We start from the raw sequence: 72,089 nt of genomic DNA on the forward strand, positions 1-72,089 counted from the left end.
CAAAAATCGAAAATCCAAATTAATGCCTGCCATAAAAAGCTTTTCCCTTCCCCCCGCCTCTACCCCTCCCCCACTGCAAATGGCTCTTAGTGGAGCCAATGGAAAATTGCATTTTCTGTGCAAATCAATGAGACTGCATCTCCGTCTGACTTTTGCTTCTGCTTCAGTTTTTAGACGGATAAACTACTTCCCCTTCCCCCTTCCCCCTCCCCCCCCCCCCCCCCTTCCCCCCTCTTAGTGTGTGGCTGAGTGGATTTCCTGTAGTCTAGTGTAGTGTTGCATTTCCTGGCACTGGACTTTGTGTAGATTATTTTTCGGTTATTTTGTTGTGTTTTTGCTTGTTAAATTTTAATTCCACTGAAGAGTGCTTGAATCGGTTGATGGATTGGGGCCACGGCCGGGGTGTGCAGCACGTGAGCTTCACTGAAAATCTTTTGAGTGCCTAATCTTATCAGAATTATGGGATTTCAATGTTTCCGATTCTCCCCGGATACGAGAAAACCAGCAAATGCAATTTTTTTTCTTTGAAGCTCAGCGAAAGCTAAGAATCGACGAAAATTAATTGATTTTCGAGTCGGAATAGATACTATATGGAATAGATACTATATAAAAAAACAAAAGTCTATATTCGTAGACATTTCCAGGCAATATTTTTGTTCGAAATTTATTGAAACTTGATATAATTTAATCCATTGAAATATTTATATGTATCTTCAATAAATATTTAAATCAGCGAACTTTATTTTTCGGTACTTTTTGGAGTACTTCTGGTATTTGGTATTTTTTCGGTATTTTATTTGCTATTCTTACATGTATTTTATTTATATGTATCTTCAATAAATATTTAAATCAGCGAACTTTATTTTTCGTTACTTTTTGGAGTACTTCTGGTATTTGGTATTTTTTCGGTATTTTAATTTCTCTTCTTTCCCCTTTTTTTGGTACTTTTTTGGTATTTTTTGTGGAACTTCTTGGGTATTATTTTTAAGTATTTGTATTTGCTATTTTTGTGCTTTCTTTGGTTCTTCATTGGTATTTTTCGGTACTTTTTGATACACTTATGTCTTTGTTGTTTTTATTTTCCATTTTTGTTTCCTTTCATTGGTACGTTTTTTTGTATTTTTTGTGGTATTTTTTGGTATACTTTTTGGTTTGTTTGGTATTTTTGTGGTAGTTTTATTTTGTTGTTTCATTAGTACTTTTCGGTACTTTTTGTTATACTTTTGGTATTTTTTTAATATTTTTATTTTGTTCTTGTTTTTGGTATTTTTTTTGTATTTGTTCGGTACTTTTTGGTATACTGTTGTGTTTGTTTGGTATTTTTGTGGTAGCTTTATTTTGTTCGTTCTTTGGTACTTTTCTTTGGTATTTTTCGGTATTTTTCTGGTATTTTTTCGATATTTTTCGTTATTTTTTGCTCTACTTTTGTGTTTGTGGTATTCTTATTTGCTTTTGTTGTTCCTTTCTTTGGTAACTTTTGTGGTGATGTTGTTTGGTATTTTTTTGGTTTTACTTGAAATTTTTTAATTTATTTCCTTTTTTTTGTTATTTTTTCCATTATGTTGTAGTTTATTATTATTTTTTATCAGAAAAGTGGCTCCAAATAACCAGACAAAAACTTCCCTTAGCTTTTCCATCGATGGACTCCCAAAAGCCTTCGCACAGCCTTCGGAATGCCGACATTTTCATTAACTCATCAGCAGCTCCTTTGAGCAGAGCCATTTCCCACGAAAAACCTCTTCAAAATCAATGCCCCATTGAACACCACGAGCCTCCTGCCCCACCGCCCCACCACCACCCCGTCGAAATGTCAACTTTATTTCAATAAATACCAAGCCGGGCCAGGCCTCAGGGTGAACTGAACCTTACTCAACCCATTTAAATATCCATCCAGTAGCTTAACACCTGAATTGGGGAGAAACCGAGGAAAGCGAAAGGGAAAGGAAGAATGGGAGCCCCCTATTGGGGCCCGCGCTGGGCTATAACTTCTGCTCGATTTGGCCATTCGGCGCACATTTCGAATTCTAAGCAATTTCCTTATCTGCTTAGATTAAAATCCCGGCCGCAAGTGCTCCTCTCATGCCGGGTCCTTGCCGAGTGGCCTCCCTGGCCTCCCTGGCCTCCTTCCATGCAATAATAATTAGCATCGGAGCTGCCTCGAAACTCATTTGGGGGCGGGAGGACCACTCTGAAATTTATCATTTCCACAGTCCATGAAACATATTGCTTTTATCCTCCCCCCCCCCTCTTCACCTCATTCATAACTTTTGTGCATATTATTAAAGTTTGAATGAAAGTCTGCGAGGACTGTCAATGAGAGAGCATCGTCCATCAGAGAGTCAATGACTGCCTCATCCTGTTCGTGCTTCTGGGTGCTGGGTGTCCTGGTGTCCTGGTGTCCTGGGGTCCCTGTTCCTGTTTCCCTTTTACAATTGTTCAGCTGGAAGCAATCAAAAATGTTGATAAAATAATTTCAAATTCCATTTATATCCTCAAGGACAATTTGCCATTCACCGGGCACTAATAATATTATCAAAAACGCTCTGTCGTTGTCCGCCATTCAATGACTCCACTTCTGTCCCACCCACACCCCACCTCCCTCTCTCCCTTTCTCTCTGTGGCAAAATTTGTCAGCAATTGAAATTCACCAAACATTTTTGAATTTTGTTTGCCTCGACGGGTTTTGGGGTTTGGGATTCGTCGCTGGCTGGCTGGCTGGCTGTCTGCCCAGCAGGCACATTTTGCATGTTGCCCACTCCATCACTCCTCTACCTTGCCACTGCATCTCTCACTGGCTGGCTGGCACCCACTGCTTTGATTTCTATCCACAGCGTGAATATGCAAATTGCCAGCTCTCCGGAGGAGCCTCAAGTGGCATCGAAACCTCCAAAAATGCTCTCTCCGGCTTTGGCCAAACAAAGGAATCCGCTGAGACCGAACCGAAAATTCGGAATATGTTGAATGAGCGAAATTAGTCGAGATATTTTAATCTAAATGGAAATTTCCGCCAGTTCCGCCCCAGCAACCAAAAGTCCATCAATGCATCGTATTCACTGTACTTTCGAGAACGTGAAACAAAATGCAATTGCATATTCAAGTTTTGCACTTGAAATTCAACGATTTGTATCGACTGTGCCACCGTCGCCGGCATCGCCATCGCCACCGCCTCCCCAAAGAGATCGCAGGAAAAACAGGAGAAAAAAAAACCCCATCACGAAACGGAAGCAGACGAGGCAGCCCCCAGAGGCAGCAAGGAACCAACCGCCACCACCGCCACCACCGCCACCACCACCACAGGGTGTCTAGCGTACAACAGGCGATACGATATAAATCTTCAGCCTCTCCGAACAAATGTTTTGTGCATATTTGAACTTGAGTCAGAGCCCAAACCCAGACCCGAGCCCAGAGCCAAGCCAATTTTAAATTGGCAAAAGGTTAAGCCAAAAAACTAACAATCCCCACGGCGGAAACAGTGGTAGGTGGGAGCGGGGGGCGTGGGGGGTGGGGCAGGCAGAGGGGCACGGCCTAAGCAGCTGGCACGTCGATGGCATGCATAATTAGATGGAATCCGCTACTTTTTGGGGAAATTGTCTTATGTGCATTGATTTAATGATTGAAGAGCGGGATACGAGTATATATAAAGTATTCCTCCTCCTCCTCCTGCCGCTGCTGCTCCTCCTGGTTCCCATTTCCCACTGAGGAAAGGCATAATTCTGAGACTTTTACATTCGGAAATGAATGGCATTAAATGAATGGTTTTTAAATTTTTAAAAACTTAAAAAATAAATATAATATAATAATAGAAAATATATTAATCTTAATATGAAAATATTTTAAATATATGATATATTAATTTTTTTTATATATAATATATATAGTAAACTTAAATCAGAATTTAAATATTAAAATCTTTATTTTAAACATGATTAAAAACCATCTTTAATGCGACCCATGATTAATCGAAATATAAATAAATTTACTTTAAAATAGATATAATATAAATATGGAATAAAATAATAAAACAAAATATATTAATCGAAATATGAAAATATTTCAATTAAATGATATATTTATTTATTTTAAACATAAAATAAAATTTTTTGTAAAATAAGATATTATTTTAAAATAAAAAAATATGAAAATATTATAATAATTAAAAAAAAAATAAAGAGAAAATGCTAATCTAAATATGAAAATATTTTATTTACTTGAAATATTTATGTATTATTTATTTATATTTATTTTATACTCGAAATATTAATTTTTAATCGAAAAGTATTTATTTTTAATAGGAAAATATTTATTTTTAAGTTGATTAAAGATTATTTTTCATGCGGTCCATTTTTAATCGAAAAATAAATAAATGTACATTGAAATATAAATATAAAATAAAATAATAATAGAGAAAATATTAATCAAACTATTAAATCAATTAAATCAAATATATACTTATTTTATATATATTACAAATTAATTTTAAATCGGAGAACCTTTATTTTAAATAGGAAAATCTTTTTTCTAAAGAGGATTAAAAATTGTCTTTAATGCGGACCATTTTTAATCGAAATATACATAAATAAATTCATTTTAAAATAAATATAGTAGAAAATAATAGTATTTTATTTGATTTATGAAATATATTTATTTTAAACAAGAAAATATTTATATATAGAATAATAATAGCGAATATTTTAATCAAAATATGAAAATATTTTAATTAAATCAAAAATAAATGTATTTTATGTATAAGAAATATTAATTTTAAATCAGAAAATATGTATTTTAAATGAAAAAATATTAATTTTAAATAAGAAAGTATTTATTTTAAATATGACATTAAAAAATAAAATTACTATCAATTATTTGTAAGCAAAGAAAGCTCCTTCTTTTCTTCCACTTCCGAAAAAAAACCGAATGGTATAAATGTTGAATCTTAATTAAAATATGAAACTTTCAGGGTTTTTCTGGCGCCAAGGATCAGCGGGAAAGCTTCAAGAGCGGCGTGGCCCCCAAGAACCCAGTCTATGTCCTGGCATTGTCAACTCTTTGCTGAAATGAGACGTTAATGCTTATCCTGCATGTGGCTGTGTTTCTCCGTTAAATTACATTTTGATGGAGACTCAAGATGGGGCACAAAATGAGCTTTTTGTGTTCCAACAGAAAGAAAAGTGGGGAAAAAAAGGGAATATGGGAATCTGTCGAGGACGTTTGCCATGTGCTGACATTGATGTTGTCATCGGGCACTTCCGCCTCATCCTCCGCCGCCCAGCTGGCCGCATCATCAACAGGCAACAAACGGACGCATGCCAAAAGGCGAACAAAAGCAACTGAAAAAAAGAGGAAGCCGTATGGACAGCCACGATGTCCGGCTGCCAATAATTTTCCATGGACAGGACCAAGGACATGGACAGGACCAAAGAGAACAGCGGATCGAGGACCGAGGACCGAGGACCGAGGACCGAGGACACATATGCAACTAATTGATATTATATGAATGATATGTTAAATACAAATGGGAGAGGCTTTTGGGGGCGGCCCGCCGTCGCCTGATTTGCATAAACAAAACGTAGACAAACGTCAGCTAATCTCTGAGCAGCCTTAAAAGTGCACTTACCTGCAGAGCTGGAGCTGGAGATGAAGCTCCTTAAATGCCAATTAGTTGCCATTCGGGGGACTCCGCTGCCAATTGGAAAAGTCCAAACAAAATGCAAAGCCAATCGGCCAACAGTGAGGCGTCTAATTAGTCAGCTTGAGTTATCCCAGGCACGTTTTTCCGCCCCCGGGGTGGGGGGGGGGGGGCTATGTGCTCCGAATTCACGCCTCTGGGTCGGGGGTCTCTGGGCATTATAAAATATTTCTCGCTGCTTTTCCTTGTTCCCGTCGACTGGGAATTAAACAAATTTATTTGCAAATCGAGCGCAGGGGGCAGTCGAGGCGAAGAGTTAACTTAATTTGGGGGGGCCACCAGTCCCCCAGTCCCCCAGTTCCCCCAGACTTTTGGCCAGAAATTTATTAACACTTTTCCCTGTCGCTCTGCCCCCCTCTCTCTCTGCCTCCCCCTTTGGGGTCTGCGTGACTGTTGCGCTGTGCTTTGACCCTTCGCCTCCAGACATTAGATAACCAAAAGCCATTCCTGCCTTGGCCGTTGCATGCGAATGCGGCACGAACTGCTTGCAACCGAGGCAACGGTGGCCCAACTTTGGCTTTTAATTAAAAAGGTCACTTTCGACATTCAGTGGGATTAAAGCTGGCGCAGCTCTAGGACTGCCAGGATTCGAGTTCATTTTTGTGACATATTGACAAATGCCCTGCCAGCCATGCCACAAATCGTTAATAACACATACCGTTCGACGTTCCCCGCGTTCGGTCAATGCCAATTAAACGCCTGCCCGGACGTGTCTCCACAGCCTCCCCTTCTACCACTCCCCCTTCCCCTCCCCCTCCCCCTGCTGCTGTTGCTGCAGCCCTTTGTTTTAGCGGCTATTTTGCATTTGTTTTTGGCTTTCGGTTCCGGTACATCGCCCGCTGGTTCCATCTGGCTCTGACACGATGTGCTTTGGGGCCCAACTCCAGCTCCAGCTCCTGCTCCATTCATGCAGTGCGCCCTGCGACCATGTTTTGTTCACGTAATTGACAACAACAATCGACAATTGCCCCAGAACCCAGAAATGGTCATGTTCTGCCCCTGTCGATAGCTATCGCAACGGTGTACCCTCTCTAGGGCCACCTGCGGCTCCACAGAGAGAGCTCTAAGCATGGTTCCATGGAGAGATCTGTTTCGGTTGTTGCATTGCTTCCGTGCGACCATTTAAAAGCATTATTTATTCAGTTTTATGCTGTTGACATTGGTTTTGATAGCTTGTTAAATATTTAGTGCGCGACAACAGGTTTTGGTTTGGGGGGGTGGCACGAATAGAGGCTCCACTCTGGACTCTGCAATTGGCAATTGGGGAGGATATATGTAAGCCCAAAAAAACAGCAAAGCTCCGCGTATCCCCATGTTCTGCAAAAAAAAATATGAATAACCATTCAATCAGCCCCGAAAGAGCACAACAAAGGGACAGGCCTGGACAAGGGGTGGGGGGGCTTGCACAAAAAATATGGCCAGTCATTAATATCGATGGATTACATGCGTTCAACATTTTACGATATGAGCGCAAAATCGTTTTAAAAAATACCAACCAAAGGCATATTTTTTTTTCTTTTTTTTTTGTTTGCCTGTCGCAAAATCTGGAAACACTTTACAAATGGGGGGGGTAACGGGTATCTGATATCTGTGACAAAAATCACCTCAATTAATTTAATTAGTCTGCGGTTCAGTCGGGGATTTGCCAGGCAGGTCCCCCCAAGCCCCCCTCCCTGCCAGGCCGTACCGGGGGCCACCTCTTCAATTCCTGCTGTTCTTTTGGTTTTCTGTTTCTGTTTCCGCACTACAGGGGGTCTCTCCTCTCCCCACTCTCCTCTCTGGTCTCTGGTCTGTCAGTCAATTTCAAAATGGTCACAGCATGACGAACCGCACTTTCATAAACAAAACAAAGTTGTATCCAGTTGATTTATGCTCGAAAAGTTCGTTGCCTCCACGGTATAGTAGTTGTAAAATCTGTTTCTGTTTCTGTTTCTGAGTTTTTCTCTGTGTTTTTTTTCCATGAAACAGCAAGAGACATTTGACAGTTGGAAGCGATCTGCATCTCTGGGTTGCATCTCTCCACCGATTCCTTCCATGGGGGAATTTATGGTTTCAAAAAAATCTTTTTAAAGTGTTGAAACTTTATTCTACCTGTACCGTTTTCTCTTTGTTTTGGCCCCATAAAAATGTAGACAAGTCTATTCTGAAGGGCGCTTCTCCGCCCCCTCCCCGCCCCCCAGGAATATTGAATTTCAATCTTTTTTATGACGGCTGCTGCTGAGAGACCTCGGAATCCATATATCTCTGGTATTTTTCGATAAGATGCGTCATTTGCATTTATGACACTTGATGTGGGGGGAGGGGAAGGGGGTATGTCCAGCTTTTTGTGGAAAACAGTAAAATCTATTAGTGGCTGGCTAATAAATTAGTTTGGATTTTTTTCCAGTTTCGGTTATCTTTAAATTTACATTTAAATATGTGTGTGTTTTCTCTTCCGGTGCACAAAATAAAGAAATTAACGTTTATCAATTTTGTGATACACATACTCGTTTCCACTCAAAATGCAAATGATTTCCATGATTTTTGGGTTGGGTTTTTCTATAACTTATAGAGACATTCCCCCAGGCGCAGCACCTGCACTGCTACAGATTTCCTCTCCCCTCCCCCTCTCTGGTCTTTGATTTATTTTAATTTGTAATATATTACAACTTTCGTTTGTGGGCAAAACCATCCATATTTACACGCATTTTTCTTAGTGTAGATCTTTCTGCTGCGAGGCTGTTTAAGATGATTTCTTATCAATAAATCTGTGGCCTCTAGGGCGCGTGCCACGCCCTCTCAGCCATAATGGTTTTTCAATGTTAATGTGAGAGAAAGGCCGAAAAAAGGCAAACAAAACGACCATCCGATGATTTCAGATGATTTTCGTACTGCTCTTGGAGTAATGCAAAAAACTAATCATTGATTGTTGTTAATATTCCACAAAAATATTACATCTTCCATGGTCTCTACATGAAATTAGACTTCTACTACATTAGACATGACATTCTACTTGATCTGGACTTTGACCTTCGCTCTAGCACTCAACATCGGAAGCCACTCCATCCCGCTCGCATCAACTGCCACCTGCGACAGCCACAAAAAACGTTCTCTCTCGATTTTAGCAGATTCGCTCTTCTCCTTTGCATAACGATGAGAGAAGAAGAAGGAGAGCAAGGGCTGCGCTTAGTACCCCAAGAAAACACCTTTTTTAATGCACTGCAATTTTATATTGGAGATTAAATCGAAACGATGAAATATTTGTGAGGACCAAAAGAATTTGCCTTGGAAATATACCCAGAGACTGTCTTACGCCGAATGAATGTGTTTCTCGACTTCAATTTTCTCAGCCCTATTCAATACCGAGCTGCATTTTAACAGACTCCCAACGGACCACGAAATTAAGACAAAACCGCAAACGAAACGCACAAAATGATTTCAAATAAGAGCACAAATGTAAGGCATAGTATTTTTTAATTTAAGGTGAGGCACTAGAGGGCGAAAGTTCGTGTCAACACACTAAACAAAAGAGAGTCAGATCAGCAGTAATGACTCACCCTTTCATGAACTTCCCTTGGACGGAGAGCACTCTCCTTTTTGACTCTCTTCTTCGCTGCATCCCACTACTACGAGCAATGGGAGTGGGAAGGAGACGAAACTTGACGAATTTTCAAGCACGCACGCACACACACACACACACTGCTGGAACTCACGTGATCCAACGAAAAAAAAAAAGACGAGACAACGAAACAAAAACGAATTTTAGATTTTTCACATGAAAAAAAAGGATTTACAAAAAATTATGTGTTTATTTACATACATATATTTATGCATATATCACAAATTGCCGCGCTTTCCTTCGTCGGGCTGCATTTCTCTCACCACTTTGCCCATTTCTGCGCTCCACCCTTGAGCAAACATATTTTCAGGAAATAAACACCCATTTTTCCATCTAATCACGGCATCACTACACTCAACATCACTTCTAACACCTGCGCGACAATTTTCGCGTTGGATTTTTCACCATTTTCCGAATTTTTACCGATTTTAACGCGGAGCCGACTTACGAGCGCGCGCTTTGGCCGGGTGAAAAAAGTTTAGTGAGAGCGGGGCAAATGAGTTGATTTTTTGATCTCCTGTTCCTCTTCCTTCCTATTTGGTCTCTCTCCCACGCACTCTCCCTTCAGCTACTTATGCGAAAACGAAAAATGGAACGAAAAAGAAACGCATTTTAGATTTCTACACATGAAAAAAAAAGGATTTATGCGAAAATTATATGCTTTTTTACGTACATATGTATACATCCAAAGAATATACACATTTGTAAGAAAAATTTCCGCACTTTTCCTTTGCCGAACTGCATTTTTGTCGCCATTTTGCCTTTTCAGCGCCACCGCCCATGATCAAATATATTTTCTTGCAAAAAAAACACATTTTCTTGCACCAAAACACTTTTTTTTTACACCAAACTTCACTACACTCCCGCGCGACATTTTTCCCGTCGAATTTTCCGCCATTTTCCGAATTTTCACCGATTGAAACCCGGAGCCGAATTACGAGCGCGCGCTTTTGCCGGTTGAAAAAAGTGGAGTAGAGCGGTGCAAATGAGTTAATTTTTTGATCTCCTGTTCCTCTTCCTATTTGCTCTCTCTCCTACGCACACTCTCTTCAGCTGCTTTTGCGAAAACGAAAAACGGAACGAAATAAGAAGCAATGCAACGAAATGGTAACACAATTTTGATTCTTACACATGAAAAAAAAGAATTTAAGCATAAATAATATGTTTATCTAGATTTATATCAAATATATATACATATATTACATATTGCGGCACTTTTCCTTCGCCGAGCTGCACTTTTGACTCTTTTTTTTTGCCTTTTCTGAGTCCCTGCCCTTTAACAAACTAATTTTCTTGCACAAAAACACATTTTTTCTTTCTAATCTCTGCACCACTAAATTAAACTTTACTTCACACACCTGCGCGACAATTTTCCCGTTGGATTTTTTACCATTTTCCGAATTTTCACCGATTGAAACGCGGAGCCGACTTACGAACGCGTGCTTTGACCGGGTGAAAAAATTGGAGTGAGAGCAGTGCCAATGCGTTGACTCTTTGATCTCCTGCTCCTCTTCCTATGTTCTCACTCCACCACGCCCTATTCGGCTACTTTGGCTCATGATTAAATGATACAAGGTGGTCGGTCGGCTAGCTCTCTTTCGAAGTTTGCTGTGGTACGGACCAAACCAAGACCCGAAAAGAGCGTACGTTGTCCGCTGGTCCGCTGGACCACCTTGCATAACGTCATCATGCTCCTTGTCGTTTTCCTCTGCTACCGAAAAGAGCGATCACAAGAGTGCGAGGGAGTGGGAGTGAGATGGAGTGACTTGTGGGAGAGTTACACGGGAGAGGCGCGGTGTAGGTGCAGCGCTTGGTAAAATTACTAAATTTAATTCAATTAATTGATCTCTCATTGTGAAATGACTTAGTTTAAGTCAATTAATTGATCACTATTCGCAGAAGCAGGGGATGAAGGCAAGGAGTGAACATAAGCAAAAAGTGCTGAAGAGAGCGTGGGAGAAAAAGCAAATAGGACGAAGAGCAATGAACTCATTTGCACCGCTCTCACTCCACTTTTTTCACCCGGCCAAAGCGCGCGCTTGTAAGTTTGCTCCGCGCTAAAATCCGTGAAAATTCGGAAAATGGTGGAAAATTCGACGGGAAAAATGTCGCGCAGGTGTTAGAAGTGATGTTGAGTGTAGTGATGCCGTGATTAGGTGCAAAAAAATGTGTTTTATTGCCAGAAAATAAGTTTGCTCAAGGGTGGAGCGCAGAAATGGGCAAAGTGGTGAGAGAAATGCAGCCCGACGAAGGAAAGCGCGGCAATTTGTGATATATGCATAAATATATGATAATGCATAAATATATGTATGTAAATAAACATATAATTTTTTGTAAATCCTTTTTTTTTCATGTGAAAAATCTAAACTGCGTTTTTGTTTCGTTGTCTCGTCTTTTTTTTTCGTTGGATCACGTGAGTTCCAGCAGTGTGGGTGTGTGTGTGTGTGTGCTTGAAAATTCGTCAAGTTTCGTCCCTTTCCCACTCCCATCGCTCGTAGTAGTGGGATGCAGCGAAGAAGAGAGTCAAAAAGGAAAGAGTGCTCTCCATCCAAGTGAAGTTCATAAAAGGGTGAGTCATGGGTGAAAGAGAACAAAGGGATTCTCTTGTTCCTTTCTATTTATACCTTTTTTTCTTTTTATTTATTATTAGAACAAATGCACTTGATGTTTTTTTATGTAATTTTGTCGCGCATTATGGCTATGTTCTCCAGTAAATTAAGTCCCTTGGCCTACCCTTCCACCCAAAGCGGAGTGCACCGCGATCTAGTGCAGCGCCTGTCCGACAGGCGGCTCCTGAGAGCAGGCCACAAATCAAGGGATGCCTTGATGCCTTGGTAGGAGGTGCTTTGCAAAGCTTTAAAGCTTCTATTCCGCATCCGCAAGTTTCTGGTCTGCCAGTTGTTAGACGATCAGTGGCTCCTGGGCGATGAGTTGCCGAATCCCGGCTGTGAATTCCATCAAAACAAGGTCTGCGATGCCCAATCTTCAGGGCACAGGTCTTACTTTTTTCCTATTGGCAAGTTCCTTGGGGGAGTCTGACCAGAAGGAAAGAGCCAAGGTTGAGTGGTTATATTACTCTAAAGAATTCTTGGGTTCCAGCGAAAATTAACCATAAATAAATGTAGCTCATAACTCGACTCATTTCGAGTAACGGTTGTAGAAAGTGAGAGTCTGGAATTATGAAATACGAACCCATCGGATCCATTGGTTTGTTATTGAAACTCGAGTCTTGCGGGCTTTGTCTGAGGTTGGGTTTTGTTGGCCATTGCCAGAAGCCGGGAATGATGGATGTGAAAGCGCGGTACACCGTCCGTCATCACTATATGCCCTGCATTGTTGTGTGCACACAAGTATGGGAGAGGGAGGTGCCCTCTTTTGCTTGTGGCATGCACTGTGTCTATGGAAAGATGTCTCCAAAGCTAAATCCAATGCGGTTCGTCTAATGTTTCATCGAGAGGCAGCACAGATCGATCTCTGGCCAAAGAGAGAAGGAAGCCCCCGTCATGGCTTCATCCTTTCTGCATCCGTGGCTTATCTGGCAACTCCCTAGCCGCCCGCACCTGTCCCCTTGTTAACCCTTTGGGCCAATTAGTGGCCCTCTAATAGAACCAATAAATCAAGCCAGAATTAACACCGAGACTCGGCCATGCCAGGCAGTTCTTTTTCTTCTTTTTTTTTGAGGGTGAATCTGAAAATGACATTAGCCAAGCGCCAGGGAACATTTCCTGCTCCGCTCTAGACTGCGGCTCGGCTAGACCTCGGCCAGACGCTACACAGGGTGCTGTGGCAGGGGCAGGGGAGGGACAGAGGAGGGGGGAGGCGTAAACACGCAAAACCACTTTTAACTCGTTTACTTTATTTATGGCCATAATTTGTTGAGCAAAAGGTCGAAAACTAAGCGCAAAACTCAAACAGCGAAGCGACCAAAGGGCCGGCCAGAGGAAGTGGAAACGCGGCAAGGTGCGATGCATAATTAAGATAATAAAATATTAATTAAAATTAGGTTCATGCATATGCAAACACACAGAAGAGACACAGTACAGGTCCCACGTTGGGGGCAGCTTAGGGACAAATATTTGACGAGGGGGACGGTGGACAGAGGGGGGGGTGGGGGCGCTGTGACGATGACATTGCCGTTGATAGCCTCGTTATTGGCCCAGCGACTTGCCTTTAATTAATTAATTAAAAATTCAGAACAAAGTTCCACACCTGCGCGCAAACAACAAAAAATAAACACAAAAAATTAATGCAAAACCCCCAAAGGGTTGGCCGGGGAGGATGTCAATCAAGGAATGCTCCAACACCAGAAGAGGCGATCCATGTGGCAGCCAATTGAGGCAAACAATCCCTCGAGCCTCTGATGGAATCTCTTCTGCTCTAAGATTCCCGGCCATTCCATCATTCATACATCTCTCTCTCTCTCTCTCTCTCTCTCTCGAGGGTATTCCGAAATTTGGCTACAGATCCATTTAACCCTTGTTGGCTAATGGATATCTGATGTTTGGCCGTAGGCTTAGGGGCGGACAGACAACCGCAAAGCGCGAAATGTGATACATTTGGCTTTGACTCTTTGGCTGTTTGGCTCTTTGCATAATTTATTTTGGATAATTTTCGGTTTGGGCCAAGCCGGCAGCCGCTTAATCACTTTTACCTGTCGCGGCACAGATATGTGGGCCACTAATTTGTGAATATTTCTTCCCTGGGCAATTGGAACTGGGGGACCGACCTGGCCATGGGATCGGTTTGGCTTTGTTTCGAGTGAAAGCGAAAGCAATCTACGGGTCGCTAGACCAAAAATATTTGACACACGCATGAGGCGTCTCATGATTGATGATTGACCCCGATTCTCCCCTTCCCTTCCCCCCCCCTAACGCTCCTCCTAGCATGTTGGCATGCATTAATTAACTAATTTAATTTTGGTTTTATTTTTGAGTTCTGTTTTTCGAAGTTTGGAAAATTTATGCAGACACATATTTTGGGAAATTTGTGTGTGGGGTTTTTTTTTCGCAGGGAGAGACCCTATCGCTGGCTTTCACTCTTGTCATAATTGACGCATGGCCAAGGGGGCGTGTCATGGTGGTCAGGGCGTTGGTGAGGGGGGCGGTGGGGAATAGATAGCCAGAGCCGCATTGCTGCCATAAATTCATCTGTTTTGGCATTTTAAAATGTTTCACAATTTTCCATGCGTTTTATTTGCATTCCTAATGATATCCGGCGGCCTCTCGGCCACCCACCCCCCAGCCGCCCAGCCCCCCAAGCTGGCAAACAATCAATTTCTAGCGGATCCCTGGACATTTCGATATGGACATGGCATTATGCTCGCATTCCCTATCGCCGTGATTAATGCAATTTGTGGCCACCAAAAATTGACTAATTTCGCATGGAAAACAGAAAATCATCGGGCGGGGGATGGCGAAGCAAAAACCCATTTTAAAGAGGCACAGAAAATATTTTAATACGCTCAGACATTCCACATTACCTGCTTTATATTCTTTGCCAACAAAATATTTCATATTTCTGTGGCTCGGCTGGGGCCTGGGCTCCTGATGCTTGCCCAATTAAATTTTTGGGCACCGAAAACATTCTCGACCGAAGCGCAGACATGGACAATGACAAGGATGTCAACGTTTGCCGCCTTTTTAAAACGCAAATTCCATGAAAGCAGTCAGCATGTCAACGTTTTGGTAGCCCAGGTCCAGCCAGCAGCCAGGGACCAGGCGGGGAGGAGGGGAGGAAACCATCTCTTTCTGGGCCTTAGAAAAACATGAAAAATTTAAACAAGGCGGCGAAGACGGAACAACCATCGGACATCGGTTCTCGGTCCTCGGTTCTCTCTCTGTGTTTCCGTCTCTCTGAAAAAAAAAATTGCAAGTGACAGGCAATTCATCATTCATTTGGTTTTAGACCTGACTGACTGACTGACTGACTGACCAGCCTCGGATTGGGGCCTCCGACTGGGGACTGGTCGACTGGTCGATTGGGAGTGGGACTGTGGCGACTCCTTTTTTGTCTGTGGCATGCAATTTTATGGCCGGCAGCAAACTTTTAGCATAGCCAAACGCTTTGACAATTTAATGCATTTAAAGCTTTACACAAGAGCAGATCCTGGTTCTGGTCCTGGTCTGTCCAGCACTTTGCTGGCTCTGTCTCTGCCCCCAGCCCTAGCCCCAGCCTCTGCCGTTACCCCTGACCGCCCATGGTACTACGGTGGCGATGGGTACGGTACAGTGGGTGTGGCGGCTAAAAGATAGGACAGATTTATTAGCCAGAGCTCACCTGTGAGCCTCTGACCTCGGTCTCTTTTGTCCATCACTGGTAGTCTCTTAATAGATACAAAATTCATAACAAATTACTAATACTACTTAAAAAACTTAAAAAAAAATACTAGAAATAACAACCACAAAAATACCAGAAAATACCGAAAAAATATCACTTAAAGTGGTAGGTAGTGCTGATTTTACCCCACAAAAATATCAAAAAAATACCAAAACAAACCGAAAAATGTAGCGTTACCCCAAAAAAATACCAGAACATAGCAAAAAATACCAAAACATACCACATAAATACTATAAAATTCCCGAAAAGGGAAGCTAGTGCTGATTTTACCCAAAAAAATACCACATAAATACCAGAAAATATATAAAATATGGAAAAATGTAGCTTGTGCTGATTTTACCCCACACAAATACCAGAACATACAACACAATACCAGAAAATACCGAAAAATACCACTTAAATACTAGAAAATACCTACTGGAAAACTTAAATACAAGAAAAATGCAATGTAAGCTTACTCCACAAAAACACCAAAACATACCAAAATATTCCACTTACATACCAGAAATTACCACAAAATACTACTTAAATACCAGAAAGTACAACAAAAAGGAAAAATGTACCCCACTTAAATACCTGAAAGTAACAAGAAACCCAAAAAAAAATCTCTTGAATACCAAAGAATACAAAAAATACCGAACAATTTAGCTAGTGCTGACTTTACCTTAGAAAAATACCAGAAAATATAAAAAAATACCACTTGAATACCAGAGAATACCAAGAAACCGAAAAATTTTGCAAGTGCTAATTTTGCCCTACAAAAATACCAAATAATACTAGAAAATCAAAAAAAAAATCACTAGAACACCAGAGAATACCAAAAAAACCGAAAAATTTAGCAAGTGCTAATTTTAGCCTACAAAAATACGAAAAAATAACAGAAAATAACAAAAAATACCACTTGAATACCAGAGAGTACAAAAAAATCGAAAAATTTAGCAAGTGCTGATTTTACCCAACAAAAATATCAGAAAATACCACTTTAATAATAGTCAATACAAAAAAGAACCGAAAAATTTAGCTAGTGCTGTTAATACTTCACAAAAAATACCAGAACATACCAAAAAAATACAAAAAAATACCAAAAATACCAGAAAGTACCAAAAAAATAAGATAATGGAGTTGTAAACGTACACATCGCCTTCTATTTGTGTCCCATTGTAAGGCTTCTGCCCAAAAATTGAACTCCCAGAAAGCAACCTTTCATTTAGGATCCCATGAAAGCCTCCACAATGCCGCCCACCGCCCGCCGCCCCACTCGCCCTGGAGATGCCACCCACTGTAGGTCTCCGCCTAGTGTTTTGGGTCTTTGGGAATTTTAAATTGTTTTAATGCGTGCGACCACGCCCCGTCTCGTCGGCAGCGTCTACGACAACGTCTACGTCTACGTCTACGTCTACGGGATGATGTCGTCAAAGTGCCCTTGCAGCGAGGCAGCGAGGCAGCGAGGAGGTGGAGCTGCCCCCCACTTCAGTGGCACTCGCAGGATCAATCAATTTTTTAGCACACTCGAGCCCGAACCGAAAGCCGAGGCCGAAGCTGATGAAGTGCCGCCGCTGGGAGACGGGAGACCTGAGACCTGAGACCTGAGACTGCTCCCCGAGTGTTTTCAAAAACTGTTTAATATGCAGCGAGTGACACCGCCAAGCGCGACGACATTGAGCAACTGCATCAATTTTGGAGGTGGTGGTGGGAGGTGGGAGGCGGAGTGCTGCTACTCCTCATGGACTGCATTCAATCCCATCCATCTTTTATCGCTTGACTGCAGTTCATAAATTTTTAAACAACAAACAAGACGTGGAGGAGCGACCGGACACACACACACACACGAACACACACACGCATGTAATCAATTTTTATATTTTAGAAGAATCCCCCCGAGTGGGGCAGGTGCTGTTGCAGCTTCCATTATAATTGGATTACCCGTTGGAGTGGGACCCGACCGGACCGGCATTAAAATAAATGTTCTCGCATTCTCCCATGCCCAACGGAAAGTTGTCTGGACCTGTCTTCGGGGTGCTCCGGGGGGGGCGGAGAGGGGGTTAACCGAGGCAGCTGCATCCTTCTTTGTCTGGCTGCTAATCTGGCGTTAACCTTGAGCTCTCTCTCTGTCTCTCTATCTCTCTCCGAGTCAAGTCATAGTAAGCCCTGCCGGAGTAGTGTGGAGCCTGGATAATGTTTCATTTTCTGACAAGGAAAATTCGGCAAGCAATTGGCCTGCAACCGTACAGGCCCCTGTACTACCTGCTGTACGGCCAGGAGTCAGAGGACGAGGCCTGGCTGAAGCCCGTCCGCTATCTGGGCAGATTCGTGGTGGGCCTGGTCCTGGCCTATCTGCTGTGGGCCCTGGTGGCCCTGAACTTCAACCTGAACCGCTGGTTCGCCCACATCCCGATGCGCTTCTCGGTGTTCGAGGTGTTCATGCTGCTCAATGGGGTGGCCTTCACGCTGCTGCGCAGCGTCCGGGCCGTAACAATGCTGATATTTGTGGGGCTGGTGGGTAAGTCGGGACGCACCTACCTGCGGGCCATCGCCTTCGCGTTCGTGATTGCCGGCCCGATCGACAACCTGGCCCTGAACGCGGCCGAGGTGGCCCGCGTGTTCGCCTGCACCACGGTGCTCACCTACAACCTCACCAAGACGCGGTTCGATCTGATGGCCAGGCCCTTCACGAACACGCTGCAGCACATGCGGGGCGACATGGCGGAGGTGCGGAACGCTTTCCAGGAGCTGGAGGACGTCCTGATCGACCTCAAGTATGCCGTCGAGGAGTCGCCCGACGAGGAAGAGTCCGGCCAGTCCGGACAGTCCGACCAGTCGGAGCTGCCGACGGCCGAGGCGACGCGGGAGAACTTCCTGCACAACATGAGGATCCGCTGCGAGCAGCAGCTAAGCAGCGGCATCCGCGTCTGCGAGGAGGTCTTCCGCGAGGGCTACGACAAGTGCAGCACAAACTTTCCGGACTTCATGGCCCCGGCCATCTGCTGGCCCTACCGCGTGGACATCGTCTGTCGGCTGAACGTGTTCGGCAGCCCGGAAAAGGTATGCGATGCCTCGGAGGTGGTGCCGCCGGCCTTCGGCCAGACGTACGTGGATCTGCTGAGGACCGAGCGGGAGCTGTTCGAGGGCAGCTCCGAGATCGAGATCACCTACGAGCTGAGGAACGAGACGGCCACCGGGCAGCTGCTGACGGCCCAGCAGACGTCGGAGGCCTTCCTGAGGGACTTCAACCACCGGCGGCGCATCTTCGCGGCCACCATGCTGGTGCTCGAGAAGTTCCTCTGCCTGTTCATCCTGCGCGTGATCTACGCCTCCGTCCGGTACTACTGCCAGTACCGGGCCAACGTGGAGTTCGACAACTTCTACATCACGGACTACTTCCGGCACGTGGACGCCGGCCGCAAGGAGAAGGGCAAGCGCTCGATCCTGCCGCTGCACAGGCACGAGCGGACCAACTACGTGGACGTGGCCCACATCTGCAGCCGCACCGCCGAGGAGTCACGCACGGTGATCTACCACCTGCTGCAGCTCTCGCTGGAGCTGATCACCGCCGGCCTGTTCCTCCTGCTCGACCACATGGTCGTCAGCCTGATGCAGATCATACGCCAGCGGTCGCTGGTCACCTACCAGCAGGAGGGCGAGCACGAGATCCGGTTCCACGTAAGCCCCCCAAACCTCGTCCATCGTCCCTCCGATCTCTATACAGAAGGGACTCCCCGCCTCCCGCAGATAAACGGAACCGGGCTGATGGCCCGTCTGCTGCGCATCACCATGCGGAACTTTAACATGCACGAGCGCGTCTCGACGACGCTGAGCAACGAGGAGTGCCTGCCCCAGGCGCACGTCCTGCCGCCCGGCTTCTACTACCGGCTGCTCCTCCTCTACCTGGGCATCGTGCTGCTGATCTACCAGAGCACCACCTTCCTGCGTCTGCGCCGGGTGATCTGCAGCTACTTCTACCACAAGCGCGAGAAGCAGCGCATCCTCTACCTCTACAACGCCATGCTGCGGGATCGCCTCACCGTCTTCGCCAGCCTGCGGCGCAATGCCACAATGAATCTGGCCACGCGCCGTGTCCACGACAATCTCAATGTCCTGCTGCGGCTGCGGCTGCGCTGGCCGGGCCTCTGCGGCTGCCTGCAGCATCTCAGCTGGGCCAAGAGGCGCTGCCTCATCTGCGACGCCCTCGAGGATGGGGACTTTGAGCTCTGCGCCGGCTGCGGCCTGCCCTACTGTCGCGAGTGCCGGCTGGTCCTCAAGAACGTCTGCATCCAGTGCGGCCTGTACATCAGCCTAACGCCCCCGCCGTCGGGGACCTGGTCGAATGACAGCAGCGTGGTGCTCTACGACTTCCGGAAGGACGAATAGATCCGGGAGGGGGGGGGGGGATAATCATATCTACAGCATAATTGCCATTTTTCCAGTCTGTCTAACTTAGTTTTCCCCCTCCCCAGCAGCAGACCCCCCCCCCAGTCCCTTGTGCCTGTCTGCCGGTTGTCTGCCGCAAGTTGGAAAACATTTCTTTGCAACAACAAACATCGCTCAATTAGTGTCCACCCTTTTGTCTGTGCCACCCCCCCAGCAACATAATTATGCACATGTCTGGTATCCCCCCGGGACCCCGGGAGCCCCCCCCCCGGCAAAAAGGGTAAAAGTTTTTTGTCTTTGGACAAACTTTACTCAAGCGGGTCTGATTCGATTATGCGATGGGTAGTAGGGGGCGGGGGTGGGGGCGCCACACTATGCGGCAAGGATTAAGTTACAAAATTGTTAATTAAAAATAATAAAAAGCGCTAATTGAAGAAAATGCCTACAGAGATGCTGCGCAGAACAAAAGTTTTTCGGTTGCAAATTGTCTAGACCGGGGGGAGGGGGGAGGGGAGGTGCGCAGTGCCTTGGGGCACTGTCTGGCTCCGGCTCTGGCTCTGTTGCAACAAAGTCTTGGGCCGCCCCCCCCCCCCCCTGCACGTGGGCGTGGCCTGGCAATAAAATAATTATGCAAACGTCGCGCCGGGAGCTGCGTGTTCCAATGAAAACTCACACGTTTCCCGGTAATCGACATGGAAAAACCCAAGAAAACCAAAGGAAATGCGCAAAATTTTCCAACGAAAAACAAATACCAACAAAGCAAAGACCGATCCCGGGCCGGTGGGCATGCCGTGTGCAGAGGTGATTATTTGAGGTTCACACCTTGTTGCAGCCGAGCCCCCCCACCCCCAACCGCCCCTGCTCCTCCACCGCGGAATGGGCGAGGTCGTCGACGCTCGTCGGCGGTTGTTGTGATCAGGCCACAAAAGTGACAGGTGTGACACTCTCCCCGACAGCAGTGGGGGCCAGCAACCAGAGCACCCAGCACCATCCACTCCATCCTTGTGGCACGGACAGACGGATGGACGGACAGACGGACTATGAAGACGCAACTAGACGAGACGAGACAGCGCTTTGGAAAAAAAAGACAGAAAAAGAACTGCAAAAAACAGAGAAACAGAGAGAATTATTTCCTAGAAAACTGCAAACGACGGATGAACGAGCAGTGTAAAGACCTGCAAACAAAACGTACAAAATGAGCGAAAAACTGGAGCTCCAGCAGCGGCCACGACTAGGGAATACCCTCTGAAACAGACCAAGAAACAGCAGATGGAACAGGATCGAAGGAGGAGTCTGGAGAGCCCTTTTCCCAGAGCTTCTGCTTTCGAAAAAATCCTGAAGAAACTGAGGAAAAAATAACTGGAGAAATTAGTGCAAAAATTAACTGGAAAATATAGAAAAAAATACTGAAAAATACAGAAAAAAATACTGCAAAATATATTTAAAATACTAAAAAATACAGAAAAAATACTGAAAAATATAGAAAAAATTACTGCAAAATATATTAAAAATACTGAAAAATATAGAAAAACCTGGGAACAAAATAACTGAAAAATAATGTAAAAATTGGTTTAAAAAAATAACTAAACAAATATAGAAAAATGGTTGTAAAAAATAACTGAAAAATACAGAGAAAATTAGTACAAAAAAAAACATCTGGAAAATGTTTAAAAACTGGGGCAAAAAATAACTGAAAAATAAAGTAAATATTAGTTTAAAAAAATAACTGAAAAATATGGAACAAATTAGAGTACAAAAATAACTGGAGAAAAATATAGAAAAAAAAGGTGCAAAAAATAAATGAAAAATATATAAGAAATGCTTGCAAGAAAAAACTGTACAAAAATGGTTGCAAAAAAGAATTTAAAAATCAAGAAAAAATTAGTGCGAAAAATAACTCGAGAAAATAGAAAAAATAAGTGCAAAAATAACTGCAAAGATTTCGAAAAAATGGTTGTACAAAATAAATGAAAAATATAAAAAAAATGTTTGTTAAAAATAACTGAAATAAAATTTTAAAAAAATGAGTGCAAAAATAACAGGAAAATATAGAGAAAATGGTTGTTAAAAATAAATACAACATATAGAAAAAACGTTTGCAAAAAAAGAATTTAAAAATATTAAAAAAAAGAGGGCAATAAATAAATAAGAAAGAAGAAAAAATAAGTGGAGAAAAACGATAAAATTAATGTCAAAAAATAACTGAAAAGTATAGAAAAAAATGGTTTAAAAAATAACTGAAAAATATAGAAAAAATTGGTTTAAAAAATAACTAAAAAATATAGAAACAATTGGTTTAACAAATGACTGAAAAATATAGATTAGTGCAAAAAATAACTACAGAATATAGTATGAGAAAAATGACTGCAAAAATATCTGAAAAATACAGAATGAGAAAAAATGAGTGCAAAAAAGAAGTGAAGAAAATATGTATAATAGAAAGATGGAAAGATGCTAAAGTGTTGGGAAATAATCGGGTTGTGTCGCTCAACTGCTTTTATCATCATGAGCTCCACTTGGCGCTGATAATGACGACGACAGCCATCGGATGGGATGGGATGGGATGGAAGGGGATGGAATGGAGGAATGCTCGTTGTGGCTGGTCAGTTTTTTTATATGCCGCTCCGGTGCAAGCCCATGTCCATGTCCATTGCCCATTGCCCATTTGCCCAGGGACTGGGACTGCGACTGCGACTGGGACTGCGACTGGGAGTCCCTGTTTCAGAGTGAACTATTTAGCAAAGGAGGGAAGGGCGCGAGGGAGCCAGCCAGCAGGTGGTAAAGCGTAGAGAAATATGGTGCGGAACATTTCAATTAGAAAAACGCGGCGGCGAAACGGCACCCTGAAGAAGAAACCTCGAAACGACGACGACGACGACGACGACAGCCTGTCGTCGCCCCCAATCAGTTGATGCCTCTCTCTCTCTCTGTCTGTCTTCCAGCGAACGGTCGGTCTTCCGTTCCGCCTTTGATGTTCGTCTCTCGCCTGACACTGACGAACCGCGATTCGCGTCTGCCCTCTCCACCCCTCCCCTCCCACCCATCGCTCTGTCTGTGGCTCCGGGACGAACGGACGGCCACTACCTGCATAGCTTGCTATTATTTCAATAAAAATTCTTTAATATTATTTCAAGTTTGTTATGGCAGGTTAGTGTGCTATCTCTCTCTCTCTACTTACCTCTCTATTCTCGCGCTCTACTCTTTCCGCCCGTGTTTAATCTTTATAATTACAATTTTAACAAAAACTGAAAGGCAAAAAAAATCTGTGGATAGCTGGGACAGCGGCGCCTTGGGTGTGAAGAAGCGCAAGCGTGTTAAAAATTGATTAAAGTAATTGATTTGTGGTGCACCCAGAGAAAAGGCCCTCACAAATTAATAGCCATCGAATTTTCTATGTTAATACATAATATATATATTTTTTGTATATTAATCAAATTTATTTCATTATTGATTTATATATATTCTATAATTCGTTGAAATAGTTTCCCTTTTTAAATAAAAGTTTTCTTTTATTGGTAATTAAATTTTCTTATAATCAATTTGTATGTATTTTATGCTTTGCTTAAATATTTTTCATATACAATTAACATTTTTTCATATTTAATTTACCTTTGTTTTATAATTGATTTAAATGTATTTTACTTCGATTAAATTTGTTTTCTTATTTATATGTAAATTAAATTTTTTTTTAAATAATTATAATATATTTTATGCTTCGTTTAAATATTTATCATATATAAAATGCAAATATTTCATATTTAAATTACATTTTTTTATACATATGTATGTATGTATATTATGCATCGTTCAAAAATATTTTGAATAAATACAATAAAATTATTTGGATTTTATAAAAGTATTTTTCATATCTGAAACACAAATATGAATTACATTTATTTCTTAATTGATTTAAATGTATTATATAATTCGATTAAATATTTTTCGTAATTTATATGCAAATTAAACTTCGCTTAAATATTTTTCTTAGTTAAAGTAAATATTTTTCCTATTTAAAGTAAATATTTTTCCTATTTAAATGATTTTTTTTTTATATTTAAAGTACAAATATTTAATATTTAAATTATTTGCTAAAAAAGTAATATATTATTTATTTTAATGTATTTTGGGCCTGCAATCAATGTGAATTCCATTTTGAAGCGTAATTTTTCATTTCCATATGGCTGATTGTGCCTACTTTTCTCTGAGTGTACGTATGGATAAATAGATTGTTGCGGATTATGCTTTAGCCGCCTTGGGTTTGGCGACCGATTATAGCCCGATTGATTCCCGCACAGCGAGCGGTGTTTATACAGAGAAATACATAATATAATATTATTCCGTTTCAGAATGTTCCGAATGGACAGGGAAAATCATTCGAGGCGAGATCTGCGGATACCTAATTGGCGGCTCATGCATGTGAGTATTTCTCGCTTTCGGATACGTGTACAAATCCCATTGAAACCGCTTTGAAATCTCAGCTTTGTCAAGTCAAACTTCAAACACCAGACCCAATTTTCCCACACAAAGAGGGAGGGGGAGAGAGACAGAGAGGGAGGCGACCCCAAACCCACTGCACCACAAATCTTTCACTCGCTTTTTTCACCCACTTTTTGCCAGAAACAAAACCAAACACGAAACTCCATAGAGAGTGGGGGGAGGGACGGAGGGGCGGTGGCACCACTGTACCACTGTATATCCCACTGTGCGTGCTGAACTCTCGGACTTTTGTGTATTTGTCGGTGCGGTGCGGTGCGGCAAGGGAAGGGAAGGGAAGGGAAGTCGGAGTCGAGTCGGTTGTTAGCTGAATGCAATGCAAGCGACGGACGACGCCTTTTTGGTCTTTCACAGCCAAAGCGCGAAAGAGTTAAAAAGCGAGGCAGCCCAGAAAGCAGCAGAAAGCTGCATTTTCACCCTATTATTTCGAGCAATTTCATCAAAACTAGACGGGGGCCCGGCCCGGCCCATCCCATCCCATCCCGTCCCGGCTTCTGCTCCAAATTGTAACCGCAAAACATCCCAGTCCAGATCCAGATCCAGCCTAGAGATGGTCGAGCCACTCACGAGCTGGAGAGCCATACTTACGCGATAGTCGCTGGAGAACGAGCTCTATACTAACTATCGCCAACTATCGATGCAATGACTACCATGTCCAATGCGCTGTGGCTCTCTAGCCTCGTTTTTTGTCCAGTTCTTCTTCCGTTCACCTCCTGTTGTTGCTCTCAATAGGCGGCAAGGCAGACAGCAGCACCACCAGCAGGTTTGTTCGTTTTTCCCTCTTTTCAAATGGCCAGCAAACGGACTCTGTGCTGGCTGTGTTTCTCCTATTTGGTTTCCACTTTTATGTAGATTGGTATTTATTTTCCACGCGAAAACTAGCGAAAAAAAACAAGAAGAGAAACAGAAAAAAGCAGCGCGGAGAAGCAGTTCTCACACTGTGGGGCTGTGGTTGGGACTAGAGACTGGGGACTGTGGACTGGAGACTGGGGTTCCTTAACTCTCCTCATCGCTCTTATTATCGCCCAACAGTGCAACTATTTTGCGGTCTGCTGCCTGACAAATGGCAGCCAACGCCAGCGGAGCATTTAGCCAAAGTCCAGGCCCCGTCCAAGCCCGTCCAGGCCCAAGTCTTGGCTGCTGTCGGAAGTGGCACAAAACAGCCAGCCTCTGGGCTCAGGAGGGATCTTGGTGGCCTTTCGAATATGGATTTATGTTTTCCTCATTAGAATAGACTTTTTTTCCTAGACCATAATTGTTTGATAATGGGCTGGCTTAGCGCCCTGATTTTGACACGCTAATTGCAAATCGCGCCAGTGCTAGGTGGCCCCATAATGGAGCTCGAGTGGAGTGCTGCCCCCCCCCTGCTGACCCCCCCTGCTGCCCCTGGCCAGAGCTGGTCTCGGCATTCCGCTTTGGTTTCGCTAAATCTGCTCTCCATTCTGGCGTGAAGAAGACAAATGCCTGGCATTCTTTTCTCAAGCCTTTTGGCTACGCTTTTGATATGCGACTTGCAGTCGGAGCCGCCAGCAATTAATGTGCAAGCAATTGTCCGTCGTCCGAGATTCCCACGTCGAAACCATAGCACTTCGGCGGTGACTAAGAGGCGGTGGTATTTCGCCTAAATTATAATCATTAAAGGCTAATCGAAACGTAATTGAGGATCTCAATTCATTGGGCATACGCATCCCTGCCACCATAATGATCCCCATTATCCTTTTGTGGCAGTCATATGCACATACATCTCCCCCCCCCCCCCCCACTATCATCCGCTCCACTTTGCCACACTCTGCATTTCGCTTTCGCTCTACATATAATAGGGCCAAATTATTGGGCTCCCTTTGGACCCACGAGTCGCAGCCGAAGCCGAATATCTTAAAGATGATGAAAACCTGTTGCCCGCTCAAATCCCATTAGGCTTTGGCTTTTATTTTTTGGGCCGAGGGTCGATCCAGGAGCTTGCTTGGTTTTTTTTTTAATTTTTAATAAATTAAATTTTTTTTTTTTATTTTTTATAATGGAAAATTATTTAGAAATTTTGTTCAGTTTTTATTGTACAAATTTCACATTTTTTTCAAAGAAATTGACAATAATTGTTATTTTCAAAAATGTATACATTTAATTTTTTTATTTAAAAAAACATTATTTTTTTTATTTTTAAAACAGTTTATTTTAAAGCTATTTTTTTTGTATTAAAACTATTTTAAAAGTTTTTAAATGGCAATTTATATTCAAATTTTGTTCAATTTTTTTTTTAGACAAATTTTAAATTGAAAATAATTGCTATTTTCAAAAATTTGTATATTTAGTTTGTATTAAAAAAATATTTTTCAATATTATTAATTAAGTTTATTGTAAAGAATTTTTTTTTTTTTGTTTTTTAAAATTCATTTTTCAATTTTAAAAATGGAAAATTTTATGAAAATTTTGTAAAATTTGTATAATACAAATTTTAAATTGAAAATAATTGCTGTATTAAAAGTTTATATATTAGATTCTTATTTGAAAAAAACATTTTTTAATATTATGAAAAAAATTTAAAAATTTCAAAGAAATAATTTTTTTATTTGTTTTTTCAACTAAAATATTTTTTTTTTTTAAATGGAAAATTATATAAAATTTTAGTGCAACTTTTTTATAAAAATTTTAAATACACACTAAAGGAAAAACTTTTAACTGCAAATTGAAAATATTTTGTATTCTAAAAAATGTATACATTTAATTTGTATTAAAAAAATATTTGTTAAATTATTTTTAAAACAATTATCCTGTTCTGAGGTCGTTCTTGAAAGAAAAAGTGTGGCTTGGATATTGATTTTTTGAAGCTCTTTTGCAACTCCCATTTTTTCGATCCAAGAATACCCTTAAAAAACTCCTTAAACGCCCATCGCGGCGATGACAAATCGCTTGAACGGAACCCAGAGCCTCCTTTGAAGATAAAACGAAACTCGCATTTGAAAATCGGCCCAAAGATACGATGCACTTTTGACCAACTTTAATGGGGAGAGAGAGAGAGGTTGGCCAAGTTCCAGGAACTCTGAAATTATGCGATTTTCGATTTTATTAAAGTATACTCCACTTGCTGTCCGGCTCTCCGGCACAGCGATGGCACATTTACCCGGAATACAATAACAAAAAATTATCATTGTCTCCTACATCATCCGCTTAATGTGGGGATCCATCAATCTGTGTTCGTTCCCTTGTCCCTTGTCCGTTGTCCGTTGTGTCCATCGGCGGCTGTCAAACACCGCCGAGACTCTGAAGCTCTGAAGCCCAGACGAGACGAGACGAGACGAGACGAGACGATGGACCATCAATCGCATTAAGACCATAAAAGGATTGCTCATACGACTGACGATTCTGAACTGAAGCATCGATGTCGTTGTTGTTTCGCTTTCGGACCTCTCTTCCCCCTTTTGCTGCTTAGCCCTGAGAGGGGGGGCTATGGCTATGGAGAGTGTTGAAAGAGAATTTTTAAGTCCATTGTATGGGTATCCGTATCCGCTAAAAGTGCCCGAAAAAAGCAAAAGTCTTGAGTGCAAAGCGGAGTGGAGTGGAAAAAAGGACAAAATGTCACAAAAGCGTGACGATGTGTCGTAAAGTACTCAGACAAACACTAACCTCAAAAAGGGGTCTCTCTTGTATGGAAAATGTCGCCTGTCGAGACCCAGAACTTGCCCCTCGGCCTCGAATACCCTGCACGAGAGGAGCATGCCTCCGAAGGGTATCCCAGGCTTCGTTGTGCCATCCAGCCGGCTGTCAACAGTCTGTCAACCTGGGTTCGCAACAAGGGAAATATTTATATGTAAGCAGCAACAACGAGCGGCCCAATGCGGCTTAATCAGTTCAGAAAGGTTGTCGGCTGAAAGCTTTGTTGGAGAGCCAACGAAGACGAGCCCACGGAGCCCACGGAGCCCCCAGATGCAGAGGCACTCGACTGCGACATTCCAGGGCAGATACAGATACACAAATACACTCGTATGTATATCTTTGCAGACGCTCTGTTGTTTGGGGAGCTCTTTGATTTTTTCATCTGTCCAATTAGTCATTTTCATTCGGGATTCGTTATTCGTTATTCGGTATTCGGGATTTTTAATGCAATTTTAACTGCTGCGCTGCCATAAAAATCATAAAGACTCTCGAGATATGGTTGCAGCTTAATGGCTGCCATATAGGCATAAATAGTTTCCTATAGAGGCAGGACTCTGATCTGATCCGATCTGATCCAGTTCTTTATGGGCCAGGTCTAGACTCTGGCTTTGCGCTCCGGTCGTATATTTTTTTAATTGCTTGTTTTGTGCTCTTTCGCCCAGCGGCCATTGCGGGTGGGTGGGTGCTGTCTTGGGCCATTGGCTTTGGCTGATTTGTGGGCTTATAATCTCAAGGAACGACCTGCAGCTCTTGGGAGTTCTTTTGTAGGACCTTTTTGAGCATTTTGAATCCACACATTAAACGTCCCCAAGGGCATTTCCATATAATTCTCTGCCGGTATTATTTTCGAAATTTATTTAAACAAATTTATTTATTATCGAAGAAATTTACATAAAAGTTTATTTCGTGTATGCAAAAATTTGACTATTTTAATATACTTTTGTCCATTTTATTATTTTTTTTTTGTATTATATTTTTATTTTGATTATATTTTTATTTTAATTATATTTTTATTTTTATTATATTTTTGTATAATTATTGTATTAATATACATTTAACAGTTTTTTTTATTTTATTTACTTATTGTTTTTTATTATTTTATTTACTTATTGTTTTTTTTTATTTTATTTACTTATTTTATTTTATTATTTTATTTACTTATTTTTTTTTATTCACTAATTTATTTTTATTATGTTTTTAATTTTATTATATTGTTTTTTTTTTAATTTTTATTATATTATTTTTGTTTTCTAATTTTTATTATGTTTTTATTTTTATTATGTTTTTATTTTTATTATGTTATTTTTTTTTTTTTAATTTTTATTGTGTTTTTATTTTTTTCTATTTTTATTATTGTTTAATTTGTATTATTATTTTTTTTATATTTTATTTGCATTATTTATTTTTTTTATATATATTATTTGTACTATTTTGTTTATATTTTTATTTTTATTATGTTTTAATTTTTATTATTTAGTATATATTGTTTTCTCTATATAATCTTTTAAAAGAAAAATAATTCTCGATGGAAAGATCTTCCACAAAGTCTCTCCTACCAGAGAATGAGGCCAATACCGACTAGGGATATATTTATTGACTTTAAGTAAACCTCCTGTTCGGCTCAGAGCCTGCCCATTGCCACTGTTTTGCCAAGTTGCAAGGCCCCTTCTGTGTTTCGAATCCACTCGAACTTCTGGCTGCACATAGACGTTTCTGCGTGTATCCTTCACTGGCATATATATCTTTGTCTTGAGCTGCACGCGAAATTCGCACAGAAATTAACACAATTAACAGTTTAATTGCAAACTTCCGCCTGCGCCACTTTTACTCTCTTCCGCCAGAGCTCTCTCTTCGGGGCAGGCGGCGGCGTCTCCCCATTTTTTTTGCACTCTTCAACGGAATTGCATCTTGCTCTTGTGTGCGGGGGGAGGGAGAGGGGGGAGTATGTGTTAGGAGAGCAGACCCCGCCTCGAATGGAAGCAATTAACACTTTAATGACACTTTGAAGTGTGTGAGAGGCACAAAGTTTGTGTCTTTGGCTCCGGCCTGGACCGGGGGAGTTGCATTTCCTGCCGCTCCTGCTGGGACCAGAGCACCGAAGACTTGAATTGAAATGGAGCCCAAAGGTTTTGCCCAGTGCCTGGCCTCGGCTGGGGGCCTGCTGGGGGCCTGGGACTGATTATGACATTTGCTCATTTCGAAAAAATTGACCTGGTCAGGGCTCTGGGACTCTGGGGCTCTCGGTCTCTCGGTCTGTGGCTTCATTGTTTCGGCATTGGGTCTCAGATGCTCTGCCTCTGGCTCTGGGAAATATTATACGCTTTTCCTAATTAGAAATAAAAAAAAACTTCAGGCAAATTGTACAGAAATTTGTGCAGGAAATTGGCAAATGTTTGTGGGCTCTTGAAAATCTGGTTTTTGACACCTTTTTGGTCCAGAGAGAGGTCCAGGCAGAGGAAATTGTAGCCCGAGGATGGAGACTGGAGACCGGAGACCAGAGCAGGTCTTTGATAATTGCGGACGCTGATTGAGATTCATTTAAATGAGTTCTAGAGCGGCAGGAAGTGGCCAGAACTTTAAAGACGATTGAAAGGCGGCCTGTGCGATGGCTTTTAAATATATATTTGCACATTCCGAATGTGAGATCATGCCCCCCCCCGCCCCCCTACCCCCTACCGCCAATGGGAAGTACTTCAACTTCAGTGGCGGTGAAAAGCCTTGCCTGCCTTTCGTCTCCTTGTGCTAGGATAAACATCAAAAGGCGAACTCAGGGAACTGGGGAGTCTTGTTTCCTTTCGCCCGCTTTTTCTGTAGAAAAAACATCTTTCATTTAAGGCTGAGGGCAGCCTTTGTTGCTACTCCGGGGGTGCCCCTGCCCCTGCCCCGGCTGCTGTTGCATCCAGCTTCAGCTCCATCCTGGGCCCAGGCTTGTCCTGTCAATGCAATAAGCGAGGCAGCCAAAGGAGCAATGGTAGCCCCACTCCTCCACTCCTCCACTCCTCCACTCCTTTCTCATGTTTATAGCAAGTATTTCAGCAGCCCCGCCAGCTGGACACGGTAAAAAAAATGTGGCTCCTCTTTTTCTTTCTTTTCTTTCTTTTTTCTTGTTCTATTTTTTTGTGTGCTGTTTGCTCCTCTTTTGCATACACTTTATATTCCCCAGGAGTCGGATCATATGGTGGACTATATATATATATATATATATATATATATATATTTCCTTTCCGGCTCGGTCCGGTCCGGCCGTGCACGGGGGGTGGTAGGGGGCGGGGGGAGACACGCCCACTAGACGACCCGCCGTGCTGTAAGTAATTTGTGGTTTCAGGCAAATACTCGGAGATGATGTTTTTCTTAAATGTTTTTCTCGCTCTCTCCCTCCCTCTCTCGCTCCCTCCCTCCCCCTCCCCCTCTCGCTCTCTCTCGCTCTCCACTGCCTCCTTCTGTATCGTTAAAAATGCCCTTAAGGCATTTAATTTCTTTTGTTCATTGGTCTCTTCCCTTTTGCCTTTTACGGTTCAGACCTCCCCCCCCCCCCAGCATCCCCCCCTCCCCACCACCCCACAACAACCAAACACATCGCTCTTGCTCTTCTATTTGGTCCTTAGATCCTTCTTTTAACAATTTTCAATAGAAAATTAAAACGCTGCCGCAGTTTTGGCAAGAAAAATTGTTCTTTCGGGTTCGGTCCGAATGTGTTTGTGTGTGTGTGTGTCGGTGGGGAGGGGGCTAGGGGGCCTGGCCATGCAAATAGGCGTTCCAAATGGGGGTGCCGAAGGGGGCACAGAGGGGAATACAAATTGCATGATGTTGTTTGCAACTCCGAAAGAGAAAAATTTGCTCTTTTCTGTAAGCTTATTGTTTGGGAGTTTGTTGAACCGCCCCCTCTCCCCACTCCCCTCTCCCCCTGGATGTGGGAAAACAACAAGAACTATCTAAAAATTCTTAACAGATTTAACTGCATATTTAAGTTTGCAACTTTCAGAGTGCTAGAAAAGAAATCAAATTTCTTACAAAATTGCAAATAAAAACATGAAAAGGTATTTCCTTGTTTTATCTCAAGCTGAATAACAACAAAACTGGTTGAGAATTTTAATTATTTGAGCTCAAATCTTTTATATTTGTTTATTATGTATTTATTTATTCATTATTAAATTACTGAATATCTTAATAAAGCCTATAATAGCTAGAACTGGTTGAGAATTACAATTATTGTTATTATTAATATATTTTTATATATATATTATATTATTATAATCTTTTATATTTTTTATTATTTAATTAATGAATATCTTAATAAAGCATATAGTAGCTAGAACTAGTTGAGAATTTTTATTATTTGATCTCGAATATATTTTATTTATTTATTTATTATTATTTTTTTGTGTATATATTAATTATTTTTTTAATTGTATATATTTTTTATTTATATATATATTATTTATTTTTTTAAATTTATTATTTCTGTATTTATTATTGATTTATAATTTATGTATATATTATTTATTTATATTTATTTTGTATAAATATTACATAATTTATTTATTTAATATTTAATTATTGATTTATGTATTATTTGCTTATTTGTTTTTTATTTGTTTATTATATATTTATTAATTTATATTTTTTTTTCTATTATTTATTTGTTTTTTATACATGTATCTTTTAAATTTCGTTTTAAATTTTTGCGTTTATATTATAAAATGGAAAAATAATAGTCAAAAAACAATTTAAATTTTTATTTGCAATTTTTAAATTAGAAGCTTTTTTTATTTAAGAAAATTACCAACCAGTGTTTATCCAAGGATAAATCTTAATCAGAAAAAAGTATCTATTTTATGCTCTTATTTTTTAACTCTTCTTTTAAGTCTTGGAATCGATTATTCTTAATCTCAAGTGGCAAAAAGATTTGCCAATTTCTGCCTTCAAATGTGCCCACCGCCTGCCCGTGTGTTTGAACTATTTCCTCTGGGTTCTACGAGTATTCCCCGATATCCAGCGGTCTAAAGAGTGCAATTCCAAAAGCGTTTCGAGGAAGGAAGACCCCTATTCCTTCTCTATTTATTTGATGGCTTTGCCAGTGTTTATTAATATTTGACTTCCACTCACCCTCCACTCTCCGCCGGCGGAAATGTTGCCAGTCTTTGTCCGGCGGCACCCCAGAGCGAATCTGGAAGCCGCACTATTAAGATCCCGAGCTGAGACGCAGCAGGGGGGGCGTGGGCAGGGGGGAGGGGAGCCGTGGGGGGTCGCGAGACATTTTTGCACAATGTGCAAAACAGGAAGCGGGAAATGAACCCCGAATCCGAGTCCAGGGGCGAGCATTTTAATCGGCTATAAATTGCAACCCTTTCGCGCACGCACAGAGAGAAAGGGGCGTGGCAGGGACACTGGAAGGTAGAAAATTACAGTTATTAATGCTTTGGGGTGTCAAATACGGTTCGAGTCCCCCTACCCCTCCCCTCTCCCTCCCCCCTTGAGCTAGAGTTTCGCTATTTATTTCCTTTCTACCCGTTTTTTATTGTGCAATGCGACAATATAATTTACTGCCCCCCCCCGTCCCCCTCATTGTTACTCCTTTTCCCGCAAAATATATAGCACAATTTCGAATGGTGTTGCCATGTCAAAATAATCCGACAGCTTAATTATACCGGCGCGCGGGGAGGCATCATCCAGACGGGGCCGCGGCATGCCCCGAGCGGACCATTTCGCATCGTTTAGCGATTCGTGGTTAAATCAATTTTGCACACTTGGGTTTTTTTTATAGACATAGAGACGGGGAGTCTCCCCCCACCACCCCTAGCCACTCCCTCTGCCCCTCTGCCCCTCTCTCCGCGAAGGCCTGGTCGTGGCCTCGCGATTTTGGTTCTGGTGAAAGGTGTCCCAGGTTTTTGGGCCTCTCCTTTCTTTTTTGTCCAGGGTGCAGGGTGGGGGGGGAGATTAGAAATAAGGGAAATTCCAGGCGGACATCCACTTAAGAGGTCAGACGTGGGCCGCCCATCCCACCACCCCCCCCAGGGGCATGTCTAATCTACATGGGGGTAGGGGGAGGGGTAGCGCCCCATATGGCCATTTAAAAGCTTTACGCTGTTGTTTCAGCACTTCCTCTGGTGCAGGACTCGCTTCCGCTTCCATTTGCAGCTCAAAAATTCGATACATCATTCATCAAAACGCGTGCCGGCCATGGGAGTGCCAGTGGACCGTGATCATAAGTTTTGAAGTTCCCTTGGACCATAATCCCTTTCTAATCGAATTACGCTGAAATCCCCCAGAGACGTGGCAAGGGGAAGGGGAGGGGGAGGGGTGGTGTGTGTGTGCGTTAAGGAAAATTCAAGCGTAAGAAACTAATTTCAACGGCAGTCCCAAATCCGCGTGGATATCGTCGGGGCCGCTCATTCACTAATTTAATAGAAATCTGTCTCATAAAAATGCTGCTGCGGCCAACAGATATTTAACAATTGATAAAAAAAAAAGAAACGAAGAACCCATGAGAGGCAATGGAAAATGCACTGAGAGAAAAGCAGGAAGGGAAATGAACGCGGAAGTGAGGGCTCGGATGGAGTTGTTTCCCCCTTTTTCCGGCAGTGTAGATCTCAGGTTGTGATGCCGCAGAATACTTACCCCTAAGTGTGTGCGTGTGTGTGTGTGTGGGCTTTCCCACAGGACCAAAGCCACCACCGAAGGCCACCACCCTGTTTGATCACATTGTTTTCCCAAATCGGATTTTAGTTTTACACTAATTTCTTTGGTTTAAGACTCGTTCGCTGCTGTTTGCTGCTCCTGGTGGTGGTCCTGCTGGTCCTGGTCCTCGTCCTGCTGCTGGTCCTCGTCCTGCTGCTGGTCCTCATCGTTGTCTGGTATTATAAACGCTTCGCTGGACACTGCCATCAGCCCGCGCACTGATGAATCCTCTTTGATTGCACTAAACTGCAATCGAGACGAATGCTCAAAACGTGCAATGTCATGCGGCAGGCGGCTCACGGGGTGGCGGGCTGGCGGGCTGGTGGGGGGGGGGTGTTATCTCCTGGCTGTGTGTGATAAAATTTCATTCACTTGCGTTCCAGGCTTTTTATCGCTCGCCCTGCTGCCCCCCTGGTTCTAGTTTTACCCAAAGATATTCCCCTCCTTGGCTGGATTTTTTCCCTAGCTGCACATTTTTATGGCGAAAACAATTTAATTGGCTTGCGACAAGCATTTCTCTCCCTTCTGCCGCTTCTCCAGGGGGCTCTTCGATTCGATGGTTCCTCGACTACATTGTCCCTGGATAAATCCTCCGATAACATTCGGATTCCGGATGAGTCATCTTCGGGATTGATTCCGTGGCGTAGGCGGACCAACAAAATGGCTGCAAGTAACCAAAAAGTTGCAGCCACCATCGGCGAACGGATATCGAAAAAGTTCCCAAAGTAATCTTGAATGATGGCGAACACAAATAGTTTCAGCCCAAAATGGCACACGAAAACTTGACAAAAATTCAGCTAAATCCAAAAAAATATTACCCTTATTAAAACATTTTCTTATAACGTACAAGTCCAAAAATTAAATTATTTATTTATTTTTTAAGTGCAAATTGCAACAAAAAATATTTATTTATTTTGTTGGCCGTCGATCCTAGCGTTAAAGGATTTATTTATATTTAAGGCAATAGTAACAATAATTTTTTTAAATATTTGTTTATTATATCATTTAAAGTGATTAATTTTTCTTTGTTTTTTATGTTTATTTTTCCTTTATTTGTTTTATTCCTAACATTTGATTAGGTCGTGATTAAATTACTTTAATATACAATTTAATGTAAAATATTTTTGATTATATTTTATCTTTATTTTCAAACACACCCTTTTTTTTGTTTAACTTTTGTGTTTATTTGTATCTTTAAGTTAATTTTTATATATATAACTGTTTATAATTAATTTTTATTATATTTAATTTGTTTTTTATTTTTTTTATTTTTTTTTATTATATTTAATTTATTTTTTTTTATTTATATTTTATTGTTTCTAATTTATATTTTACTGTTTATTATTTATATTTTATTGTTTATTATTTAAAATATATTTGTTATAATTTATTTTGTATAATTTATTACTTATAATTTATTTATTACTTTTAATAAAATATTACTTATAATAATATTTTATACATCACATATAATATTTTATATTTCATATATAATATATAAAATATTATATACATATATTCAATATTATTTCATATACAATATTTTATATTTCATAATTAATTATTTATTTAAAAAAATTTTTTTTTTATATATACTATTTTATACATCATATAGAATATTTTATAATTAAGTATTTATATAGTTTAATTTTATTTTTATTATTCATTTATATCATTTATAGCCTATTTTATATTATTTATAATTTGTTTTTCTATTAATAATTTATTTTTTAATATATTTTTTATTATTTATAATTTATTTTTTTTAATTAATAATTTTTTTTTTTTATTATATATACTCTTTTTTAATATTTATAGTTTGTTTTTATTATTTAAAATATATGTTTATTATATATGATCTTTTTTATTACTTATATTTATTAGTATTGTTTCTGTTGGGCTTGTAGGCCCGCCGATCTTTGCATAAATTGTATATAATTTAAGATCTGTTTCCAAAAAATCGCTTCTAAGTACTATTCCGGAGAATGGCAGTCGTTCATTGAACAAACGGCGGGCCGCAATTAAGACTTGGTTCTCGGGCAGCCGAAACTTTTTTTCAATCTCTTGTAATTTGTGCATTAAGCTGCTCCTCGTCCGCCCCACCAGCTGATGAGTCAGTTGTCCGAGCGGTCCGAGTGGACCCCGCCTCCTCCGCCATGCCGTCCCCCTTTCGGGCTGCTTCCAGGCGAACATCTTGACGTCGTCGTCGTCGTCGTCGTCGTTGTCGTCGCTCCAATGGCACTTAAAATGCCAGAACTTATTTCCATTTGGTTGGGCAATTATAATATTTTGTGTGTCTCCCTGTCTCCACCCTGGCTGCGAGGGGGGGTGGGGGGGTGAAATGCGTTTACCTTTTTACTGCTGATTTGTGTGTTTTGCTTCATGAATTTTTTGCAACGGGTTGAAAAGAGGAAAGGAGCGACGGGACCCAACATTGCGACGTCTTAAATATAATATTGACATTTCTTTTGCAGCGTTTTTCATTTGCTTCGCGTGGGTCTGGAGTGGGTCTGGAGGGGGGGAGGGGGGGGGTCTCCCAGCGGCCTGCAAACTTTGACTTTTACACAGTGCAAATAATTATAGACATTTTGTGGTCTCTCTGGGGGGCAGGGGGGGGCCCCCGAAAAGGGTTAAGTGCTTACCCAAACGGTTTTTTTTTTCCACATTTTCTCATTTCAACATTTCATCTTTTGCTTCCACTTTTGGTGTTTGCTTTTTTGCGGTTCTTTGTGGCAACTGTCGCATAATTTGCTTTGAATTATTTAAGAGCACTCTTGGGCAAGGGCTGGCTCCTGGCTCCCCTGGCTACTGGCCCTGTCCCTGGCCCTAACAATCAATCAATTAGCAGAAATCCCCCACACGTTTGCCGATGACTCAGCGAGCACTCTCCTCTCCTCCTCCTCCTCCTTTGTTATAGTTTATTCAATCGATAATTAGCTGGACGGGCGGCCGCTTCAAATTTATGCCTGAAATTCAAAATGATTTTACTGTTTCCCCAGAAACTTGTCCAGCAGCCGGCCAGCCAATGAATAAGCCATCCCAGCCAGAAAGGTTTCGCACTCCAAGATCTTGAATTATTGTTATGATAATTGTGCGACACTGGTCACGGGGGGGGGAGAGGGGGGTAGGGGGGACCTGGGTGAGTGTTAATTTAATAAACACATACGTTTTGGTTTATTTTATTTGTTGTTCATATTTTTCAAGTGCCACGGAAATGCCTTTGAGGTGATGCAGGCTCCAAGCCTCCCCCTCTCTCCCCCCCTCCTCCCCATTCGATGCCCGGCTGTCGTCTGTGAATCTCTGGACTCGTTTGTATAGCAGGGATAGAGAGAGTTCCAAAGCCAATTGTCGGAATGACAGACATGTTTCTTCTTCTGTTGTTTCTGTTGTTTGTTGGCTGTTGCTAATCCCTGTCCTATTCAGCAGGGGGTGGGGGGGGGGGGGGGGGGGGGTGTGTGTGTGTCATGTAGCAGATTGTGTTGCCCCGAAATTATTTACAAATATTTGTAAAAATTCTTTGATAAATTATGCCACTGTCCCCCCCCCCCCCTCCGAGAAACCCATGCTGGCTGGGGGGAGGGGGGGCGAAAATGATTGATTTATGTGGGTGCCCCCCCCCCCCCCCCTAGATGTCCTCTAATGCCCGGCCCAGTCGCAGTCCTGTACGGCCCGGAAAGCCCCACCAGTTTTCGGTTCGATTCCATTCAGAAGTCCCAGTTTGCAGTTTCCGTTGAGTCCAGAACGACACTGACACTCTGTTGACAGCAATCGTATGTTTAAAAAGCATAATCCCAGACGAATGATGATGAATGGACCCGGGGAGCCGGTCCCGGGAACCCGGACCCGGTCCCGGAACCCGGGAACACAGCCAACCATTCAGATGGGGCAAAAGCAAACGCTCGACGTCGTTTAACTAAATCCTTGATGAATGATGTCGCCTCCCAACCCAGTTCCAGTCCCAGGAATCCTATAGTCCTCCCCTATCCACACCCCTCCCCTCAGCCGCTTGCTGCGTTTTCATATTTGCACGGAAAACTCCCAAATGCCAGCGACATTATCCCAAAAAGGGGGAGGGAGGAAGCTGCTGGGAACGCAATTTTCATTTACGCTTCATTTTAATGATGTTAAGTGATTGTGCAGAAAATGTCCTGAGCCTGAGACCAGACATGCACGGTGGGAGGGGGGGGGTTCTGTTCTGTTTTTGCATTTGCCAACCGAAAGTTTTGCGTAAATAGATTTCTCTGTGCTGTCCTGCCACTGATGCTTGCCACTGCTGCCTGCCACTGCTGCCTGCCACTGCTGCTGCCTGCTGATGGCGTTGGCCACGTTGAAAGCAGCTTGTAATCCATTTCAAATCATTTTTCACTCTTGTATTTGTGTCTGCACGGTGGCCGCTGCCGGAGGGGGAGCGGGGTTTTGCCCTTCTACGTGGCAGCGTTTTGATTTGTTTGGTTTGTTGATAAATGATGTCTGCACCGCAGCCTAGACAGGTCTCTGTACTGCGAAGGACAGGGGGGCATCTTTAAGGATTAACAAACGGCAGAGATTCCTTGAACTTCCTTCTTTCGGGCTCTCCACCAGAAATATATTTCAATTTCCTGGCCTCTACGGAAACATTTACTTATCGACTGGCTAGGCCGTAATGAATTTGCTGGGAGACGACGAGAGATCGGATCGTTCCACAGCGATTAGAAACCGAAAGCAGTTATCAGACCTACTGGAACATGTGTGTGTGTGTGTGTGTGCACACTGCACAGTGGCCGATAAAAGTAATATCCTGTAAACGGCACGTGACCCCCGGGGGGAGGGGCGGGGGTGGGTGGCGATCACAGAGTGAGAAATCATTACCGGCCTTTTCCTAGTTCTAATTGCAGTTTTCATGTGTGTGAACAGAAAGAGCAGTCCCTGCTGCCTTTTTTGGGGGTTGCTACGTGAATTTATGAGCCATGGCTAAAAGTGCAGGCCCGCCCCCCTCCCCCAGCCTTTTTTAGACAGTTTTTTGTCCACTCTATTGTCGCTAATTGTCTGATCTATGGCCTTGTTTGTTGTGCATCGCTGTGGGGTGGCACTTGTCTGTCGGTCCCTCAAAACGCTTGCAACTTGTCGGGCTCTGCGTTTGTAACTCACTTGCCTAATGGGGCAGAGAGGCGGTGGCAGCGGCAGCGGCAGCGGCAGCAGGTGCTGCGGCGAGCGGAAGAGCCAGAGCCAGTCAATTTATGATACGGATACGATTCGGGGCCCAGCTCTGGGGGAGTTTCGAGGGGTTGCTCGGGGTGGAGGTCTTTTTTTTTTGGGCTGCATTCTAACTAAAACGCAACTTTTGGGCTTTCAAAGAAGATTTTAGCAGAAATTATTACAAAAAAAAATCAGAAAAAACACTGTATTTTCGAGATTTAAATAAATTTTATTACCAACTTTTTTTTGTTTTAATAAATATTATATTAAATTACATACATAACAAATATTAGAAATAAAAATAGTTTTTAAATTTGTATCATCAAAATTTAAGATATTTTGTATTTTAAATGTTTATTTTTAAATATATATTTTTTTTTCAGCTTTCATTTAATAAATTTTTAAGTGATGTTTAATTTTGTTGTATTATACAAATCACAACTGAGGGTAATTTTATGTGTTAACATTAAAACTAGAAATAAATAATGCAATAAATTAACTCCATAATAAATAATGAAAATAAAAATCATTTCAAAATTTGTATCTATAAATTGAAAATAATTTTAATTTTAAATGATTTTTTTCAGTTTTCATTTAATAAATTTATGATATTTAATTCTTGCTTGTATTATAAAAATCCCAACTAAAGGTGACTTTTTATTTCAAAAATAAAAACTAGAAATATGTGTTATATACATAATACATTATTTAAATATATTTTTCACTGTGAATTCAATACATTTTTATATGATATTAAATTTTTTGTTGTTTTTTAAACTCCCAAGTAAGGGTCATATTTTTATGTTAAAAATGCAAATTAGAAACGAGTATTTATATTATAATTTTATAATATAAATTGAATATAATTTTTTATTGAGAAGTTTTATTGGACAAATTAGTTATTATTTTCATTATTTTACGCCTAAAACTGATACAAGATTTATCAGGCAGGCTCCGTTTTTCATTTACTTTTGCGGATTACGTTTTCAGCCAAAACGTTTCGTTTTCGTTTTAAGGTGTTCCATTTTTCACATATTTTTTTTATCGATATGTTACATTTTGAAGTCCGAATTAAATTGGGCGGGAAACAGCTGTGCTCACCCAGATGTTCTGTTAAGCACATGTTACAAGCACAGTCTGAGCTGTTACATGCACATTTGTGCTGTTATACGCAAAAATTTATTAATTGCCAACGTTCCGATAACCAAATCGGAATGCGTCAGCTGCTTACACCAAAACGAAATTTGTTGTTGCTGTGGCCAATTTTTTCCGAGCCAAATTTTAGGTTGGGTTAAAATAAAATTATTTATAAAGAAAGCACAAGTTAAATTACCCTGATATAGGTATCAAGTTGATGTTAATGAATCAATAAGTCATCTATTTTTTTCCTTTTGCAATTAAGGTTCGTTTTGTTGTATAAAAAGCCGTTTACTTTTCATTTCGTCAACGAAAATGTTTTCGTTTTGAAAACGAAGAAATCTTGCGGAATGGGAAAAAGAGAGCCCCAATTTATGTGATTTCAAAAGTAAATCGGAAAACTTTTGTGAATGTGAAAAACGGAGCCTGGCTGTATATGTTTTTTAGCTTTCCTTAAAAAAATTTATTTATATTATATATGTATATTTATTTAATATTATATAATAAAATATGTATTATGTATTATGCTACATACATACATATATGCATAATATAATATGCTTACAGTGGGGAGCAAAAGTGAGTACACACTCTTAACCACTGACTTTCGTGGCTCAGAAAACTCTTTTTTCCCATATCAATACATTTTATTTTTAGCCAAGAGGCATGGAATCGTATTCCAAAGGATATTTTTGAGAATTCGATAGAGAATGCTCTCGAAAATTAATATCTACTAAGGATCTATGCACAAAATGTTAATATTATGATTTAATTTAATTTTTATAAAAAGTGCCTGCGAGTTGTTTTCGATTTTTATTTTTCATTCTTAGAAAAATCCTTATTCGTTTTTGTAATTGTTGTTTTTTTGTGGAGAATACAATTATTTATTTGGGGATAAAAGTGTGATTTGCTTGGCCTTATTCGTGGGCGGCGAAAGTCAGTGATTAAGAGTGGCAGTGCTCCCCACTGCATATATTTGAAAACTGAGTTCCATTTTTAGTTTTAATTATAGAAATTTAATTTATATTTTGAAAATCCCCACAATCCCTGCTTGAGCCTAAGAAAAATCGCATTAAAAATTCAGAAATGGCCTCGAGAAAAGCCAGCGGTCAGCCACTAAGGATCCTCCTACCCTGTGTGTATGTGTGTGTGTGTGTGTGTGTGTGTGTGTATGGGTGTGTGTGTGTAATGGTAGTTACCTAAACATTATTACCGAAGTTTTTGGCCCATTAGGGGGCCCCAAACTTTACCTTTGACTTACATGACAAGTGCATGGCAGCCCCCCCTGCCCCCCCCTGCTGGCCCAGCACTCAACCAATCAAATTAACTACTTATAAAGTAATTTTGTACAAGTTTGAGTGACTCCTCCACACAATGCCGATGCCTGCTCAGAGCTCATGAAAAATTCTATTAACAGCCGGAGATGGGGGAGGTGGCCCCAGGCCCCACCCGTCAGGCTTTTGGTGTATGCATTTTTAAGCCAATCAAGTCCTGCCGCCGTGTTTGCTTAGCCACCAAGCCAGAACCCAGGCCCAAGCCCTGCCTCCCTGCCTGCCCGCCTGCCTGCCTGCTGTCAAGTTTACATTTGACACACCTGCTTTCATTTGAAACTTGCCACGGGGCTGTAATTGCAACGTCGGACACCCACCCACCCACACACACCCGCAACAGCAGCCACAGCAACAACAATAAACAAATGAACGACGGCGACGGTGACGGCGGCGGCGGCGGCAAGTTGAAAACTTTCCAGTTTCCAAAAAGGGAAGAAGAAGGGCGTCCCAGTGCAGTTCCCTTCTTCCCCTGATTGGGCCCACAAGCTGTTTGTGCAACGCGGGGCCTCCAAGGGCGGAGGTGGAGGCGGAGGTGGGGGAGCGTGCGCCTTAAATAAACAATTCACATTTAATTACGTCTAAATTTGGTTGCGCGAACAAACAGCGACGACAGCAGCGTCCAAAATCAAGCAATGGATACACGTCCTAGCCCCCTGCCCCCCTGCCCCTTGCCCCCTGCCCCCTGCCCCCTGCCCCACGGAATGAATGTCGACAAATTGGCAACACACGCGATGAGGCTGACAGGCAGGCGGCGGCGACGGCGGCGGCCCGAGTCCTGGGGGATGGGAATTATGGCTTCTTTAAATTAGTTTATGCCCAAGGCAGCACCCATCGTTGATACTCCACGGCCAGGATACAATGTCCTGGGCCCAAGGAACGTTTTGGGCAGGCTTTTGGCACTCTGGGCCGTTGACCAATCAATAGAGGCCCTTGATGAGGTGTTTGCCGGCCACGAAAATCTATCGAAAGCTGGGCTTGGGTTGTCCTCAAGCCCTCGAAAATGCCTCCAAGGATTTGCCTGGGAATGTACGATCCTTCAGCGGGTTCTAAAGGCCAAGAAGCAAAGACTTGCCAGGGTATTCGTGGAGTCCTGGCTGTCGGCCTGTCGTCCTGTTGGAGGCGCGCCAGTGGCTGATTGCAAACGGAGCAAAAGTTTTGTTTTTGTGGGGCTCTGGGTGGTCCGATAGTTGGTAATGCACCCTCAAATCGATAGTAATGGCGGTCTCCCCCCACCCAGAACTCCCCCCTTTCCCCCCGATGGTGAGCTGTGCCAAAGCACTAAATAATTGCCCATATGTGCCCCCCAGGAGCCAGGAAAAAAGCAGAAACACTCGTACAACCCAGGAGCCACCCTTTTCATCAGTTGCTTACCCTAGGGGTTGGACTCGCTCTCGCTCTCTTCCCCTCCCCCCTCTCTCTCTCTGTGTGCCCTCCCTTTTGGCTTGTTTCATCGATATTTCTTTTTTCAATTTATGCTCATTTATTCTATCAATTTAACGAAACATTCACACACATGGAGATGGAAAATCTTTTGGGACAAAAAAAAAAAAAAAGATTGCAACTCGTGCGTAAAGCTGCCAGGGGCGGGGGGGCAGGGGGCAGGGACAGGGCCCAGGGTGGTTCTGGTTGTGTGTTTGGAAAGCAAATATTTTCTGACAAGTGGAAGTCAGATGTCATATGCGCGGGGAGGGGGGGGGGGGAGGGGGAGGGGGAGGGGCGCACTCGGGCTTGTGGCGCACCCGAAATGCCAAATGCTCGTCTCAATTGCTACTTGACATGCACACACACACACACACACACACACGCAGCCAGTAAAGTTGTCAAAAAAAATGAGAAAGAAAGGAAGGAACCCCAGGGAGAGGGGGAGATGGGGGGGGAGAAATCTTTGACATTAGAACGGGAATACAACTGACAATTATTGCCTGACAGCTGACAAGGCTGAAGGCCAAGGGGGGGGGGGGGGAGGGCTGGGTGGTGCTATCGCTTGACAGTTCATCGGTGGAAATGGAGCTGCCAGCCTGCTAAATGAGTGCCAAATAATACAAATACGAGACTTGGATTCTGTAGAGGAGGAAAGTCAGGCAGAGATCCTCAGTGGGAGTGGTAATACGCTCTAGAAACCCCAGAAACTTTAGGCCACACGTCTTTGTGTCGAATGGATTACAAATAAGTGACTTTTCTTGCTTCCAAAGTGGAATCCTAAACCCCCTGGACGATAGAACCAAGCCCACGAGCTGCTTAAAAGGGCTGTAGACCCTTCAAAAATGTTCCTAGGCCACGATCTAGTAGAGCCCTGCCCTAGAAACGCACTGAACGTAGCTGGTTGGGCTTTTAAATACCGAAAATTTCGGTTTTTTCTTCTCGCTCACTCGACATTGGCAGAGGGCTTTGTAAGGGCGCAAAAGGTGAAGCAGCTTCATTAGGTGTTCGAGGAGAGAGGGGGGTGGGGGAGGGGGGGAGAGAGGGGGAGAGGAATGCCAGAGCTTGAGACGACTTATTATAAGATGTTTAATAATTTATGTATTTCCGATTTATGTCCGCGCATTTTTCGTTACACCACCGCCCACTTCCTGTTTACCTTCCAAGGGCCCCCCCCCCCCCCAAGTGGAGGGTATTATTCTTCAGGGGGTGGGGGTGGTGCGGGGGGTGGGGTGGTGCCTTGAGCTCATTTGTATGCGTGCAGCGTTGCGCAGCGCACTTATTGCGAGCGTCCGGGGGGGGGGGGGACACTTGGGTATTAAAAAATGCCAGACTACAACCCGAACACCGCCCCCCCTGTCTCCCCTGCCCCCCCATCTATTGGCACCAGTCAACGAAGCATTACTACTTTCACTCTCCGAAGGACGCAGGAGACTTGTTTTTGGTTCTTTTTGGGTGGTGGGGTGGTGGGGGGGGTTGTCGTAGAGCAGCTTTTTATTAAGAAATCATCGTTGATTGTGTGGAAGGAAATAATGTTGATTTTACATTTTAGAAAGGGGGTTGCTGCGGTGGCAAGTTTATTATAATAATAGGAGGCACACTTTCGAGTACTTTGGGGAATTCCACCAAGGACGGGGGGAGGGGGGGCGACGGGGGGGCAAGCCACCAAGTACAGTCTATTAAATTTATGAGTAATGCATGATGTTTTCTCGATTTTAATGGAGTTTTTCCAAAGCCGCCATAGGAGACAAGGGAGAGAAGACGGAGAGAGGGGGGTAGGAGAGGGGGAGAGAGGGGGTAGGAGAGGGGGAGGGGGAGAGAGATACCTTCTACTACATTTCTCTGTTTTTTTGGGGATTTTTATAGCTTTAAGTTTCAAGGATTTTGAGCTCTGTTTTAAAGCAGATTTTTCGAGGTTTTTGCCTCCTTGAAGAAACCCTGAAAATACTTCCCCTCTTTGCCCTTGAATGCAGTTTCCCAGAGAACCTTTTCCCCCCTCCCTGCCCCTCTCTGGCCGTGTCCAATGCCTTGAAGGATGTCCATAAATCTTGTGCCAAAAACACTGAGCACTAAAAGTATGCGCTCCAGAATTAACACAAATTGTGTTTGAGGATTGTTGTTAATGAATTCCCCCTCCCCCCCCCCCCCCGCCGCCCCCTCCCCCTTGCGTGTGGCACATGTTTGTGGCCATATGACTCCGTGGCCGAGTTCTCTTTTGTTTTAATGCATTCCACACACCCACAAGGGGTGGTGGAGGGTGGTGTGGGGGTGGGGGGTGCTTCCGTGTCGTTTTTCTAATGTCCCACCCTCGAGGCTCGGGGCGAGGGGCCCGTCTGCCCCGTCCATTAGTCACGCGCTTTATCAAGGTGCTGCCATCTTGTGTTCCCAATTTCTGGCACTGACCGCACCCCCCAAAAAAACAGGGAGATCCTTTCCCCACCCCCACCCCTGCCACGGCATTAATTGCTTTTTCATAACAATAATTTTTCCTGTTTTTCCTCGACTTTCTTTCTTTCGGACTTTCTCAGGCGCATCTTTCACACTTTGTTTGCTACCCCCACCCCCACCCACTGCCCCCCTCCCCCTCACCTTCCCCTTCGACATGCATAAAACATTTTTGGCTTCGTTTTTCATTCATTTGAATTGAAAAGCTTTTCGCAGCGATTTGTTATGCAAGCTTAGAAAACAAACAAAAAACAAAACGGAGGCTACACATCGTTGGATGCCCCCCCCCCCCCCCCCCCCCCCCCCCCCCCCCCTCGAAAGAAAGGGTACAGGGGGGGGGGGGGGGAGACCCTCCGTTGGCCGAAATGAAACCTGACGCTGAAAATTTGCTGAATGCCTGGCATTCCCCCCCCCACTATCGCCATCTCTTTCGCGCTCGCGCTGGCCAACTTTGTTGCTGGGAAATGTAATTGCATATGCAGCCACGCTCCACACACCAGGCAGAGGCCCCAAAAGGCTCTCCAGAGGAGGTTATTAGTATTTTTGATGGTGTTTTCCATTTGAACAATTTCTGGTGTGGCGCCTTTCCCCTTTTTTCCCCCCCAATCAAAGTAAAGCCTTTAAAACGTATCAACAAGTCCCCCCCAAGCACCCTTCCCCCCCTGCCCCTTTGCACAATTTGTTGTCAAAACTATTTCGGAAATACATCTATCTCTAGGTTTTGTTTTGTTTTAATCCTTTGAATGTTTTACAAAAAAATAAACTATTTACACGATGTTTCAACAGAAATGGAAATAGGGAAAATAGGAAAATGGAAAATCTCTAAATAATAAATTTTTTTTACGAGCCAAAGAAATTTTCCAATGCAACGTTTTCAAAACTTGTTCATTGTCATTTTATTTGAATATTTATTTTAAAATTAAACAAAAATCAAATCAAACAACAAGTGGCCGAGGGAAGGGGGGGGGACTGTCCTTATCCACTCTTCGCATATGCCTGCCTCTCGGACAGACGCTAATCCCCCGTATAACAATCAATGTACCAACTGTTCCGTTCATAAATTCCACTCTCGAAAGGCATGGCATGGCACGGCATGGCATTACACGATGTTATCCGCAGCAGCATTTCATTCATTCACGTGGGGCTTCGGTGGGGCTTCGGGGGGGGTTTTTTTCCCTGTCGATAATTAAGCTTAAAATATACTTGTCTATGGGATTATGTTTTTCATATTTCATGATTTTTAATGGCCCAGCGTGCCGTCCCATTGTTGAAATATTTAAGAGTGGCCGTGCGGCGCACACGGAAATAAATCCCAAATGATTCGTAGTTCGTGTCAAAATATGAAAATCAACGTCTGCATTTTGGGGAATGCATTTCATATGGCAAATCCTTACAGCTTAAGGCCCCCGCAGGACCTGCCCTGGCAACAGGCCCCCCCAACTTGTAATTAAATTCCTTGATAATAAACCCACCCCCCTCCCGCCCCCTCTATCAATGCTCGCTAGACGTTGACACAAATTTGTATTTGTGTATATAAATATTTGAAAAATGTATTTTTAATTGCACAAAGTCAAAAAGTTTCGTTAAGCCTTTTTGGAATAATTACCAAATGGAACGCGCTGCCAATAATAGAAGGCAGAAGGTCCTTACGGCTCCTTACGGCTCCTTTCGGCTACCTTCAGCTCCTTCAGCCCTCTGGTTTTCTGCTCCTGTTCGTCGAGTGTTTCCTGTTACTGACAGCAACTCCTTGCGGTGACTGTTGTTGCATATTCAGCAGGCAAAAATATTACATAATTATACAAGAAAAGGAGCAGAAAAGGAGCAGAAAAGGAGGAGACCCAGCACAGGCCAGCGATGTTCTTGGGCAGCGTCTCGGCGAGGTTTTTGGGTGTTTGATGACCCTGTTTATGAATACGTTAGCATTAATTAACTTTGATTTAATTAAACGTGCCCGTGCCAGTGCCGGGGCCCCTGCCCCTGCCCCTGCCCCAGACCAGACCTTGGTCACTTTCCACGACGACAGCCCCTGCCTTCACATCACTTGACTTGGCCACCATTCCGCCGTCCACGATGACTTGACGGCGGCTGCTGCTTGGCTCCTTGGCTCCTTGGCTCCTTGGCTCCTTGTTTGTTAATCTCTTAACCCGATGTCGTGCCGGGCTCCTTTTGCGGCTTGGCGCCAACAAGTTCGCACCACCGCCACCCCCAAGGCAGCCAACTGGAAGAGCAGCTCTCAAAAGAGAGGCCGTGCCCCACCACCACCCCCCACCCAACCAATGCTCTTTTTCTGGCTGCAGCCTGGCACTCCTCAAGTGGAAAATCCTTTTTCGCCTATTTACGTGGTCTTAACAAGTCAACAAATACACACACACACACACACACACACACACACACACACACACACACACACACACACACACACACACACACACAGAGAGAGAGAGAGAGAGAGAGAAAGTGGCCAGAGGTGAGGGATTTTTCTTTGACTTTGGCTCAAAACTGAAATTATTTCGTCAGCTAAATGGCACTTTAATCGCCATGAGACGCCTTGGCGGGCATTCTTTGATAGATAATGGCCAGCAGGATCGGTGGAGATTTCAGAGAAAAGGTCAAAAGCTGAGTCATAAATACAGCCACATTTAAATGGAAAATTCGGTTCTAAAATAGACAAATATTTAAATGAAATGAAATGGAATTCCCTTTTGTAGGAGTTTTATTTCATATAAATAAGAAATATATATATTTTAAGTACGAAAAAATTTCTTTTTTTAATGAAAATAATATTTAATTTTAATATGAAATATATGCATTTAAATATATTTTTATTTTAAATATTTACATATACAATTATTTTACATATAAAATATATTTTTTTAAATATGAAATATTTGTGTTACATACGAAATATGTTTTTTTAAATATTAAATTTATTTATTAAAAATTATACATATAATTGTAATTCAAATATTCTCATATTAATGCCAAATATAATTCCTTATGTAGGAAATATATTTAATTTAAATAATACGTTTTTTTTTTAAATATGAAATAGATTTTTTTATTAATGAAATATATTTCATATTAATATAAAATAATATATAATATAAAATAGTATATTTTTATTTTTTTAAATTATTTTACTATTGACATACATATATTTCTTTAAATATAAAATATATTTTTATTTTCTGTAATTAATTTAATTAATTCTTTTTCAAACATGAAATATATTTAATATTAAAATGTGAAATATTTATAACTCAAATATTTATTCTAAATACGAAATACATATCTTCATTAATGAAATGAATATTTAATTTTAATAAAAAATATAGTATATTTCTTTTAAAATATTAAATATATTTATTTTACATATAAAATGTATTTTTACATATAAAATAAATTTAATTTAAATATAAAATATATGTTTTATTTGTTTAAATATGAAATATGTTTGATGTATTTAAATTTAAATAAATAAATAAATAATAAATAAATAATTAAAAAAATTTAATTATAAAATATTTAAAATTTTTTTAAATATGAAATATAATTTTATTAAATAAGAAATATATTTTTTTAAGTATGAAATCTATTAAATTTAAATATAAAATATATATACCTCAAATATTTGCATCTTAATGCCAAAATATTAGCGAAAAAGCATTCCCTTGTGCAATTTCCACTCGCGGCTCAAATCTTTTGTATAAATCGAGGTGCAAAGATACAAATTTCGGCGGCCTTTCGCGGGGCCCATCGGATCCTTGACAGATCACAAGCCGTGCCCTTTACAGCCCTGCGAGCACTGGGTAGCCATTGGATTACCCTTCAATAGAGATGTTTCGGAGGAGAGTGCTCCGGGTACGTATCACTTTCCATCTCTGTCTCGCCCTTTTTTTTGCTTTCTTTTTTCTGTGATAGGCCGAACTCATTTGATATGCGCTTTGATTTTGCTTTGCTTTGCTGGCCTTTCTTTTGGTTCTGCTCTTTCTTCTGGGGCTGCCTTGTACTTTTGTTTATTTGCTTTAATAAATTAATTAATTGGCCTGCGGCTAGTCGACGGGGAACAGGGGCAGGCGGGGGGACAGGGACAGGGGCAGGGGCAGCAACCATTCTAAGAACCGAAATAAATAAGCAAAATATTTGCTTTAATTTACAAGTACCCCAACCCCGACCCCGACACCGACCCCGACCCCTGGTGGAGTGGGGCAGAGCCGGGCTAGTGGCATCCTTTGTGGCCCGCTTTCGTTTCCATTTACAAATTGCATTAGATTAAAGCGCGATAAAGCGCGGGGCGCGTTCACTTGGCATGATTTCGACTTATTTGCACTTACAAAAAGGCCAAGCAAAGTGGCTCCAGCTCCGCTCCAGCTCCAGCTCCTCCCCAATGCCCGTGTTGGTTATATCTTCCACGCCTTGCACATTTTATAAAACTGGGAACTGGGAACTGGGAACCGGCAACTGGCGGCCATGTAGAACATGGTTAATTAGCAATTAATGAAGCGATAATGAAGCCAAGATAAACGACAAACGCAGACAACTACAACGACGACGACGGGTACGGCGACGACGGCTACGGGATGATGACGATGACGATGACAACGAGAGGAGGATGGATGTGGTGCTGGGGCGCGCGGGCAGGAGACTTTTAGCTTGATGGAGACTCTGGAGACCCAGTAGAGGCCTTCACATCAGCTCTGCGGTTATCTCTTACTTACTCTCCTACCCCCCCACCCCTCCACCCTCTCTCTGTGTGTGTGTGTGCTTTGGAACGGCCTTGACGAGGATGGGGATTTAGGATGTAGCCCCCCTGCCCGGCCCTGCCCTGCCCTGCCCGCTGCCGATGCGGCTGCTATTTCTGCAGGATGCGGATAAGCATGAATTGCCACTTGGCTGGGGATCTAGAGATGGTGCCACTGACTAGGTCACCTCTCCCACTAAGCCCGATTAAAGCCCGAAAGATTCATTGACACGTACCACAGGCAGTACTTTTCGGTACTTGTTTCTTGGATCCCTCCCAGCACTACAACTCCATTTTTTAGGCGCGTTACTAGTCACCATAAAAATATCGTCTTTATTTAATAATACTTTAGTGTTTATTGATAATCTTTATTTGAATGTAATTATAAATAATAATAGATTAGATATTAGATTTAAAAAGAAATTGACATTTTTTTTTTCTATTTTCTATTTATTTATTATATTATCTATTTTATTTATTTAGTTTTTTTATTTCAACAATTACTTTTATGAGATTATAAAATTAATATTGAAAAATAAGTATGTTTTTTCCATATATCTTTAAGTTTTTTTTATCTTTTTGTTTTTCATTTATTTATTATATTATATTATCTATTTAATTTATAAATTTTTTGGTATTCAAATTTTTTTATTTTATTTTTTTTTTAATTTAATAATTATTTTTTTTTATTTCATCATCATTTTATTAATTATTTTGTAGTGTATCAGTCACCATAAAAATTGTATCTTAATTTTAATAGCAATTCAATTTAAACAATTTGGAATGTTGATGATCCTTATTTGAATATATTTAGTTAAAAAAAATATTAGTTAAAAAAAAAAAATATATATTTTTTCGTATTTTTTAATATTTATTTATTTTATTATCTATTTTATTTATTAATTTTTTGTTTCAACAATTTTTATATGGCATTATAATATTATATTAAAACACAAATATTTTTTTTATTTGTTTTATATATTTTTTTTTAACCTTATCATCATTTCATTCATCATTTTTTTGGGTAAAAGTCACCATAAAAATGTTATCTTAGTTTTCATTATAATCTAATAATGATTGGTATGATGATTCATAATCATTTGCTTAAAAATAATATGTTTTTTTCTATTTATTTTTAAGTTTTTTCTTCTATTTATTATATTTATTTATAAGTATTTTTTTTCAACAATTTTTTTTATTGGATTACAACGTAAATTTTGTACAATCGAGAACGATGTCACCCAGATTTCAGTATTAAAGATATGTCCCCAAACCCCAATCTATCGCCTTGTGTTGGAGATATATATCGGCTAAAGTCCCCCATCATCGCCCACATCCCGTGGCTGTTTCTGTTTCCGTGGCTGTGGCACATCTCTAGCTCTTCGGCCGGACATACGTTTGTTTCTTATTTTTTTTCCTGTGGTTCTTTTTTCTCCTGCTATTCTCCTTTAAATTAAAATTTTGTTTTTTTCAGTTGTGTGTGTGTGTGTGTATTTTTTTTGCCTCTTCTGTCCCCCCCCCTTAGTCCCCCCAGTCCCTGCTCCACGGGCTGATTTTCAAGCGCGCGAAATTGTATCATTTCCTTGGAAAAAACATCTTTTTTTTTTTTGTATTTTGGGTGTTTTTTTTTTGCTTTTTTTTTTCGTTGATTTTATTTTAAGGCTAATTAGTTTGCCGGTGCTGCCGCTTGGCCTGAAAGTTTCCTGTCACTTGCAGTGGCAGTGGCAGTGGCAGTGGCAAAAGGCGTTGCCAATTAGGTCCTGCCGGCAGAACGGACAGGGGAATGGACTGGGGCTTGACCTTGATGCCTGGCGATTGGGTTTTGGGTTTGGGTTTGGGTTTGGGTTTGAGGCAAGGCCTCTGTGGGAGCCTGGATTGAGTCAAAGTTCGTATAAATCGGTAAATTCTTCCTGGTTTTCCAGCCATCATGGCCGTTCCCCCCACTAATGGTTGGCCATTGATCAAGCTCGTAATCTGCTGTACAAGAGGCAGGAAAATCTGCTGGCAGTTGTTGCCTCTTCCCCGTCCCCTGCCCCACCGCCTTATGACAGCATTACAACGGCAACAGCGATCTAATTTTCATGTTGTTTGATAGAAAAGTCTTGTATTGCATTCGATTCATGCCAGGAATTTATCACACAGCATCCAGGCATCCCAAGAAGTTGCAGCCACAATCTGGCCTCCCTCAACATGGCTGCTGCTGCCTCCGACATTCCTGCTGCCGCTGCTGCCGCTGCTGCCTCCGTCGCCTGTTTAAATATTATCAAAAATTGTGTATCTCGAGGCTTGGAAGCTTCCTGAAACGGAGTCTGATGTTGCCTGTTGCCTGTTGTTGCCTCGACTGGGCATAGCAAACATGCTCATAGTTGTTGCCGCAGGGATGCTTGACTGGCGATCGCAACAACAGCCAGGGCAGCCACCGAGTGCCCGCTGCCCCAAGGCGAGGCACAAAATACCCTTCTCGCCCCCCCTGGCCGGGGGGCCATGTGCCACAACTGTTGTGGCGGCGGCTGTGGCGGCTCTGGCGCTGTACGAGATTCAACAATGATTGCATTTTCATTTGCATTTTAAGTCACGGTGCAACGGAAAGCAAGGCAAACTCGTAAGAAGTCGGCGAGGGGTCGAGATCTCACTTGGCAGCAAGTGTTGTCCGCTGTGGCAGCAGCAGCTGCTGTTGGAGCTTCCCCCCCCCCCCCCCCCCCCCCCCCCCCCCCCAGGAAACAGGTTTCCTCGTTTTTTTTTCTTTCTTTCTTTGAGCCAAAAACTAAACACATGCCGACGCTGCCGCCGCCGCCAAGATTGAAATGCAAATCAGTTAATGCTGCCGATGCTGCTTCTGCCCCTTGCGGATGTGTATCCCCATAGTCCAGGGGCGGCGCGGAGGGGGGCTCCCAATCCCTGACTGATGATGTTCGCCGCTGTCTCTGGGTGCCTGCTGTCGCTGTTATTATATAATTGGCAACCAAGAGGGGGCAAGGGGGCACCCCCCCCTCTACACAAAAGCCAAACAAATGCCGGAGCCCTTAATGCCGGGGCTCTGGGGCTCATAAAAATGAAAATTTGTGCGACAGATTTTTTGCCAGGGACTAATCTTGGACAACAGCTGGTCGGGGTCTTTCGTCCTTCGTCCTTCGTCCCTCCTCTTGTGTGTGTGTGTGTCCTGTGTCCACTCATCTCGATTACGAGGTGTAAATTTACTGACGCACATAAAGCCATTTGGCAGCAGGCCCCCCCTGCCCTGCCCCCCGCCCCACCAATTCATATATTTACCGTTTACCCACCCCGTGCCCCCTCCCTCCTCCACATTGGCATTATGAGAGTTAAGCTTTTTGGCCATTTTATGCTCTGGGTCCTTGGCTCCTCATTTGTGTCGGGATTTTTGGGGGAATTTGGCTGGACTTTACATTTGATATGTGCGCCACGGGATATGTGCCCCAAGTTGCCAGATCCTTGGCCATATCTCCTGCTTAGACGCCGCCAATCATCTACGGATACCCGCCATAAGCCACCCAGAGAGCGGCTCTCCTCCACACGCCACTCTATGGCTTTCAAAAGTGATTGCAACATTAACACTTGCCGAGAGTTGCCCCTCCCCCCCGCCCCCTCGCCATCGCAAAGGGCAACCTTTGCCCTCTAGTGATGTGTGGCATCGTCATCATCATCAACGCCTGGCAACGCCGGCTGTGGCCTTTATCAATGCACCTTTTTCGTGCTGCTTGCCTCCTTGGTGCCTCCTTGGGGCCTCTTCTGGCTGTTTACATAACCATGGCGGCATGCCACTTTAGTGGGCGTGTCCCCCAAGAAAAAGGGAACAAAACTTGTGCTAAAATTAATGCACGACCAGGCGATGCGGCGATGGGGCGATGCGGGGATGAGGATGAGTAAACTGGCCTTTCATCAGGTTTTGGCCATATATTTCCAACAGCCACCAATGTCGATCATCAAGCCCCGATGCTGGTGTAGATTTTTCGAACCCATAATTACCAGACAGCCAGCCAGCCAGCCAGCCAGCCAGCCAGCCATCCATCCTGTGTGTGTGTATAGAAAATTGTGCAGGGAAACACCGTAGAGATCTAGCCACGTTTTCTGGGAGATTCCGAGCATGATTTAAAGGGCAGACTGCCTTCCCTGGCCCGTTCCAGGCCCGTCCCCAAGCGTCCCAGGCCGTCCCCAGGCCTTCTGCAAGCGTTCCAGGCCCGTCCCTGTCCCGTCTCTAACCGCCTTAGCCCGTCCCAACCCGTCCAGGCCCGTCCCCAAGCATCCCATCCCAACCCCAGCCCGTCCCCAGCTCGTCCCCTGGCGTTCCAGCCCGTCTCTGTCCCTTCTCCAGCCGCCCCGTCCCCTGTCCGTGTTTGGTATTGTGGCCGAAAGTGATTGTACTTTATAGATTGTAGACCTTTGCTGACTGGCAGTCGTCTGTGGTTCGGTTGTTCGGTTGTGCAACGTGTAAGACACGGTTGTGGCAACTTTGGTGGCCAGGAATGCCAGCAGAGAAGAGATCTTTGAGGTTTTGGAATTCGTCAAGGGTTGAATCTACATATATCCTCCCTTCTATAAACCCCCGATAGATCCCAAAAAGGCCATTAATGATCTACCCCCCAACCACCTCCCAACCCCCCGTTTTACGATCCATTGAAGAGTGAAATTGCGACAGAGCTTTTCGTCTAATGAGTGGCAGCGGAATCGCGGGCCCCCAAGGCCTTTGCCACTTATAGAGATTGAGGATTTCGTGCAATATTAATTAGGGGAACACTTACGGGCCGGTTTGAAATCATAACAGCTGTGACGTAACAAATGGCAACAGCAGGGGGTGCCGCCAACCCGTCAGGAGCGTAAAATCAACCACTTGAAGTGCCGTTTTTTTATGCAAGCCCGAATTGAGACATGAAACATTTTTCCGTGCGGGCCCCTGACCCCTGGAACAACCCCTAATGAAGCCATCAACTCACGGAACTTGCCACCGAATGTTGCCTGTCTGCCTGCCTGCCTGCCTGCCTGTGTGTGTGTGCTTGACCATACGCGTTAAGGAGAGCCTTTTGATGTTGCCTAAGCATTTGATCAAATAGTTGTAAAAAAAAACCAATCCAGGGCTGCACGGGGAGACTTTAAAGGGCAGCCAAAAGACGCAGATTGAATGCGGGTCAACCCCTGCACCCCTCCACCCCTGCACCCCCGCCCAAAGACCAATGCACTTTGCGAAAAGAGACCACAACAAATAATGTTAACGAGCTCGCGGCCGGGGATTACAATCAGTGACAGAAGGCAAACCAGATCTAATCTCTGGGACAGGGACAGGGACAGGGAGATTCTGCATATGCTGGGTCAAGTGCTGGGTGGGGGCAGGGGGCAGGGGAGGCAGAGCCATTAACAGCTAATTGAGGACATTTACATTAAGCCCATGAATGCTGTTCGAAGATCACCTCCAAGACCCATAATCTTTCGTCTTTCGGCCGCCTTTCGACGCACGGCTCGTTGGTCTAGGGGTATGATTTCCGCTTAGGGTGCGGGAGGTCCCGGGTTCAAATCCCGGACGAGCCCAAGTCTTGGAGTTTCTTTTTTTTAACGATATTTAAACAATTATTTGCCAAAGGCAGAGCACAGTATGGATTACAATTACGGAAGACGACGTATGGGACAATGCAACAGACGGGAGACGGGGAGACGGGTGACGGGGAGACTCGGGGGGCACTCGATTGAAAGCTGACGCCCCGCCAGGCATGGCTTGGGCCTCGACACTCGACTCGAGACGCAGTCTAGACCGGGCCAATGAATTTTATGCATTGAAAATTAACACAACAAACTTTTCGGCTTGGCTGCCCAAGCAGATACCAGAGACCGGCCAGAGACCGACCAGAGACCGACATGGGCAAAGCTTATGGCTGTCATTACCGTTTAACATGCAGAACGAGGAGAGAGGAGAGAGGGGGGAGTGGGGAGGGGTGGGTTGGGAGACCAAAATCCATTTGCCTACCCCCCGGGGGACCCACAGGCAGATCTCTTTCGCATTGTAATAATACGGCACTCAACTCTTGCCATCCCCCCCTGCCACCCCCCTTGCCGTCCCCTCCCTGCCCGTCACTCTGAACATGTATCCGATTGCAGTCCATAACAGCTGGGAAGCACGTAAATCTCATTGTTTCGATGCGTTTTGCATGCGTTTGAAGTGTCTGGTTGTCGATTTCGATTTCGATTTCAATGCCATGCCAGCCACAAACACACACGGCCTCTGTCTCAGTCCTCAGTCTCCGTCCAGCATCATCAACGACGTCTGGCAATGCCACAGCCACTGCCACTGTCACTGCCACCGCCTCCTGTGGAAGTGAGGCTGCATTTGATAGCCTCCGCCTGCCCACACTCCTCCTCCGGGGGGATACTTTCTGTAATGTATATTTCGATACCCATTAAACAGGAGCGTGCACACGGATATGTTTCTCAGTTCTCAAATGTATAGGAAAATATCTTTAAACATAAATCTGCAGCCTAGGATTGGGAGAGCAGAGAACTGCTTATCCGCTTCACTAAATAAACACAAAATTCGGAGCTAATCAATAAGAATAAATTAGCAAATATTCATTAAAAAAAAAATAAATACATAACAACATAAAAATGGGAGTAAAAAAATATAAAACTATGTTAAATTCAAATATTATAAAAGTTGTTTTACAAATTACATTATTAAAAATAAATAAATTAAAAATATAAATTTATTCATTTAAAAAAAATGTAAAAAACTAATATAAATAAATAAAACAATACAAAATTATGGTAAACTCAATCCATTGTAAAAGTAGTTGCAATAACTACTAAATAAAAACAGATAAAAACAAAATAAATATTAATTTGAATAACTACAGTACAGTTGATTGTTTATTATTAAAAAAAAAAAGAAATATATTTATATTATTTAAAAAATGAATTAAATTAAATAAATAAATAAAAAAAAAGGGTAATAAAACAATACAAAATTATGTTAAATTCAATCCATTATACAACATATTTTAATAATTACAGTACAGTGATTTGTGTATTATATAAACAAAAATAAATAAAAAATATATATTCATTTAAAAAAAAAAAAATTAAATAAATAAATAAAAAACGTGGAAAATAACAATAACAATAACAAAATATTTGTATAATTACAGCACAGTTAATTGTGCATTATAAAAAATAAATACAAAATATGTATTAATTTAAACAAATAAAACAAAAATAAAAAAATGGTAATAAAACCATAAAAATTATGCTAAATTCAACCCATTATAGAGGTAATTTTAATAATTACAGTTAATTGTTATTATTAAAAAAATAATTTATAAATAAATAAGAAATATCTATGTAAAATATAATAATAAAATAAAATATACATTATTATTAAATACACATATAAAAATTTAAAAAAAAATTAAAAAAATATATAAATGGTATTCCTGAGGTCGTTTCGTTACGTCTTTGGCGATTATTCCTTATTTGATTTTTTTTCGAAGCTGACAAATACATCACAGCAGCTGGCAGGGGGTTAAGGCTTGTGGTTTCAGCACCGCCGCCGCATTGGCAAGGGCCGGGGGAGGAACAAGGGGCACGCCACGCGCTCTCCGAAGCCTGCGGGCTCTGCAATTGACTTGAACTCGTGGCGCATCAATTCTGTGTGTGACTGTGTGTCTGTGTGGCCACGTTTGGCAGTGTGGGGCTGCGGTTTGTGTGATTTTTATGATGAGGCCCCCGGGCAACACCGAACACCGAACACCGAGCGCCGAGGCATCGCCAGCTTCAATTCGGTTTTGATTGCCCTGGCGGAAACGGTGCTCAGGTTACGATTTAGCAACGATTTAGCCAAGCATGAAATGGCAACACTGCAGCACTTAACCACATGGCAACCAACACAGCAACACCACACACCAATGACACCGTCTTTTATCAAGCTTTTATCACCCGAAGGTGCGTCTCTGCGTCTCTGCGTCTCTGCGTCCACCCACTCGAATATGTTTTGCCTATCTATAAATAGCCCGCTGCCAGAAGCCTGAACACGGGCCGCCCTCTCCGCATGTGTCAGGATGGCCGAGCGGTCTAAGGCGCCAGACTCAAGAGCTATACCCAAGACTCTTGCCCTTCCCAGGAGGGTGTGTTGTGCAATGAGCGTTCTGGTCCTCTCTGAGGGCGTGGGTTCGAATCCCACTTCTGACAAATCTTTTTTTTCTATTTTATTTTCTATTTTATGCTTTTTTCGATTTTTATAAATATTCTCAATATTTTAAAATATTTCTTTTTTTCAAGTGTTTTTCCCTTAAAATTAATTCCTTTAAATAATGAAAATATTACTTTTCTATTACCAAAATCGATCTAATACTGATTAATTTACGAGTCGCACTTCTGACAAATCTTTTTTTCTATTTTATACTTTTTTCGATTTTTTATAAATATTCTCAATATTTTAAAATATTTCTTTCCTGCAAAATATTTTATCTAATAATTCTTTTTTTTCAAGTGTTTTTCCCTTAAAATTAATTCTTTTAAAAAATGAAAATATTACTTGTCTATTGCCCAAATCTATTCTTCTAATACTGATTAATTTTCTAATACCACTTCTGACAAATCTTTTGTTTTATTTTTATTTCCTTTTTTTCTTGTTTTTTATATTTTATGCTTTTTTGATTTTCCATAAATATTCTCAATATTTGATATTAATTCCTTCCTTCAAAATATTTTTTCTAATAATAATAATATTACTACCATAAAATATTTTCTAATAATTTTTTTGTTTTCAATTGTTTTTCCTTTAAAATAAATTCCTTTAAATAATGCACATATTACTTTTCTATTGCCCAAATTTATCCTTCTAATACTGATTAATTTTCCAATCGCACTTCCGACAAATTTTTTTTGTTAATATTTTTTCTTTATTCTCTTTTTTTCTTCCTTTCTATTTTATTTCTACTTTATTTTTATTTTTTTTTTTTTCTAATTTTTTGTCATTACTCTCTTTTTTTCTTAATATTTGTTTTTTTTTTCTAATTTGTTTCTTCTTTTCTATTTCATGTTTTTTTTTTTTTATTTTTTATAAATAAATATATAAATATTCTCAATATTTTAAATTAATTCCTATCTTCAAAATATATATTTTTTCAAGTGTTTTTCCCTTAAAATAAATTCTATTAAATAGTGAAAATATTACTCATCTGTTGCCTAAATTTATCCTTCTAATAATAGTTATTTTTCATCGGATTTACTGTCCCCTGAGCCCCCCAAGCCCCTGAAATGCATTGTTTCGCCACTAATTAGGCTTCGTTTTGGAATTTATTTCCTCTTTTATGGGCCTTCGAGCACGTGTTCGGATGTGCCACTCGAGTGCACTTGTCAAAGTTCTGGAGAGATGTCGCCCACACTGGCTCCGCCGCAGACAATACCAAACACAAGACAGAGATAGATAGATAGATAGATAGATAGACCGATAGACCGACCACTAAGACACGCGTGCCACACACCCACACGCCGACGGCCAGCTGGAAACTCAATTTAAATCCAGTGCATATGCAGAGTGTCACGTAATTTCAATTACATAGCTCTCTCTCTCTGTCGCTCTCTTTCGCAGGGGGGGGGGGGGGGGGGGGGACAAGTTTTATAAAGTAAGCCAAGCGACAACGGTGCGTTGCATGCCCCGTACGTAGCGTACCGCTTGCCCCAGGAAAGTGGGCCCCGAACGCGTGTTGCATGTCAATCAGGGAATGCACTTGTTGTCCCACACCAGAGAGGGGAAGGGGGGGACAAAGCCAAGGTCTGACAATGGCCACTAGGCGGCTTAGTGACCCATAATGCGGCGTTTGCCAAGAGACCAATTGAGTTAGCGCACTTCCTGTCACTCTTTCGCCTCTCTGCGACCCCCCCCCCCCCCCCCCCCCCCCCCCCCCGGCCCCCCCTGCCCCTCTGTTAACCTTGTAATCTACATTTGAAGCGTCGTCCCCCACGCAATCTGTCGCTGTTCCCGTTCTGGCCATTGGCCCTGACACAATTGATACCCTAACACCGCCAAAGAAGGCCACGACTATGCCATCGCTCCCCAGGAAAGACACTCCAGAGTTCTACAGAGTCTTGGGCGTAGAGTATTTGAGGCTTCGGTCTCGCAGCCAGTGGATTTTCCTGCAGCTGCAGTTGACTTTTCTTTCTTCTGCTTGTTTTTTGGTTTTTTCTGGCGTAACTAATTTGTCGTCGGTACAAATGCGTTTAAAACGTTTGCTGAGCAGGGAAATTGATTTTGTCTCGTTGATCGCTTGCCATTGGGGGAACACCTGCCGGAGTCGAGCAGGGGGCTGCTTTAAAGGGCAAGCCACAGCCTCATAAAGCCCTAATCCCCAAAGGCAGCTCCCCCACACACAGTACACAGTATCTTTGCCCAATTCTAGGAGTTGTAACCCCCGAAAATCCATTACAATTCCGCCAGTTTACCAGACATGAATCGAGCATTCCATTGACCATAAAACCCGCGACAACCCGACAGCCCCCCCCACCGGCGAATTTTTGGTTTATCAACCAATACAAAAGGCGGTTCTCTAATTAGCCACCGACTGAATGACGCCCCGAAGGAGCGGAGTGGAGGGAGGCACTGGCAGGAGGGAAAGGCATGCAATTGGCATGACATTGCCGTGTTGGACCCTGGACAAAGCCCCAAAACCGAAGCCAAAAATGATGGCGTGGCAGGGAGGGGGGCGACGGACAGGGGGGGGCTAGTCTAAGTCACTTGGTGTGGCATGTCGATGCGATGTTGATGGCGGCACGTAATGAGCGCATTACGCACCACGAACAGGGAGGACATGGACGAGTGCCTGGAGCAGCAGGACAAGACAGGAGTCTGGATGATAACAAGCCTGTCCTGCCCTGCCCTGTCCTGCCCTGCCCTGCCCTGCTCTGCCCTGTCGGCGGGGCACTCCACGGTCCGAATGCCTCGTTATCCTTGTCGCATTATCGCCTTAGCCAAATACCTGGCGCATCTTGAGTGTGCCACATTGTTACAATCAAGTCCAAGTCTCCGTGTCTCTCACTCTCTGTCTCTCTGTCTGTCTCTGTGGCTTCTCTAGTTGCCGGTGCTGTTGTGCACGCTCCGCTTTGTTGCCTGCGGTGAGGCTAAGGACAATGCCTCCACCTCCCACTGCCCCCTGCCCCCTGCCCACCGCCCCCCGCCCGGCTGTGTGCAACTGCAACTGCAGCAGCCGCCCTCGTTCCACTTACGCGTGTGTGTGCTCAAGTAGCGAAAGGCCCCAGGCAAGAAAATCAAGCGGTGCAACATTTGTTTTTATCTTTTTTTCTATGTTCCCAACAGCCTCCAACCCTCCACCGACCCCTTGGGATACACTGCAACGAAATTAAACACACAAATAAATGCATCAATAAGTATATGGAAATTAAATTTTAAATTAAATAAAAAAAATAATAATAAATACTTTAAAATAATACAAAAATATTAAAAAAAAGTAAGAAATAAAGAAATAGTAATAATAGATAAAAAAATTTATGATTAAAACAAAATAAATGCCTAATTAAATATATCAAAATTAAATAAATAATACTTACTTAAAATTAATAAAAAAAAATGTTACAATTAAATTAAAATAAATACAAATAAAAATAAATAAAAAAATGTATATAAAATTGATAAAAATAAATCATTAATTCGTGTTCTTTGTATGGAAAACAATTCCCTAAAACAAAATAATCATAAATTAATACAAAAATATGTTACAATTAAAATTAAATTTAAATTTTGTTTGTTAAATGTAAATAAATATAAAAATAACAACAGAATAAGAAGAATATAAATAAATAATTAATAAATAAAAATAAATAATTAATTCGTGTTTTTTGCATAAAGAACAACAACTTAAATAAAAATTAAAAAAATACAAATATTTAAACAAATTCAATTAAATTATTAGTTCGTGTTCGTTGCATAACAAAAAATTCATTCAAAAAAATTAGAATAAATAAATACAAAAATATATTAAAATTAAAATTTAATTTAATTTCAAATTTAAATAAGTAATAAAAAAAATAATTAGCAAATAAATTAATAGTTCAAAAAAAGAAATATTTAATTTGTTTTTTTTTTTTGCATACAAAAAAAATTCAAATATAAATATAAAATAAAATCTTAAAAATAAATAATTAATTAATTCGTATAATTCACTTGTAAAAAATATAAAATTCGAGCTACCTCCGTATATAATTTATTAATTCATGAATGTATTTATTGTGGCATTTAATTAATTTATTAGTTATTTTTTATTATTTATATACAAATAAATATATCTTCGTATGGTTTTTAAGGCATAGAATACAGGTGGCAACTATTTTCGTTCAGTGTGGCTCAAGTTAGCTAGTTTGGCGCTTTGCCAGCCCCGGTCTCAGGAGAAGCAGGTTGTGGCTGTGGAGGGGCGTCCCCGAAGCCGAAGGAAGCCAATGTGTTGCACTCATTTTAAGGCCACGACGCACAGCTGAGCGGACAGCATTTTGCAACATGTTTCGGTGCACCGAAATGCAATGCAATGCAATGCCATGCCTCATGCCTCATGCCTCATGCCCCATGCCCCAAGCCCCAAGCCCCATGCTGCATGCTCCATGCTCCATGCTCCATGTTCCCCGGCGATCTGGTTTCGGTTTGCGGTCCGTCCCGCTCTGTGCTTGACTCTTGCAGGTGTGCTTCACACGACTTGTCAGTGTCAGAGCGCGAATTTTGTTCGTGTGCTGCAGTTTTTTGTGCAAATACTTTTTTGGGTTAAATATTGAAAGAGCTTTGAGGAATTTGCATGGGAGATTGCGCCCAGATGTGGTCTGGCAAGGCGTCATAAAAGTGATCGGCAAAAAGGTTCCAAAGAGATAGAGAGAGAGAGTACTTTGACCCCGGCTCTACACACGACATGGGATCTGCATATGGACCGAGGAGTCAGTCAACCAATTAACTAAACTGCGGCTAATTAAGAACTTAATCGAGCTTGAAACTGCACTCGAGAAAGCCCGCTGAAAGCAGCCTTAATTAGACGGACTCTCACAGCGTCGAGCCCACGTCGACTCACTCATAAATTTTCCATAATTTGACAACAAAAATTGCCAGATCAAAATCTGGGAATCAAAAGGAAAACAGGCGAAAGAGTCTATTAATTCGAAATGGCTTGAGATAAATTACTAAATGACTGCCGCTTACGTGTGATCCATCCATCAATGCCATCATTAAGCCAAAACATTTGACAGAGCACCAAAGGAATCGAATCGAATCGAGTCGAATCGAATCAGATGGGAGCCTCGGTCCCGGGTCCCAGTCTCAGTCCCGGGTCCCAGGCAACAACTCACTTCTGGTTTGGAGACCCCACAGTACTCTCTCTGTGTGACATGGCGACGGCTTCGTCTATGTCTTGGGTTCTTTTTTTTGCCCGCTATGGGAGTGGAGGGTCTGTCGTAGGGTGCTGTCAATGGGCTTCCTTTGGCACAAAGGCGGACCGCCACGGCCACTGGTCTGCACTCAGGCGTGTCCAGGTATTTGCTGTTGATTACGTTGATAAGTGGCCGCCACATATTTTCCAACTGCACTTGTAATAATTTGTTTGCCATTCCGCCGCTCTGCCCCCGAACTGCCACACACTCTGGTAATCAATGCCCCCTTGAGGCGGGGGAGGGGGGGGGGGACCCACACGAGAAGCGGCATTCCTTGTGCCTCTGTGGGAGCTGATTTTTTTGCTGTCGCTGCTTCCAGGAACCCCCCACCCCTCACCCTGCCTGGGATCTACTTCTGTCGTGCGGGTTTATCTTCTTTTTTTGATTTCGTTTCGTTACTTTTGGTATTTTAATGAGTTTTAGAAACAAAACAAAAAAAAAAAAAGGTCTCCCTTACATCAAAAAGTTTATGAAAAGGTTGCTATTAGCAGCATTTCGGTTGGGCTTTGATGTGAACGCAGGCCGGAACGCTCGTGTGCACTGAGATATCTGGCCATATCCCAAGAAGGCGGAACAATGGCCAAAACAATATATATAGGCAGATATTTCTATATGCTAATGAAGCATAGGCAGTGGCCCCTTGATTGATTAAAGAAAGGGATACTCGGATTCCTTTCCCATTTTCCACCTTGGGGCCCAGCCCCAACTTTCCCCAAGGCCTAGATCGGGCGACATTCACCCAGCGAAAGGGCGGCGCAACCGACTTTGATTGCAATAATTTCGTGTACTTTTTTGTTGTTTTTTGCGGGTCTTTCACTTTCTATTTTGGCTCGAAAGAAAGAATTTCGCATAATTTAGTCGCTTTGCCATTTAAATGGAGCACAAGTGTAACTAATCCCCAAGCGACGACCAGTGCCTTTCACAAAAGCCAAAAAAGAAACCTGAATGGTGTACGGGGCGGGGACGGGGACGGGGGGGGGGGCATTAGGTCTCCTTTTCTAGGTTAGCCGCAGAGCGAGAGCGAGAGAGGCACCTGCCGCGGGACCAATAGGCCAAAAGCTTTGACATTTCGTGAGCGGCTCTGCATGGCCAGAACCCGAGCCCGAACCAGAACCAGTTAATGAACACAATCAAATCGAAGCCCAGAGATAGCCCCCCCCCCCCCCAACGACTGTCTCCAGTTTCAGGCTGACTTGTTTACTGCTGCAAGCCCCCAAAAAAAAAAAAAAAATGTGAGGCGACAGCTGCTGGAGGAAAAGTTCGAGTTTGTCACCTGGCGCGTGCACTCAAGCAGGATAACCAGCGCAGGCGGAGCAACAGCTGCTGTCCACACCAGTGCCAGTAGCTCCTTGGGGCCATGTGTTGCTCACTCGCCCTCGACATGTGCGCATTCAAATGGAAGCTGTGAAGTTGCCGAGGATGGTTCTGCCGCTCTGCCGCTCTGCTGCTCTGCTGCTCCTTTAAACAAATGGCATTTTGGCCAGCAGCTTCTTGGGGGTTTCATATATCACTACCAAAAAAAAAAGAAGCAGAACGGGAGAGCGGGAGAGGATGGAGAAGAGAGCCAGGCATTAAGTACTTTGGACAGTCCGTGTTGGAATCGTTGATGAAGGCCATACACACACACACACACACATGTGGAAGGAACACTTGTATAAATTGGCTCATTATGAAACTCATCCATAATCTATGAAGGCTCTCAGGACCATCAAACATATGAAGAACCCACACAATTCAACATTCAACCGGCACCAAAGGAGATTGGAGAGCTTCTAGATCGAAGGGGGGTGGCAACCCTACCATTTGCGACACGTGTTTAACTCGTTTTTCAAAAAAAGGAAAAGACTCTCGCCCTGCCCGTAAAACAATTCACTTTATGCGCCCGAATTTAGCCATTTGCCACCATTGAAGCGTTAACTGGACATCGGCCGAAAGGCATTTGGCAGTCCCCAGTAATGGCCTCGGACCGGGCTTCGGACCGGGCCTCGGACCGGGCATATATACATTTTAAGCAGGCCTCACATTTCGGCTTTGGGCCCCCTTTTCGGGCATTATTTAGTAAATTAAATGTGCATTCAATGAATTTCAAGCGAGTCAGGCGCAAAGTGACCTCCGAAGAGCATAAGAATACCTAAGGACGCAGCACTGGATTAGCTTTGGCTCAAAGAAAAATGGCTAATTTATCAAATATGGGTGCTGGATTGCAATTCGTGGCATAATTCCCCTTTGATTATTTTCATTCTTTCACTCCAGGCAAATCTCCATTTATTATTTTTATTTAAATAAATAAAGGACCCTTTGTGGAATTTTCTATTGCTAAAATTATAAAAAAAGGCACACATACGATTGATTATTTAATTTAAAAAAATGTGAAGACAGGCATATTAACAGGTTTTATATAAAATAAAATTATTGCTAAGATATACAAAATTTATTATAAATTAATTATATAAATAAATATAAAATATATAAAATAAATAATAATATACTAAAAGATATTTAAATAAATAATAATAAATCAAAAAATATAATAATATACAAATTTATCAAATTGGGTCGATTTACTAATTAATTTATTGAACCAAATAAAATCCCAAATAATTATTATTATATATAAATTATAATATAAATTAATTATATAACAAAAATATATATAAAATAAATAACAGTAGTTAAAAATAACAAAAAATAATAAATAAAAACGACAAATAATAATACAAAAAAATAATAATAAATAAATAATAATTATAAATAACAAAATAAAATAAAATATATAAAATTGTATTGATTTATTAATGCATTAATTGAACCAAATAATGTCACCCTCAAAATTGTTCGACCTTGATGACACGGAATTTGTTGTTTTCAAATAATCGAATTGTTTGTCCTGTGACTGTTGTATAAGTTGCTTCAACAGTAACAGCAAACAACATAATTGTATCTGTAATATTATTTTATAATCAAAAATACAAAATACAAATTTAAAAAAAAAAATCTGTGATTATATTTTATAGTCAAATACAAATTACATAATAAATTAAGAATAAAAGGAACAAAAGGGAAGAAAAATGTACTCATTGGCTTGGAAATCAAAGCCGCTAATGAAGTAAAATATTTAAAGAAAATAATTCATTAAACAAAAGTATTATATTTGTAGCTCGAAAAATGTTTTTAAAAAAACTTATATATTTTCTTAATTTATTTTCAGGTATATCCATTGAGTGGACGCAAACCAAAAATCATATGCAAGGTCGTATTAAATCTATTATCTATTATTATATTACATCTATTACACCCATCCACATATATTATTATATTATATCTATTCAAGCCATCAATTTTTTCAGATATATAAAATAAAATGTATAAATTTATAAAATGCGGAAAGTCTCTAAAACGAGGTTTTTAGTTTTTAGAAAATATTTATTTTGCCAAATTCAAAGAAAACATGATAATGAGATCTAATCTAACTTAATTTTTGATGGTGTGTAACCTTTCAGTTTTTTGCTGTTTTAAGAGCTTTTCCATGGCCATTTCCCAAAGAAAAATAGTTTTTTCCCATAAATTAATCAATTTTCGATAGGATTGAAATTTTGTTTACAATTTTCGAAACATGTTTGCACATTGTATATTCCTAAAAGTCCGACAAGATTTGTTGGTCTCCAGTTCAGTAGTTAAAATTCTAGCTACAAAGTCCCGACCCCAACCGACCCCAACCGACTCGACATTTGATAAATTCCTACTTTTCTCCGGCCAATTCCCGTGCAATTTGGGATACTACTCTGTAAAGCTTTTCGCCCGTTCAATTTGGTTCAATTTTTTGGTGCGCATCCTGCTCGCTTTGACCTCATTTCCTGCCACCATAATTTATCCCGAAACCATCTGCTCAATAAGAAAACAGAAAAACGCGCGGAGAAGAAGAAAAAAAAATAAAAATAAAAAAAAAAACCAAAACAGCAGAAAATTGTTTCCAGCATAATTCCGACTTAATGCAAAACAGCTGACCGCACAGGGCCACCCACTGGGGCATCCACTGGGGCAGCCACTGGGGCAACCCACTGAGGCATCCACTGGGGCAACCCACCCACCTGTCAGGTGGAATATTTCTAATTTTTCAATGTCCAGGAAGGATTTTCCAGCAGCGGGAGGTTCCTGTTCATCCTTGACCTGTCTCAACTAATATCTTATGTAATGGCAGGCAGCAACGTTTTTATGCATATCGACAGAGGAGCTGCTGCCTCCTTCTGATGTTTCACAGACTGCCGGCTGTCCTGGAGTGGCCAAGGGGGGGCCCAAGTAGCCGTAAAGGCAGATCCGACCAAAAACTTTGACTGGCTCTTCTAATTGTGCAACTTCCGGCGAAACTAGAGCTAGAGTTCGCCCTACCAGTTCTTTTGGGCCGAAAGTGTGCGGCTAATGCTGCACCTTAAGTGCAGGCAGCACCCGCCGCCCCGCCTCCCCGCCTCCCCCCAAGCGGAGCCCCACAGACAGCTTGTCTTAATGCCTTGCACTCTTTTTTTTCGGGTGGGCGTGGGGGGGGGCTTCGGCACGGGCACTTCATTTCAGTGTGGAGAGTGCAAAAGGCGTTGCCGCATAATAAATGGACAATTTGCCAGTTGAAGCGTGCAAAAGCCCGCAAGGATGTAGGACCCAGGCCACACCCTGGTCCGTGAACCACCACCCCCCCCCCCTCAGCCTGATGCGGTTATAGATTACTTTTGGGGCCAGAGAACTTGAAACCTCTCCGCCTCGCCAACCCCTAATAGGGGGGGTGGTGAGGGGCGCCCAACCCTCGGCTAGCCATAAAATTATTTTCTGCAACAATTTCTTGAGCAGCTCCTCCGCATCTCAGCCCGAGGGCATTTTAATTTTTGATCTCGTAAATTTTCACAAGAGATAATAATAATACGATGCGTTACACCTGAGTGGGGGGGTGGGCCAGAGGGGAGCTCCTCAAACTTCAGTTTCTTGCCATTTTATATTGACTTATGGCTGTGGACCATAAAAGGCCACAACTTGAGCAATTATTAAAGTTGAGCCAAGTTGAGCCACCACCCCCAACCCCACCCTCACCCCCTAGAAAGGCCAAACCCTTCCCCAACCTCGCCCCCGCCCCCCCCTTTGGCAACCACTAAATCATCTCTTTGATAAGCAATTTGATTTATTTTCTGAAAACAAATTTCTTTTTTTTCCCCGTGTTGTTGCCCAAACTATTTCCAGTGCAAAATGAAACAAAAATACAACCCAGGCAGGGAAATATTTGAGCTTAGGTATTTTTTGGCCAGCTAAAAACTTGACAGGCCCCCCAGCCCCCCAGCCCCAATCGCCCAACCGCCCCCCCCCCCCCCCCCCCGGCCACTTTGGTTAGGTAAAATGGTATTAACATATTTTAAAAGCAAATTGTTGTTGCTGTTGTTGTGGCATGTCAAGCATGAAGTGCAAATAGCTTGCAGCTAAATATTTATACACAATTTTTGGGTTTTGTATTCAACTTTTTTCACTCACTTTTCGACCAGTGGCGGTCCGAAACATTTGTGTCTGTGTGTGTGTGGGTGTGTGTGGGTGTCTGTGTGTGTGTGGGGGGGGGGGGGGGGAGGGGCATCTATCCATCCATCAGTCAGTGGACGGAGCAGTGGCTGTGGCGAAGAAAATGTTTCATTTTTGACATAATTTGACTGCGATGAGGTGGTCCAAGGACTTGTCAGTGCTGCGAGGGTTAGTCAATCAAACCCGATGAAGCAGCCTAGGGTGCTCCTCCTGCACATGTCAGAATGCTGAAAATAATAGCGAATAGGGCCGCCAACCTTCGCTCAAATTGAGCCACATCAAGAGCCACTAGATGGTTTATTTTCGTCCTTTGTGTAGGGGCTCTTTCGTCCTTTCGGTCTTTGGTAGCTTCTTGCAGTGGGAGAAAAAGGGCATGGACTCGACAGACTTCTTGGAGACCCGTTCCCCGGGCCTCGATGCCTTCGAGGAGATGATCCGCGATTCACGCTACTCCGCCGGACACGGAATCGTGAGATATCTTTCTCCATCTTCAGAGGGCAGCCCTCACAGAGCACGCCACTAATTTGGGTGGGAATAACATTTTATTTAAATGGTAAATTTAAATTTTATATACGAAATTTTAAATTTAAAAATGAAATTACAATTTTTAATATGAATTTTTAAATTTTAAATATGCAATTTTAAATTTTAAATATGCAATTTTAATTTTTTTAAATATGAAATTTAAGTTTTATAAATGAAATTTAAATTTTATATTTTAATTATGAAATTTTAAATTTTTAATATGAAATTAAAAACTTAAATATGAAATTTAAGTTTTAAATATGAAATTAAAATTTTTTTTTATGAAATTTAAGTTTTATGCATGAAATTTAAATTTTTTGTTTTTAATTATGAAATTTAAATTTTAAATATGAAAACATATTTTTATTGTTTCCAATTAAATTGTAATATTTTCTGTCTTGGTACCAAATGAATGGCATAAATATTTAAATCTAAGGGCAAATATTACAATTGCAGCGCTTTTTTCTCTGGGTGTATCCCTCCTCACAATTTATTTTATGGATTCCACATTCAACTATTTAATGGTATTTTTCTTTAATAATTCATGAAAAAAACAACAATATTTTTTACTATACTAGTCGCAAAAACAAAGATATTTTCGGATTAAATTTAATAATTACTGTTTGTTTTTTTATGATTTGAATTTATTATTAAATTAGATTTAAGACTTGAAAGTTGATAAAATAATATATATATTTTTTATAAATACTTCCTAAAAAATAATATTTTTAATGATTTTAGTCGAAAAAACAAAAACGTTTTCGGGAATAATTAAATTATTTCATAATTACTGGATTATTTTTTTATGCTTTAAATATATTTTTAAATTCAATTTCAGACTTAAAAGCTGATTAATGTAATATTTATATATATATTTTACTTATTTTTTTAAATTTATTTATATTTTTTGTAAACTTAATTATCATGAATTTATTTATATATATATTTTTTGTAACTTATTTAATTTTTTCTTTCTTGAGTTTCTTCTTAATTGATCATTTTTAGTTGCTATTTATTTATTTATATTTGTAAATTATTTTAATTATTATAAAATGCGACAAATTGGTTTTTCTCTATATAAAGCCCACCATCCCTTAAAAACCAATAATGAGACTTCTGTAAACATCTTCAAAATGCCTTTCACTCATTTACACAGAGTTTTCCTCCTACTCCATTGACCCCAGATGTGTGTGTGCGTGTGGACCGCCTCTAGGGCGTATATACATCCCATTCTTTCCATAATAACTTCAATAATCCCTCGAAAATTTTTCAATTTAACATTAAAGAAAGTTTTCGACCCGAAATAAAAAGAAATTGCCCTTTGCCTCGAATTCCGAACCGAGTTCTTCTAGACTCGAACATTCAATCATAAGAGATCCCTGGGAGGGATACACCCGAACAGGAGAAAGAAACAAAAATAATTGAATAAGCCCAAGGAAATGTCAAAGTGGAAAGACGTTTTTTTTTTCAGCCTGTGAGATGTGAGTTTTTGGTTGCTTAACTTTTGGGCACAGCTGTACCCTCTGACAAATAATTTGTACG

General features: G+C 41.7%; 1 protein-coding gene and 2 non-coding genes across 3 annotated transcripts; all 3 read left to right on the forward strand.

Moving 5' to 3' along the window:
• The first annotated feature begins 17,795 nt into the window (after window positions 1–17,795).
• LOC6603708 (protein sneaky) lies at window positions 17,796–19,988 on the forward strand. Its single transcript, XM_026989577.1, has 2 exons — window positions 17,796–19,280; window positions 19,350–19,988. The coding sequence occupies exons 1-2, from the start codon at window positions 17,796–17,798 to the stop codon at window positions 19,986–19,988; spliced, it is 2,124 nt and encodes a 707-aa protein (XP_026845378.1).
• A 36,537-nt stretch (window positions 19,989–56,525) lies between these two features.
• Window positions 56,526–56,597, forward strand: Trnap-agg. Its single transcript has one exon. It is a non-coding gene; the product is annotated as a tRNA-Pro (tRNA).
• A 2,510-nt stretch (window positions 56,598–59,107) lies between these two features.
• On the forward strand, window positions 59,108–59,243 carry Trnal-caa. Its single transcript has 2 exons — window positions 59,108–59,145; window positions 59,199–59,243. It is a non-coding gene; the product is annotated as a tRNA-Leu (tRNA).
• Window positions 59,244–72,089: the final 12,846 nt, after the last annotated feature.

The sequence above is a fragment of the Drosophila persimilis genome, unplaced genomic scaffold (genome assembly GCF_003286085.1).
Source record: "Drosophila persimilis strain 14011-0111.01,24,50 unplaced genomic scaffold, DperRS2 tig00000431-arrow-pilon, whole genome shotgun sequence".
Lineage (NCBI taxonomy): Eukaryota > Metazoa > Arthropoda > Insecta > Diptera > Drosophilidae > Drosophila > Drosophila persimilis.

Excerpts from the sequence above, each read along its gene's own strand:
- LOC6603708 (XM_026989577.1), top strand. The coding sequence starts at position 17,796 with ATGTTTCATTTTCTGACAAGGAAAATTCGGCAAGCAATTGGCCTGCAA. Across the intron at positions 19,281-19,349 it reads AGCACGAGATCCGGTTCCAC|ATAAACGGAACCGGGCTGAT; the intron begins GTAAGCCCCCCA and ends CGCCTCCCGCAG.